This window comes from Balaenoptera physalus (genome assembly GCF_965194825.1).
Source record: "Balaenoptera physalus genome assembly, chromosome: 3".
In the NCBI taxonomy this organism is placed as follows: domain Eukaryota; kingdom Metazoa; phylum Chordata; class Mammalia; order Artiodactyla; family Balaenopteridae; genus Balaenoptera; species Balaenoptera physalus.
Window position 1 is genome coordinate 50,512,673 of NC_138890.1, and position 57,708 is coordinate 50,570,380.

The window sequence follows — 57,708 nt, forward strand, 5'->3', positions numbered from 1 at the left end:
ATTTGTTCTAGTTCTGTGAAAAATGCCATTGGTAGTTTGATAGGGATTTCATTGAATCTGTAGATTGCTTTGGTTAGTAGAGTCATTTTCACAATGTTGAATCTTCCAATCCAAGAACATGGTATATCTCTCCATCTATTTGTATCATCTTTAATTTCTTTCATCAGTGTCTTATAATTTTCTGCATACAGGTCTTTTGTCTCCATAGGTAGGTTTAGTCCTAGGTATTTTATTCTTTTGGTTGCAGTGGTAAATGGGAGTTTTTTCTTAATTTCACTTTCAGATTTTTCATCATTAGTATATAGGAATGCAAGAGATTTCTGTGCATTAATTTTGTATCCTGCTACTTTACCAAATTCATTGATTAGCTCTAGTAGTTTTCTGGTAGCTTCTTTAGGATTCTCTATGTATAGTATCATGTCATCTGCAAACAGTGACAGATTTACTTCTTCTTTTCTGATTTGGATTCCTTTTATTTCTTTTTCTTCTCTGATTGCTGTGGCTAACACTTCCAAAACTATGTTGAATAATAGTGGTGAGAGTGGGCAACCTTGTCTTGTTCCTGATCTTAGTGGAAATCGTTTCAGTTTTTCACCATTGAGGACGATGTTGGCTGTGGGTTTGTCATATATGGCCTTTATTATGTTGAGGAAAGTTCCCTCTCTGCCTACTTTCTGCAGCGTTTTTATCATAAATGGGTGTTGAATTTTGTCAGAAACTTTCTCTGCATCTATTGAGATGATCATATGGTTTTTCTCCTTCAATTTGTTAATATGGTGTATCACATTGATTGATTTGCATATATAGAAGAATCCTTGCATTCCTGGGATAAACCCCACTTGATCATAGTGTATGATCCTTTTAATGTGCTGTTGGATTCTGTTTGCTAGTATTTTGTTGAGGATTTTTGCATCTATGTTCATCAGTGATATTGGCCTGTAGTTTTCTTTCTTTGTGACATCTTTGTCTGGTTTTGGTATCAGAGTGATGGTGGCCTCGTAGAATGAGTTTGGGAGTGTTTCTCCCTCTGCTATATTTTGGAAGAGTTTGAGAAGGATAGGTATTAGCTCTTCTCTAAATGTTTGATAGAATTCTCCTGTGAAGCCATCTGGTCCTGGGCTTTTGTTTGTTGGAAGATTTTTAATCACAGTTTCAATTTCAGTGCTTGTGATTGGTCTGTTCATATTTTCTATTTCTTCCTGGTTCAAACTCGGAAGGTTGTGCATTTCTAAGAATTTGTCCATTTCTTCAGGTTGTCCATTTTATTGGCATAGAGTTGCTTGTAGTAATCTCGCATGATCCTTTTTATTTCTGCAGTGTCAGTTGTTACTTCTCCTTTTTCATTTCTAATCATAAGTGTGTTTTCTATGTCTGTTTTGTATATAGATTCATTTGTATTTTTTTAGATTCCACATGTAAGTGATATCAGCTGATATTTGTCCTTCTCTGTCTGACTTACTTCACTTAGTATGATATCCTCTAGGTCCATCCATGTCGCTGCAAATGGCAATATTTCATTTTGTATGGCTAACATTCTATTGTATATTTTATAAAATATGTATACATACCACATCATCTTAAACCAATCATCTGTTGATGGACATTTGTGTTGTTTCCACACCTTGTCTACTGTAAATAGTTCTGCAATGAACATTGGGATACATGTATCTTTTCAAATTAGAGTTTTCCTCTTTTCCAGATATATGCCTAGGAGTGGGATTGCTGAATCATATGGTCGCTCTATTTTTAGTTTTTGAAGGAACCTCCACAATGGCTGCACCAATTTACATTCCCACCAACAATGTAGGTGTGTTCCCTTTTCTCCACACCCTCTCCAACATTTATTATTTGTAGACCTTTTGATGATGGCCATTCTGACCAGTATGAGGTGATACCTCATTGTGGTTCTGATTTGCATTTCTCTAATAATTAGCAATGTTGAGCATCTTTTCATGTGCCTATTGGCCATCTATATGTCTTCTTTGGAGAAATGTCTGTTTAGGTCTTCTGCTCAATTTTTGATTGAGTTGTTTGTTTTTTTGATATCGACTTCTATGAATTATTTGTATATTTTGGAAATTAAGCCCTTGTTGGTCATACCATTTGCAAATATTTTCTCCCATTCTGTAGCTGGTCTTTTTGTTTTGTTAATGGTTTCCTTTGCTGTGCAAAAGCTTTTAAGTTTGATTAGGTTCCAGCCTAACCTTATTTATTTATTTATTTATTTGGCCACGCTGTGCAGCTTGTGGGATTTTAGTTCCCCTACCAGCAATTGAACCCGGGCCCTCAGCAGTGAGAGTGTGGAGTCCTAACCACTGGACCACCAGGGAATTCCCCCAACATAACCTTTTCAAAACATGCTGTTTAGACTGTTAAATGAAAAATATATTATTAATTGTACTTGTATAAAACTGGGCATGTAAAAAAAATGGGCATATCAAGTTGGAAAGGTGGGGAAGGAATCCATTATTTGCTGAATACCTACTGTATGTCTGACATCGTGCTCGGTGCTTTACACGTGGTATGCAATTTAACTCCATCCTCAAATTAATCCTGTGATTTAGATAATGCCAGTCCCAAACTGCAGATGTGGAAACTGGGATGAGGTAAATTAGGTCACACTAGGTTAGGAATATCACTGGGGACACACAAAGAATTGCCAGGAGTCCATGGGCACATTCAGTTGTAAAGAAACCAATTTCTAGACTCTTGACTTCCTAAAATGATCTGCCTGAGAACACTGTCTCCTTTCTAACCTCCTCTTTCTCAACAGCCCTTCTCTCATTTTACTGAAAAAAACACATTCCTCTTTCCCTGCTACCCCCCGTGTGGCTAATCTGACCTTGGTGCATTGCCCCAAGGGACAGAAGCCTCTGAGTACCAAACAACAGGACCAGCCAAAATAAGGGTGTTGATGTGGAAAAATGAATGACCCTAATCTCTGCTTAACAAGACCTTTTGCAACACAGGAGGTTTATAATTCTTTGCTTTCAACAAAATTGCTGAAGTAACTAATGGAATTGTCAGCTAATAAATCATGAAAATTAATTCTTGAGGCTCATGATGGAATTTTTGGTACATAACTCAGAGGAAATACAAAGAATTGTGTGACAATGCTGTGAGAAAAACTCTTCATTTCCTTCTACCTATTCATGTGAACAAAACTTCTTAGCATTTACATTCTTTCAAAGTGAAAGAATCAAAATAAAACTGATACTGAACCCTGTCTCAAAAAAAAAAAGTAGCAGCTTAAAACAAACATTTAATATTTCACAGTTTCTGAGGGTCAGGAGTCCAGGAGCTGCTTAGGTAGGTGGTTCTAACTCAGGGTCTCTCAAGAGATTCCAGTCAGGCTGTCAGCTGGGTCTGTAGTCATCTCAATACTTGACTGGAACAGGAGAATCCACTTCCAAGCTCATTCACTAGTTGTTGGCTGGCCTTGGTCCTCATTGGCTGTTGGTGGAGGTTTCAGTTCCCTACCGCATAAGCCTCTCCATAGGGCTGCTCACAAAACGGCAGCTTGCTTTTCCCAAACAAGTGATGTAAGAGAGTACCCAACACAGCAAGAGGGCGCCCATCATAGAAACCACAGGCTTTCACAACCTAACCTCAGAAGGGTCACCACCACTTCTACTGTATGCTATTGGTCTCACAGACCAACCCTGGTACAATGTGGAAGGGCAATACACAAGGGTATAAATACCATTGAAGGACAAGTTGCAGGCTGGCTTCTACAGGTGGTCAAGAGAAACAGAACATCCCATTGAACTTCCCTGGGAGGCCAGAAAGATCCTCTCACGTAAACTGACAGCTCAAAGTCTAAAAGAGCTTCCCAGAAATGAACTGTAAGAGGCACTCAAGAGGCACAGATGAGAGTGTGGGCAAGACTGGAGATCCCAATCATCCAAACATAATAAAAGAAATCAACTTAGTGCTCATTAAGTAAGCTGGAGATCCATGTAACTTCAGACAAACACTTGCTCTCTCCGAAACTGTTTTCTCACTTGTAAATGAAGGGACTGGACTAAACTCTGGGGCCGAATAACAAATACGTAGCAACTTATCGTGTTCTGTGCTCTACCCACTTTAACTCATTTTTCCTGCATGGCCAAAGGCAGCGCTCGTCTGGAAGAGCCCTAGGCACCAGTGCAGATGCGCTGGGTGCTCCCGCACCAGCTTCCTATTCTCAGCCTGAGCTGGGGCTCCGAAGGTGTGATTCCTGTGTTTAGTAATGGGCTGGCTCTTTCTCTGGGCTTCTTGTGAAATATGCTTCCCTGTGTGGCAATCACCGTGCTTTGTGACTTGGAACAAAGTAAACTAGAGGCTAAACACGTTAGCTGCGTCTGCTTCCTTTAAATATGAAAGTGTCTGATCCTTTCTGTGATGTTTTTATTTTGACCTCCGGGAGAAGAGAGAGTCTTGATAATTTCTGAGGAAATAAACTCCCAGCGGCTGAATTTGGCTAAACCATGAAATGGATGTTCCCCCAGCCTAACAAGGGCATCTCTGCTGAGACTCCAAACTACCCTTCATATGACAGTCTATGTACATGTCTTCCCAGGGTTGGGCATTGGGAAATCCTGTGAGCTCTACTTCAAAATATAGTCAGAATCCTTAGTCCACGGCACTGTTGCCTGTTGCCTGGTCACTGCAGTAATCTCCAGACTCACCCCCTGCTTCTATCCTTGTCCCTCTACAGTCCATTCCCAAAACAGCATCCAGAGTGACCCTTGTTAAATGTAGGTTAGATCGTATCACTGTTCTGTGTGAAATCCTATAATGGCTCCCCACTTCCTTCAGAGCAAAATACAAAGTCCTTAAAATGCCTTCAAGATCCTGCATGAGCTGCACCCCCATTACCTCTGGTACTTCATCCCCTGTACCTCTCTCCCTTGCTCACTCCTTACCAGCCCCACTACCTCCTTGCTGTTCCTCAATTAGGCCTTAGAGACTTTGCTGAGACTCCGCTTGGAAGGCTCTTCCCCCAGATGGCCACCCGGCCCTCTCCCCACCTCCTTCAAATCTTTGTTCCTATCTAACCTTCTTATGAGGCCAACCCTGACCACCCTATTTAAAATTGTGACCAGTTTCCTTCCCCCATTTCTTCCTTTACCTTCTGAAAGAAGGAGTTACTTAAAGACCAAAAAGAAAAAAAATTTAGTTACTGGATTCCAGCTGCAGCAAGTTCCAGATAGTTGAAGATAGTATATTGAGTTAGGCTGGAATTCAATTTTCAACTCTCTTTTATTCAATTCAACAAACAATACACTGGTGGTCTCCCAGAAGCAAGCTTTAGGGTTGGATGGTGAATTGTGGAGAGATGGAGGTCCAGCAAAGTGTAGTGATGGCAATAAACTTGGAACAAAGACCTGCATTCAAACCCTAGCTTCACCTCTAACTTCCTTTGGGAACCTGGGCAAGTCTCTTCCCTACTCTGGGCTTCAGTTCTCCATCTTGAAAATAAGGGGAGGGAACTAGTTAGTCTCTAAGGTCACGTTTGGCTCTATAGCTCCATGACTTTACCCTTATTTCACAGAGAGCTATGGTCTCCTGTGTCAGTTGCGAGTTCTCAGGGGCAAGTGGGCACAGAGAGTGCATGGCCACCAGCTATCTCTTATAAGCCAGCACCTCAGGGGCCTGAGGTCTGCCTTAAGCACTAGCAGCAATTGGGTAATAGCTGCAGTGGTTAACCTGAAGTCACCCTGTGCATCCTCCAGCCCAAAGAGGATGCCCGTCTCACCTCCCTGCATCCTCAGCAGAACACAGAGGAAGTGTTCCATGGTGCCACAGAATTAGCATTAGCTTCCGGTTAGTCTACTAAGCAGAGAAGAGGGGGGCGGTGCGGGAACAAGCCTTGGTTAGGTTTGAGGTATGCTTGGGAAATTACTGTTGAAGCCAAGCAGAGAGCATTCTAGAGGTGTGAAACTCATGTGCCCATAATGGGAATGATGCAATTCCAGCAAAGTTCCAGGGCAAAAATGAGTAGGCTATCAATTAATGTTCCAATTTCCTTTGCATTTGCTTTCTTCTCTTTCTAAGTGTTGTTAGAAGAGCAACTGGTTTCTTACTCTGCTGTGAATATAAGTGAACTGCTGTAGTGTGCAGGGAACTGCATTTATGGAATTAGAAAACAGAATACTGTACCAGGAGTGAGAAAACCTGGGGCATGTTCCTGGGGCGTGTTGACGCTCAGGACCTCATTTTCAACATTTGAAAAATACAAGTATTGAACTAGGATCTTTCTAGTATATGATAATTCTAAGGTATCCAGTCCACTACCCCAGGAGGCTATAGCAGGCGTCAGCAAACTCCAAGCCGTGGCTGTTGTCTGTTTTGGTAAAACCTGCCAGCACCACTGAAGCAGGCTGGCCCTGTGAGCCTCAGAAACCAAGCCAGGTATCCTCCTATGACTCACCTTCTCCCTCTGCTCCCAGTGCCGGTCTGCAGTGCCAGCGCCTGTGCCTTGCTGCTGCCCAGGGCCCAGGCTGGCCCCTACCTACACACTGGGGATTCTGCTACTGGTGACTACCAGTCACAGAGCAGAGGAATCTCAGTCTGCCCCAGTTGAGGTGGCCAGGCTTTCTTGGGAGAAGAGAAGGGCACCCGGATCTCAGTTTCCTGCACTGTAAAATAGAGATAATGATACTACCTGCCTTTTGAAGTTCTGGTGAAAATTAAATGAGGCAATGTATGTATAGTTTTGACACAGTGTTCTGCATTCAATAAGTGCTCAATAAACATCAACTAATATTACTATTCAGTTCTATTTCTTCTCAATCACCAACTCTAATATCAGATAGGCAATAATACAACACTAGTACAAAGAGAAAAGCACTGAACTGATGGCAGGTAACATGGGCTCCAGTCTCTGCCAGCCCAGCTCTAAGTGGTTATTTTACATGTCTAAGCTTTAGTTTATGCACTAGAAAAATGTAAACGACACCTAGCAACATTGTTCATTCATTGATTCCACTCCTTCATTAGGCAATACTTATTGAACACCCAGAGTATAGACTTAGTCCTAATGCTAAATATGCGAAACCTGAAAATGAATGAGATATGGCTTCTGCGTGGAGGAGCTCAATCTAAGAAGCTTCAAACGAGATAACGTCCGTGAAAGTTTCCTATAGGTCAGCAGCAAGACTGTCAGAAGCAAGTGCTGGTGTGGACTCTTAGTTTTCCAGTTCCAATGAAACTCTGTCTCAGAGACCCTCCCTAACTTCCGGATGTTTGTCTGGAAGGTGAGGGCGGTAGAGGCAGTGTTAAATAAAACGGAAGACCAGCGTTCCTTTCTGTTAGATACAAAGGAAAGGAGCGCACTGAGTCTGTCTGGATTTGTTCTGCGACTCCGTACTTGTCAAAAAAAGGTCTAAGCTCAGCCCGGACGGCTGACGCTCACAAAAATGGTGGAGGGGGAAGATGGAGGCGGGGGGGGGGGGGGGGGGGGGGGAAAAAAAAAAAAAAAAAACAACCTGTAACCCCAGCTGAGCATGCGCACTTTGACTTTCGTCCGGCGCAAAGCCCCTCTAGCTCGGAAACCTTACGTCAAAGTCTACGTTGAAAGACACAGGGAGGGAAGCCAGGGAAACGCTGACTCTCGAGTCACGTGACGCGACGAGAGCGTCGTTGACTCCTCCCCCTCAAGATGGCGTCGTTGCTGCAATCGGAGCGGGTTCTCTACGTAGTCCAGGGAGAAAAGAAGGTTCGGGCCCCGCTCTCGCAGCTTTACTTCTGCCGCTATTGTAGCGAGCTGCGGTCGCTGGAATGTGTGTCTCACGAGGTAATGCAGTCGTCCCATGAAGAGTGTGTGTGTGGGGGGAGGGGGGGAAGGCGGTTCCTGCTAGTCACCGCGCCCAGCGGGTGGTAATTTTCCTAGCATGTTGATTGGCTCTGCCTTCCGTCACTCAGATTTGCCTGTGATTTAATTTGCTTATACGTACGTAATTTGTCACTTGGAAAGGAGGAGCGGCCTTGGGTGGGGCTGAGCGGCCCTTCTGTTCTAGAGCGCCCTCTGGGACAAACTTGACTTTGGGGACCCTGGCCATCTCCTGGGGCGGGGGTTGGTAATTGGGTGGGGCGGGGGTTGGTAATTGGGTGGGTCAGGGGGAAAAAAGGTATGGGGGTGCTTAGTTCAGGCCACTTGAGGGGCGAGATATCGTCTTTCCAGCATTGACGGAGGGAGTGGGGAGGTCCGCGGGCATTCTCATCCAAGCCCCTCCCATCCTGGAAGTTCTGACCCTGCTTGGGCAGAAACTGGGCCTTCTAACAACTGCCTTGTTCTGTTTCCTGAGCCAGCCCAAGGCCTGCAGCAGATAAGAGGTTGGGATGGGGTGAGCTGAGTGAAAAGCGCTTACAATCGGGTCTGTAGTTTAAGAAGCTCAAAGTGTTACATTCATGGCGCTTCTCCTAAGGGTACATTTCTGACCTTCACTGGCGCAAGTGGGCGTTGGAGGTGGGATTGCTCAAAATGTAAAAGACCCCCGGAAAAAAAATCACCAAATAACAAAATCCCAGAACTTCTGCAGCACTTGGAGCATGTTGTTCATTCAGTAGGCTCTGCGGATTAAAAGACGCGTTAAGACGTAAATCTTGCTGTTGAGTAACTTGCAGTCTCGTGAAGGAAAAGCTGATTAGTAATAATACATAGTTAATGCTTATTCAGTACTTTCTATACGCCATGTGCTTTACATAATCTTTAATCATCCTACAAATTAGAATGGATACGTTTTTTTTAAAAACCACTTTACAGTAAAAGAAAGAGGCACATAATGTTTGCGCTGGGTCACACAGCCAAAAATTTGTGGTTGGGAGGGGGGCACCAAGATTTGAAACCAAGCAGCCTGATTCAGAGGACTTCAGTGAGAATCCCTGGATGGTTAAAAATGCATATGAGAATATGTCCTATACTATACGCCATTTTACACATTATGAATAATTATTATTTTATTGGGAATATTTTTCATACTGTTAAGAATAGTCAGGGAAAGCAGTTAAATAACACAAGAGAAAAATCAATGCTGTATTATATACATGATTTTTTTTTCTCCATCTCCATTAGCACTTTGTATGCTTATTCTTTGAAAGGTCCTTTCTCTTTAGGATGCTGTCCTAGCTCCACCTCCAGAATTTATTGGATTAGATTTTCATTTGGTGATCATTAGGGAGCTGAGTCTCCATGATCTGTAAGGATCTCTTCAGCTAGGACATTCAGTCTGTGACTGCATCTTTTACAGACTGGTGTGCACCTGTGAAATGGAGGCCATTAGGGTGTGGGGAAGGATGATGCTAGTGAGGGCTGAAGCAGTCCAGAAATTTCTAATGACAAGCCTGGGATTGGAGCTTCACATGAAGGGATGAGCATAATTTGGAAAGGGGACGGGGAGGAATGAATTATATTTTGCCTTTTATGATAGTAAGTGCAAATATAAGTTAACAGGATTATATTTTGTGTTCCTGGAGACTTATTTGAGCAGTAACTTTATCTTTTCAAAGGTGGTTCTGTTTATAAGCAGATGATGAAAAAAGAAAACAGTTTCTGTCATAGTATTTATGTTCAAGTGAATCTGTCCCTCTGCAGGTGACTAGAGTTCTAGAATTATCAAATAGGATCTACTACATTAAAGAAAATATTTAGTCCTTAAAAAAATACAATGAATTTAATTTTTGTACTATGTTTTTGCATTAAATGCAATAAGACTATGTTGTTAACTTAGTAGTTTTAATTTGCTATTTAAAAAATCTCTAATTGGTTGGCTACAGCTGACTTTGTAAATGTTAATGTATGCTTTTCTTCAGTGAACATGTAATACCTCAGTAATGGGAAAACTTTAAAAATCTCTTAACAGTTTGTGTGGTCAAGTTATTGCAGTCACACAAAGCTAGACTAGATAGAAGGATATTTGATCACAGCCTCATAAGTTGGGTTATTTTATTTGTTAATCTATTTAGATTATCATAGAGATCTTCTTTTACATAAACATGTTTTAACACGTCTAATACGTAAAACCCTAATGAAAGGGAATAGGAAAGACCAGAAAGGAAAAATAGAAGGATTTCAGGAAATCCAGAGGTTAAGAAAACAACAGGTGATTGAAGAATAAACCCGATGCTGAAAGCAGTCCAGGTTCTTTGCCAGATCAATGATCTCTCACCTCTGCTGCAGAATAATGTATTTTAAATTTCACTAATTGGCATAGACATATATACAAGCCAAGCTAAATGTCTTTTCCTCCGATTTTTTGATTTCTTGTTTCTTTCTAGGTGGACTCTCATTATTGTCCCAGTTGTTTAGAAAATATGCCATCGGCTGAAGCCAAACTAAAAAAGAATAGGTAAGACTGGGATCAATTTTTTCTATTTTCCCCAACTATTTTTTTAATAGCTGGTAAAAAAGCACATGGAATTAACTCTCATTTTTAACAAGCTGTTTTTCTTTTTTTAGCATCACTTATGCCAAAGATGAAACTTTCATTTTAAAAAAATAAATTGTATTTTAGAACAGTTTTAGACTTAAGAATTACTGTGAAGATGATACAGAAAATTCCCGTTACTCCTTACCCAGTCCCCCCTATTGTAAATGTCATGTATTAGTATGGTATATTTGTCTCAACTAATGAACATTATTGGTAACATTATTATTAAATAAACTCTATATTTTATTTAGATTTCCTCAGTTTTCCCCTAATCTCCTTTTTCTGTTCTAGGATCCTATTCAGGATACCCACATTATATTTAATAGTCATGTCTCTTTAGGCTCCTCTTGCTGTGATATTTTCTTAGACTTTCCTTAGTTTTGAGGAGTACTGGTAAGATATTTTGTAGAATGTCCCTCAATTGGAAGTTGTCTTATGTTTTTCTCATCAGCTGGGGGAATGTGTTGTGGGGAGGAGAACCACACAGGTAAAGTGCATCTCTCATCACATCATATCAAAGGTATATACCACCAACATGACATCACTATTGATGTTAACTTTGATTACCTGGCTTGAGCTAGTGTTTGTCAGGTTTCTCTGAGGTAAAGTTTCTCTTTTTTTTTTTCTTCTCCTTTTCCATATTGTACTCTTTGGAAAGAAAGGCACTGTTGTAGCCCACACTTAAATAGTGGGAGTTATGATCCCCTTCCATGAAGGCTATCTCCATGTATTACTTGGAATTCTTTTGTGTGGAAGATTTTTCTCTTCTCCCCTTTTTATTTATTTAGTCATTTACTTCAAGCAGTATGGGCTTGTGAATATTTATTTTATACTTTAGGTTATAATCCAGTACTACTTTTTTTTTTTTTTTAACTCAGATTGTTCCAGCTTTGGCCATTGGGACCTCTTTTAGTAGACTTCCATCTCCCTTTGGCGTACCCTCGTCATTATATGGCAGTGAGGAGGAGGGAAGTGTTATTCAATTGTTTGAGAACTTTCTTACTTACTCCAGGCTCATCCTCTATATTTTCTGCTCCAGTCCTAGAATTAGCCATTTCTCCAAGGAGCCCTGGTACCTTTTATTCGAGGTTGGTATTGCAAACCAAGATCTGGGTAGTATTAAAAACCAAGATTGGTATTAAAAACCAAGATTTGGTATTAAAAACCAAGATCTGGTACTCACTGCTACTGGTGCCGTTTTGGTTTTTAGCATGGTGTGGAAGTCCCTTGTAACCAGTCACACCTCTGTACCTCCATGGATATGAACCACTGTTTTGTCTTTCCTGTCCCGGAGAAACAGCTCCTTGTAAACCAGTTTTGTATGCTTTCCATACGTTAATTTTGTCATTTAATCCTCAAAATATCCCTATAGGTGGGTACTGTTACTGTCCTTATTTGAGGATATTATTATCTAGTAGCAAAATATCACAGAAAATTGGAGTTATGGAATGGAACGTCAGAACAAGTCCAGGACTGGAGGTGAAATCTTGATAATCTCAGATGGTGGGAAAGTTAAAAGCAACAAGGCATGGGGGAGCCTGTAGGGGAATGTTGAGTGTTTCACTAGGAAGAGTAATGCCTAAAGAGAGCAGAAAGCCCTGAAAATGCCCCGCTTCTGAAACATTTCATCTTGGTAGCATTGTTTGGTATCTGTTTCAGCTCTCTGGCACAGCAAACAAGCAGTTATTTTCCAAACCCAGTTTCACAGCTTATTGTATTTTTGCCTCTCAATTTTCCATTGTGCAATTGGTCTGTCCTCTCTAAAGTCATAAACTGTGACATTTCTCTGTCCCACAGAAATCTTTGTGGTCTGTAAAAGAGTCTAAAAGTTAACTCCAGACTGTTAACAGTGATTCCCTCTCTGGAGTAGGATTGGGTCATGCTGTGACTCTTCAGGAACTTTGATGATGATTGCATTTTTAAAAATAATTATCGCAATACTTTTGAAATTTTAAAATGAAGTTTGTAGGAGCCTCTTCAGAGTACTTTTTAATTTCTTTTTGCTTGAGAGCTGCCCTTCCCTTATAGTTCTCTCTTGAATTCCTAACATGTAGAACAATGTCTGGCACATAGTAGGTGCTCAGTAAATATTTGTTGAATGAATCAATGGTTGTTTGTCGTGTCCTAGATGCGCCAACTGCTTTGACTGTCCCGGCTGTATGCACACCCTCTCCACTCGGGCAACAAGCATTTCCACACAGCTTCCAGATGACCCAGCCAAGACCACGGTGAAGAAAGCCTATTATCTGGCCTGTGGATTTTGTCGCTGGACATCTAGAGATGTGGGCATGGCAGACAAATCTGTGGGTGAGTGAGGCGGACTTCAACATGAGATTTTGTGAAATCGGCAGTGCTCTAATTGCACACAAATCATTATTTCTGTTACCTGTTGGGAGGTAGGCGATAAATTCAGAGTATTTTGTCATTAAATCTTCTATGTTCCCACATTCTCACATGGACCATGATGTTTCATCTGAGACTTGGTAAATTATTTCATTTTCTTAAAGTTGGTAAAATAGCATTTATAAATCTGATAATTTTTTAGAATCAAAAGATTAATGTTCTTCATAAAAAGTAAATGCTCCTGATGGTAGAACACACCATGAACAAACCTAAAAGATAAAAGTCACAAAGCTTGGATCATATATAACAGTCTAAAGATAAATAACCAAAAATAAGGAACCCTTAGAAATCAGAAAGCTACCCAATAGAAAGAAAGAAATTGTCAGAGGATATGAACAGCAGCTCTCAGAAATGGAAATAAAGATGGTCAATGACCAAAGTGTGCACAAATCATTGGATCTTTTTTCTTGCACACAACTTGGTGAGGTGATTTTTTTTAAGTCAATAAATATGCAAAAAGATACGTTCAGTTTTGCTAGTAATCATGAAAATGCAAATTAAAACTTCGTCCATTGATTTGGCAAAATTTTAAAAATCTGGTAGTATGACAAGAATATGGGAAAATAGTTGTTTTGTCTGCTGCCATTTTAGAGAGCAGTTTGACAACGTTTATTAAAATTTCAAATTGCTTTTATTCTTTTACCCAGAAATTACATGTCCAAGTACCTATCCTGGAGCATTCAAACACATGCTCAAAGATACATCTATATGTATCATAAGTGAAACAGAAAAGTTATGTATGTTTGGACCTAAAGAAAACCTAAGGTATTAAATTACCTCTCCATCACTTGAGCATTTCAAAGCAGAGGTTGCATTTACCTTTATTAGGAAACTTCCTTTATTTTTTCATATCCTGTACTCCATGGTTAATATCAGAGAGTAGAAACACTCTTTATTACAATCAGTTGAAAATCTTGAGTTGCTGTTTATTTTTTATATAAACAGCAGCACTGCTAACTCCCCATTGTCTTTTTTCTTTCTGAAATTTCATTTGTTTAATTTTGTGAAAACTTTTTAGACTTGTTAAAAATTCCCATTTTTACATTTCCATTCAAAATATCTACTTACTATTTACATGAGGAAGCCAATTAAAAACTCATTATGTTATTTGACATAACTAAAATGAAGATGGACTTCAGCTGAAAGTTTTCTACAGATTCTTACATAGTTTGGAAGTAAATATGGGTGAAGTTCCTTTAGATTCAACTGTATTCTTAAAACTTAATCTTTGGTTCTCTTGAGTTCGCCCTTTGGTTTAGAATGCTTGAGTTCTTGGTTGTTTTTCTAACTTCATACATTATGTTGATAAAATACTATTCAAAGACAAAAAGTTAACTAAACAAGTCCCTTAAAAATGCTCATTGGTGGGTAGGCGTTTCCTGAACTGTGATTTATATTGGAAAGTTTCTGTAGCATCTTCTTAGATTGTCAGTAAATATTTGTGTGTGTGTGTGTTTTAATGTCAGTGTAGCAAGTAAATTGTTTGAATTTGTTTATGAATTTATGTTAAATGTAAAAAACAACCTCAAAGTGACACTTAGTTCAGTGAGTTAAAGTGTATTTTTTCCATGTTTGTATTTTGTTTCTTTTTATCAAGTTAAAGAAACGAAGCCTAGAAATCCAAATGGATTTCTCAGTTTGTTACTCTGTAAGTGCTTTTTTAATATTTTTTGGACTGTAAGCTATTAGGATTGGAGAATTTATTTTTCAGAGTTTAAAGGCTGTGCTTGTTTCTAGAAATCTAGCTCCTCTAGGGTATCTTGACAGTGATAATTGAATAGTAGGAGTTCTTAAGGAGTACAGATAATTTCATTTCTTCCATGATGTCACTGGTGTCTGGGAAGCCCTGAAACCACTTTGGTTACAACTATTTGTTTATTTTTAAGTAAGCCATTGTGTCAGTAATGTGAAGAAACTTTTTAATGTCTCTCAAATTTATATTTAGAATAAATCACCAGTTCTAAAAACACAATTAGGTAAAACATTCAGATTTTCTAAAATATTACTAAAACATTTCTTTCACATAATTATTTTTCATAATTGCCTTAAGGCAACTTTTAAAATATAAGTATTGTACTTAAGGATGTTATTACTGCATTTTCTTGCAGGGGGCTATAGTGTCACCTTCAACAGGAGTCCTTTTTATTTGGGAAAAAAGTTATTTTTAATTATACAAATAATACACTTTCATGAACTTATCACCCAGCTTAAGAAATTAAACATAACCAAAACAGTGTAAGCCCATTGTATAGCCTTCCCCCCACTGCATCTGCCTTCTTCTGCCTTCTAGACAGAGATAGTCATCACAATCCTGAATTCAGATGGTCATCAGTGTCCATGCATGTTTTTGCACTTCTTCATGTATGTATGTAGCCACTAGCAAAGAATGCTTCTCAACTTGAAACAAATGGAACCATGCTTTGTGCATCCTGCTACAATTTATCTCTGTCAGGTTTGTGGTATGTAGTTGTGATGGTGGGTGATTGATGCATCACTTACCACAGATTACTTCTTCACTCTTCTTCTTCACATTTAGGTTGTTTTCAATTTTTTGGTTCTGACAACAGTGCTGTTAGAAACATTCTTGTGTGTGTTTCCTGTCACAAGAGCAAGGGTTTCTCTGTATAACAAAGTAAAATTGGTGGTTTTAAGATGTGTACATGTTTAGCTCTCCAAAATGGTTTACCAATTTTTGCTCCCATGAATAATATGTGAGTAGCCTACCCATTGCTCCAGATCTCCGGCAGCTCTTAGCATTGTTGGACTTCTTTCAAGTTTTTCCAAACTGATGGTTGTGAAATGTCATCTCATTACAGTTTCCGCCCCCCCCCTTTTTTTTTGGTTAGCTTTATTGAGATATAATTTACATATAATGAAGCTCACCAATTTTAAGTGTAAAATGCTTTGATTTTTGCCAGATGTGTATAGCCATGTAGCCACCTCCGCAATCATAGAACATTTCTGTTACCCCAGAAAGTTCTCTCATGCCCCTTTGCAGTCACTTCCTTCCCCCCACCTCCTGGCCCCTGACTACCACTGATTTCTTTCTTTCACTGTAATTGTGCCTCTTCTAGAAGTTTATATAATTGGAGTAGTTCAGTCTGTTGTGTCTGTCTTCTTTCACTTAGCATAATGCTTCTGAGGTTCGTTCGTGTTTTTGCTTTTTATTTTTGAGTTGTATTCTGTTGTATGGATATACCATAATTTGTTTATCCATTCTCCAGTTAATGGACATTGAATTTTTTGCAGTTTAGGGCTCATATGTATAAAGCTGGCTATGAACATTTGCCTAGAAATCTTAGTGTGAATATGTATTTTCATTTTTCTTGAGTATATACCTAGGAATGGAATTGCTGAGTCCTAGGGTTAAGTGTATGTATTCCTTGACTGAAAACTGCCAAACTGTTTTCCACAGCTGTACTATTTTGGGTCCTCACCAGCAGTGTAGGAGAGTTCCAGTTCCTCATCAACTATTAGTATTGTTTTTTTTTTTTCATCTTGGCCATTCTAGTGAGCGGGCAGCGATACCTTGTTGTGGTTTTAATTTGCATTTTCTTGATGTGCTTGTTTGCCATCTATGTATTTTCTTTGGTGAAGTGTTTGTACAAATCTTTTGCCTATTTTTAAACTGAGTTTTAATCTTTTTATTGAGTTGTGAGAGTTCTGTATTGTGGATACAGGTCCTTTGTTGAATATATATTTTGCAAATATTTTCTCCCAGTCTGCGGCTTGCCTTTTTATTTTCTCAACTGTGTCTTTTGAAGAACACAAGTTTCTAATTTTTTTTAATTTTTATTTTAATTTTATTTTTGGCTGCATTGGGTCTTTGTTGCTGCACTTGGGCGAGCTGCGGCGAGCGGGGGCTACTCTTCGTTGTGGTGCATGGGCTTCTCATTGCGGTGGCTTCTCGTTGCAGAGCACGGGCTCTAGGCGTGTGGGCTCAGTAGTTGTGGCTCATGGGCTCTAGAGCGCAGGCTCAGTAGTTGTGGCGCACGGGCTTAGTTGCTCCTTGGCATGTGGGATCTTCCCGGACCAGTGCTCGAACCTGTGTCCCCTGTATTGGCAGGCGGATTCTTAACCACTGCGCCACCACGGAAGCCCTACAAGTTTCTAATTTTCATGAGGTTCAGTTTATCAATTTTTTATTTTATAGTTGTGCCCTTTGTGTTCTAGTAAAGAAACTTTAGCCTAACCCAAGGTTGCTAAGATCTTCACTTCTGTTTTCTTCTAGAAATATTATAGTTTCAGCCCTTACATATAAGTTTATTACCATTTCAGGGTAAATTTTGTAAATGTTGTGAGGTAAGGGTTGAGGTTAATTTTTTGTAAATTGTTACAGCACCATTTGTTGAAAGTATTCATTATGGTTTTACTTTCAGCTTTCTGGAATAATCTTTTCCCATATGATTTGTGCTTTTTTCTCTTATGTAAGAAACTCTTCTCTAAACTGAGGTCGTAGAACACAGAAATTGCCCAGTGTTGCAGATACGGGCAAGTTCTCTGGAGTCAGACTGCCTGAGTTTGAATCCTGGCTTTACCGCTTACTATCTCTATGACTTTGGGCAAGTTATTTAATTCTCTGAGCCTCAATTTCCTCATTTGTAAAATAAGACTAAGAATGAGAGTCCCTACCACAGAGCGTTATTTTTTTTTAATGAATTTATTTATTTATTTATTTATTTATTTATTTATGGCTGCGTTGGGTCTTTGTTGCTGCACGCGGGGGGCTTTCTCTAGTCGCGGCAAGCAGGGGCTACTCTTTGTTGCGTTGTGCGGGCTTCTCATTGCGGTGTCTTCTCGTTGCGGAGCACGGGCTCTAGGCGCTGTGGCTTCAGTAGTTGCAGCACGCAGGCTCAGTAGTTGTGGCTCGCGGGCTCTCTAGCGCAGGCTCAGTAGTTGTGGCACGTGGGCTTAGTTGCTCCGCAGCATGTGGAATCTTCCCGGATCAGGGCTTGAACCTGTGTCCCCTGCATTGGCAGGTGGATTCTCAACCACTGAGCCACCAGGGAAATCCTCAGAGGGTTATTATGAGGATAAAATGGAGTGTGATACATTTCAAATACCTGGCACAGAAGTTATACATGTGTTAGTGGTAGTTGTGGTCCTAATGGTGGTTATTATTATCACCATCATTATATTTAAAGAAAAAATTTCATTCTGAGCCCTTTGGTCTGTATAATTTCTAGGACTCTTTCTTGGAAATTCTGTGATTTTATGTTTTTAAGCTTTATTTTGTGGCCTGCAGATGACCTGCTTTTGTGAAAATAAAATCAAATTATGTAAGTCTTGTTTAATATTCCTTTATTTTGCAGCCAGTGGTGGTTGGCAGGAACCTGAAAATCCTCACACGCAACGGGTAAGTAAAGGGTCATCAGAGAGAGGATGAAATGAGAAAAGATGAAGAAAAAGACCATTTTATCAGTGTATATGGCGTATGCTTATAAATCCATGATGTGTATTTTGGTGTTTTTTACACTTAGAAAGTGCTTCTCGTTGTAAGACATTAAATCACAGTGGCAGTTTTTTCCAGTCTGACTTAAGTTAATAGAGAAACCTAGGTGTAGTTTTAGTTCTGTACTCAGGCTGTGAATTGGAAAAGGGAAATGATACGTTTCTGTTTTCCACGTACCCACCAACTGTGTTAAGGGTCCATTTGTCCTCAGAAATATCATCAACATATAAACATTTTAACTCTTGGAAACACCACTAATTTGGAAGATGCCGTTGGACTCAGTAGTGGTTGCTTATAGAATCATGATTTAGACATCCTTTAATAGTTCACAGTGAATTGATCTCTGCAGTATACATTAGAACTGATTTTGTTGCCCCTGGAAGTAGAATATTAGAAAGATGATAAAATGCTATCAGAATGAGGTTGTACAGACTGCCAATTAAATAATAATTTATAATTATTCACTTATAACATCAGCAAAAATTAGAAATACTGAAAATATCTTGGATGGGAATGTATGGAATTTGACCTTTTCACATATACTATTGTTAGTGTAAATTAGTACAGATTTCTTGCTCTCTCAGCAGTATCTACTTCCTGGACTCTGACCTACAGAAATACTTGTACTTATGCACAAAAATATGTATATTCATTTATCAGACATTTGTCAAGCATGTGCTGCATACTGTGTGTCAGGGGTTGTGCTGAACAATAGGAATACATGGTCCTTACCCTCATAGAGCTTAAGTCTAATGGGAAAACAAAAATCAATTAAATAATCCCCAGATAAAGGAAAAACTCAAGGTAGTATGAAGGAGAGAGAAACTGTGCATGTGGGCATTTATTAGGGGGAATTTCAACTAGGTAGGTCCACATCTGAGGATTGCGCTAGGATCTGAGGATGACAGGCAGAGAAGGGAAAGAATTCAGGGCGGAGGAACAGCATAGGCAAAGAGCTTGTAAGTGGAAGGAGCAAAGCAAGTTATAGACAAGAAGGCGAGTGTGCCAGAGTGGAGCATAGCAGTAGGTGAATGGAGAAAAGATCTGGGGTCAGACTGTGCAGAACCATGTGGACCAAGTTAAGGAGTCTGAGAAGCCTTTAAAGCAAAAGAGCTGAAAGGATCAGGTTAGTGTTTCTAAAAAATAATTACTGCTGAATTGAGAGGACAAGAGTGGGTACCAGGGGACCATTTAAGTGCTCTCAGAGGAAATGGTTAAATACCTTTAGGACATCTGTATCGTTTAATAAGATGCAGCCTTTAAAAAGAATGAGGTAGATCTATTTGTACTGAATGGAAAGTTCATGGCACTTACAGTGAAAAAGTTTTAAAATAGTATGTTTTTTCCCCTTATATGAAAAATAAAAAGAGCTGTATTTATTTTATACATATAAAAGCGATATGTCTGTACATGCATTTTTTAATGTATGCAGGATATAATATCATACCCGTGTCTGTAAGTGTGTAAGAAAGATACCTGAACCCTAATGGTGGATACCTGTGGTGAGGGGAAGGGTGGACTTGGGCGTGAGAGATAAAAGAGAAGTTTCACTTTTTATTCTTTATGTTTCTATATTGTTTGAACTTTTCACAGTTATCATATATTGCTTTTATGATTAAAATATATTTTTTAAATGAAAATATGTGATGGAGAGTGGGAGAAAATAAAGTATGAAATGTCACATCCTTGGAAGTAGGTGGTCCTCTGGTCATGCGGAGAAAATAGGAGCAGTTGTGAGGGGAAGTAAGCAATGAAGTTAGAGAGCAGTGAAAAGAGAACATGAAATTTTCAAGCCTTTTCATTGCTCATTTCTTCCTGTTGTTGAACTTGAAGGTTCCATTTCAATTCTGAAAATAGAGCATGTAATGAAGACAAATTCTCTCTGAAGAAGAGGGCAAACTTGCCCACCTTAATAAATCTGTCTTGTCTATTCATTATATATCTAGTCAGTGGAGTTGATTAATTTTGTAGGTTTCTTGTTAGCTTTTTCGTGAAACGAATACTGAGTCTTTGATTTCTTACAGATGAACAAATTGATTGAATATTACCAGCAGCTTGCTCAGAAGGAGAAGGTTGAGCGAGATCGCAAGAAACTGGCACGGCGTAGAAACTATATGCCTTTGGCTTTTTCGGTGAGAAATTGGTACAAAAAGGAGTTTGCAATTCATGGATCAAGACCAGTGTGGCATAAGAACAGGGAACGTTTCAGAAAGTGGCCATTGTCCCTAGATTCCTGAACGATGGCTAACAGAAAAAGGTTCCTCAGGTGATAGGTGTCTAAGTCCAGCGGTTACGCTTTTGCCATATCATTAGTTCTGTTTGAGTTCTTTGAGTTTTAAGTACATTTGTGTTTCTTTCTCCATCACACCCCTTTCTCTTCTGATCATTCCTAAAGAGGCTACCGTTTAGTTTTGTAGGCACCCACATTTACAGCTTTAGGATATTACAGAAAGTCAGGAGAATATGGGCGAGTGGTAGGTTTTATCCATATTACCCTGTAGCCCACCCACCTTTGGCATCCTGGTAGTAGTGGTTTCCCAGCTTTAGTTACCATAATTTTTTGGCCCCTTCCAATATTTCTCCAGTATAAAAAACCCTGACTTTGACACAGAGCATTTTTGTGGTTAAATAAGTAGTGATATATGCAGGTGTAATTTTTGATAGGAATTATTTACAAAAGTCATTCTCTACTCGTTTGTAAACTACCAATTAGAAGCAAGAAATTAGGATTTGGAGCTTTTGCTATTGTCCCCCAAGTTTTATTTGCTCTCACAGAACAGTTTATTTTCTGTGTGTTTGCTTGGAGCCAAGCAGGTTGGCATTTAATAAATAATGTTTATTGAATAGCAATGATATGTCAAGCTCTGTGCTAATTTATACATATTATTTTGTTTAATCCTCACAACAATCCTGTGTAGTAGGTGGTATATCCCCATTTTACGCTGAAGGGAATGAGACCTGTAAAGGTTAATTAACTTCTTGTACTGCCTCTGCATGAGAATTAAGGCATTAAAACCTTAAGAATTGGTAAGGTTCATATAAAAATATCTAGTTTAGAATTTAATAAAACATTAAATCTTGCAAAGCATCCATATTTGCCAGAGATTTTTATGAAGTCTCAGTGAATTTTTTGAACAATCCAGTGGTATAATCAGCATATGCACTAGTGTATTTAGGAGAGGAATTTGAATTAAATGTGTTATTCTTCCAACTTTCCCATATAACCTGCCTGCTGTATGAGTTTGCTTCTATCTTATGCTGCATTTTTTGTCTCTGTTGCAACCTGCTGCTATTTTGGGGCCTACAGCAACATACTATTCATGTAGTGGTAAGTTCTCTTTTATGATTCTTGCTAACCCTGAAGAAGTTAGCAGATGATCACTGGTGTTCCAAGAAGACATTCATCGTGTATCTTAGATACTCGACATAGTTCTGGTCTAAGCCATAGCTTAGATATTCTTAGATTATCACATTTTGCTCATTTTCACTGTATTAATGTAGTTTCAATCTCCATGTTCGGTGCTTTTGTTATTATTTTAAGAGTAAGATGATGTGGGGCTACAATTACTCTCTTTAAAAGAAGCTTTAAAATTAGCTTTTTTTTTTTTGGCTTATTTCCTTGAGCTTCTCATGCTGTCCCTCCCAAAATTCTTTATTTTGATACACAGGATATATAAAAGTAGAATTTCTAATAGGAATTTCTGAACTCTGTTTAGGACAAATATGGTCTTGGAACCAGGCTTCAGCGACCACGAGCTGGTACAACCATCAGTACCCTTGCTGGACTTTCGTAAGTTTGGACGTTAAATGGCTTTGAGGGAAAAAGCTGATATCAAAATGAATATTGAAGGAATGTGGTTTTAAAGTTAATAACAGTTGCCAATGGGGAAGAAGATACTCATACTTAGGAAAAACCTAAACAGAAAGAATATTCTACAATGGAGTAATACTTCAATTATTGATATCATGGACTTTGAAGATATTGAGGTGGACCCTTGAGAAATGATGGCTTTTATCTTTTAGCCTTAAAGAAGGAGAGGACCAGAAAGAGATCAAGGTTGAGCCAGCTCAGGCTGTAGATGAAGTGGAACCTCTACCTGAAGACTATTATACGAGACCAGTAAATTTAACAGAGGGTAATTTTATACATGATTCTGCTTTGTTGCTATTTTACATCTAATTCTGTTTTTACTTATATGTCTTGTGATTTGAGGGTTTTTCTTTGAGATTTTTAATAGCATAGTTGTTAGTACTAAAATGAATCATGTAGAAAATAAAATAGATGTAATCATTTGAAGAACTTTAAAACGTCTGTCAAATTTCTGTATTGTAGTTTTTTGAAGAGCACTATTCACAAAAGCAGTGTTATTTTGTGTAATTATCTCATATACGTCTGATTTTGAGCAAGTCATTGTAAACCAAGCTTGGTTTCTGCCTTTCATGCTAGTGACCACCCTTCAGCAGCGCCTCTTACAGCCTGACTTCCAGCCAATCTGTGCTTCACAGCTCTATCCTCGTCACAAGCATCTTCTGATCAAACGGTCCCTGCGCTGCCGAGTAAGTATTCCTTTCTGTAGAGTTGTCATTTGTGTAAGAGAAAAGCAAAAATAAACACAATTGGCATCTGGTCAGTATCAAAACCTCTGGAATGTAGTAAATGTAGAAAATGCTTGTAGATAACGTTCCTGTGTCCAGGCACTACTTTAAAACTTTCAAGATAAACTTAATCCCCCTAACTCAGTGAGGTAGGTACTGTTGTTACCCTTGTTTTACAGATGTGGAAGCTGGGCTATTTGAAGGTTAAGTTCATACTGCTAACCCCTAAAAGAATACTGTAAGAATATAAAGCTTTTAGGCCAGTAGAGAGAGGAAAAAAAGGACTAATAAAAAAAATCAATTTAAAAGAAAGTAAGAAAGAAGAAAAATCAGCAAAAGCCTCTGGGAATCTATGAAACTAACAACAGGGTTTCTTCAATAAATAAAAGAAACATTGTAAAAGAAAACAAAGTATGAAAGAGAAAATGGAAAGGAAACCTTTGCAATCAGTACCATCCAACAGAACTTTTCTGTGGTGATAGAAATGTTCTTTATCTGCATAGTCCAGCATGTTAGCCACTAGTCACCTGTGGCTACTGAGCACTTGAAATATGGTAGTGCAGCTGAGGGCCTGAATCTTTCTAAGATGAAATTCATTTAAATAATCACATGTGACTAGTAGCTCCTGTTATCAAATAACACAGCATTAGATTAGAAGAGACTTACGAGGCCTATCAACCAAACACAGTGTATAGACTTTAATTCCTGATTCAAACACAGCATAGAAAGATAGAAAGGGACCAGGGGAGGAGGGAGGGAGGAAAGAAAAATGTGTGGAACCTTTGGGGAAATTTAAATACTGGATTTTTTAATGCTATTAAGATAATTATTCATTTTTTTAGGGCTAATAATGGTATTGTTATTTTTTTTAAGTATCTTTATCTTTTAGAGCTGCATACCAAAATGTTTAAGGATGAAATGACATGATGTCCGATATTTGTTTCAAAATAGTCAGGCATAGGGAGTGGGTAAGAGTCTAGGTGAAACAAGATTGGCCATTGTTGCTAACACGTTGCTAATTGTTGAAGCTGGGTGGCTGGTACCAAGGGATTTATAATACTACTCTGTATTTTTGCATATGTTAAAAAATTTCTATATTGAAAAACCTTTTCAGAAAGAAAGGGGCTTCCCTGGTGGCGCAGTGGTTGAGAATCCGCCTGCCAGTGCAGGGAACACGGGTTCGAGCCCTGGTCCGGGAAGATCCCACGTGCCGCGGAGCAACTAAGCCGGTGCGCCACAAATATTGAGCCTGCGCTCTAGAGCCCACGAGCCACAACTACTGAAGCCCGCGGGCCTAGAGCCTGTGCTCCGCCACAAGAGAAGCCACCACAATGAGAAGCCCGCTCACCACAACTAGAGAAAAGCCCGCGCGCAGCAATGAATACCCAAGGCAGCCAAAGATAAATAAATAAATTTATAAAAAAAAAAAAAAAAGAAAGGAAAAGCCCACTTTAAATATAAAGACACATATAGATAAAAAGTAAATGGAGAGGGCTTCCCTGGTGGCGCAGTGGTTAAGATTCTGCCTGCCAATGCAGGGGACACGGGTTCGAGCCCTGGTCTGGGAAGATCCCACATGCCGCGGAGCAACTAGACCCATGAGCCACAACTGAGCCTGCACGTCTGGAGCCTGTGCTCCGCAATGGGAGAGGCTGTGACAGTGAGAGGGCTGTGCACCGCAATGAAGAGTGGCCCTCACTTGCCACACACAACTGGAGAAAGCCCTCGCACAGAGGCGAAGACCCAACACAGCCAAAAATAAATAAATAAAATTAAAAAAAAAAAAAAAGTAAATGGAGAAATCCGAAAATGGGCAGAAGACCTAAATAGACATTTTTCCAAAGAAGACATACAGATGGTCAGGAAGCACATGGAAAGCTGCTCAACATCACTGATTATTAGAGAAATGCAAATCAAAACTACAATGAGGTATCAGCACACCAGTTAGAATGGGCCTCACCAGAAAAATCTACAAACAAAAAATGCTGGAGAGAGTGTGGAGAAAAGGGAACCCTCTTACACTGTTGGTGGGAATGTAAATTGATACAGCCACTATGGAGAGCAGTATGGAGGTTCCTTAAAAAACTAAAAATAGAATTACCATATGATCCAGCAATCCCACTACTGGGCGTATACCCAGAGAAAACCATAGTTCAAAAAGACACATTCACCCCAATGTTCATTGCAGCACTATTTACAATAGCCAGGTCATGGAAGCAACCTAAATGCCCATCGACGGATGAATGGATAAAGAAGTTGTGGTACATATGTACAGTGGAATATTACTCAGCCATAAAAAGGAACGAAATTGGGTCATTTGTTGAGACGTGGATGGATCTAGAGACTGTGATACAGAGTGAAGTAAGTCAGAAAGAGAAAAATATCATATATTAACGCATGTATGTGGAACCTAGAAAAATGGTACAGATGAGCCGGTTTGCAGGGCAGAAGTTGAGACACAGATGTAGAGAACAAACGTATGGACACCAAGGGGGAAAGCCACGGTTGGGGGGGGGATGGTGGTGTGCTGAATTGGGCGATTGGGATTGACATGTATACACTGATGTGTATAAAATTGATGACTAATAAGAACCTGCTGTATAAAAAAATAAATAAAATTCAAAAATTAAAAAAAAGTAAATGGAGAAAAATGTACCATGTCAATACTAATTGAAAGGAAGCAAGAGTAGCCATATTAATTTCAGACAGAACAGACTTCTAAGTAAGGACAGTTACAAGGGATAAAGAAGGGTATTACATAACGGTAAAGGGGTCAGTTCTCCAAGAAGATGTAACAATTCTTAACATGTATGTGCTGAACAGTAGAGTGTCAAACTGTGTGAGGCAAAACCTGATAGAACTGCAGGAGAAATAGATGAGTCCACCATCGTAGTTGGAGTCTTCAACACCTGTCTCTCAGAAATGGACAGATCCAGCAGGCAAAAAATCAGTTTCGTATTGACCCATCGATCTCACTTCTAGGGGTCTACCCTGAAGGTACACCTCTACAAACCAAAATATATAGAGGTTAGGGTACATCCACTCAATGAGTACCAAAATATAAAACAGAATGTACTAATGTGGGATGTATTTTTAAATGTAAAAAGCAGGGTGCGCAGCAGTTACATAACTTTTTGTATAAGAAAAGAGGGAAAATAAATATATATTTAAACATAAAAAATATTTGTGTATGTTCGATTAATAGACCGTTGGAACAGAATAGAGAAAGCAGAAACAGACTCATGCATGTGAGGAAACTTGATTTTACTAAATATGGCCTTGCAGGTCACTGGGGAAAGAATACTATTGAAATTTTGCTAGGTCAAATCTATGAAAAAAAAATAAAATTGGGTCTCTAACTCACCATACACAAAAGTCAATTTCAGGAGCATTGGAAACTTTAAAGAGTAAATATGATGACCAGTATGTCTAGAAGAAAATATGGGAGAATATTTTTTGTGGCTTCTAGTTAAGGGAGTAGTCAGAAAATAAGACAAACCATAAAGGAAAAGTTATACATTTGACACATTAAAAGTAAAGTTTATACCCCCATTCCAAAGAAAACCCATAAAGAAATGAAAAGGTAGGCCATAGACTGAAAAAAGTAATTTGTAAGGTATATAATTGACAATTAGTATCCAGAATATGTAAAGAAGTATAGCAAATCAGTAAGGAAAAGATACCCAGTATAAAAATAACAAGTAGGTACTAACTTGCAATTTATGGCAGAGGAAATCCCAATACCCAATAAATAGGAAAGGTACGCAAACATGTACAGTAGTCAGGGAAATGTACATTAAAACTACAGTGAGAAACCATTTCATAGTCATCAGATCGGCATGCCGCCAGGCACAGGCAAAAAAACAAAACAAAACAAGGAAGAGGAAAACTCAGAAAAATCCACATCATTCACGCTTAATAAGTCTGTGTTATTATTTCAGTAGTTTTGAAGCACTACAAGGTTATTAATATTTGATAGTGTGGTTGCATATTTCCAGAAGTCCAAAACATCTTTTGTATATTTTGGTTATGGGTAGTATACACTCTATTTCAAAACATCTGTGATCTTGCAGCAAAATAAATCCAAACTGTAGTAAATGCTATGCTTCTGGATTTGGCAGGTCTCTGGATCAGCAGAGTGTGTTCCTGTTTTCCTCTGATACATATTTTTTTCTTTTTAGAAATGTGAACATAACCTGAGCAAGCCAGAATTTAATCCAACATCTATCAAATTCAAAATCCAGCTGGTTGCTGTGTGAGTATTTGGGATTGGTGTTTTGGGTTACTGTTTTTTTTGTTTGTTTTTTCACTGTGACATGTGCTTACTCTTGGCTTAGAAAAGGAAAGAGAAACTACCTCAGAATAATCTTGCTGTTTTGTTCCTGTTTTGGTTTTGAAATACATACCAGGAAGTTTAAGGCAAATATACAGACACAGAATCCAGGGTGTTATATCAGGGCACGTGATAGTATGGTTTGTGGCAATGTGGTATGTTGCTGGTTGGAGAGTCACTAGTCATTCATCACAAATGATAAAGTACCTCTGTTTGGGAATGATCTCTTAAAAAAATTAATAAAATATATCAGATGGAATAATATCCCTGTAACAATGTTCATGCTATTTAACTGTGTTCTGATAATGCTTTGTTGAGTGGGATAAAAGTGATTAAATTAGCATTAACTCACTGAGACTTGTCAGTAGAAGGGAATTTTGTGTATGAAAATCATCTATGAAACAAGAAAAATTAGGAAACTATTGTCTTGACTTTAGGGTGAGAGAGCCCTTCCCAAGTAAGGCAGGAAGCCCAGAAGCCACTAAGGAAAGTAGCCAGCTTTGACGTTAGCAGAAAGATATGAGTTGTAAAAACCAAAATTGACAACAAAGTCCTGAGACGGTAGAGCAAGAAAGAATATTTGCTACTCCATGATAAATAAAAGTTGAATATCTCTGGAATGGGCTTGTTGTGGGGGGATGAGGTAGGGCAAAGGATTTGAACATGTAGCTCACAGAAGAGAAATTCCAAATGGCCGGTAAATATATGGAAAGATGCTGAGACTTGATAGGAAAAATTTTAAATAATAAGTAGTATTGAGTGCTCGTGAGCGTGTGGGTAAACATACTTGCATACATTGTTGGTAGACTGAATTGCTAGAGTCTTTTTTTGGAGAGAGACCTGGAATATCAAGACAAAATGACATAGACCTTTTAACCTGGTAGTACTATCTCAGGAATCTATTCTGTAGAAACAAAGCAATATATAAAGACCAATACATAAAGATACATTTATAAAGATGTATGTTATAACATTTTAAAGGCAAAAAGCTGGAAACAATTTTAATGTCAAACTGATTAACCATTAAAGAAATAATTGATTAAATTGAGGTACACTCAGGTAGAATATTATGCAACAATTAAAAAGAAATCATTGGCAGTCAAAATGTCAGAGAAGTGCTGGTCTCATGACTTAGGAGGAAGAAACTAGGAGGGCCAGATATGGGTTCTGGCACTTACAGAATTTGTCTAAGCTGATTTCCCTCATCTCTGAAATGGGCATAACACCAATCCTGCCTCTCTCTTGTGGTTGTTGAGAAGGATCAAATGAGCTATGTGTTCACAAATGCTTTGTAACTGTAAATCGCCGTACAGTATGTTCTGTTTTCCCAACTGTTATTTAATGCCTGACTGGTTAGGACTACAAAAATGGCATGTGAAGTGTGGTACGAACTCCTTTCTTAATTAAGAATTACACTCATTACAGAAATCCTGAATGGCAGGATGTGCTTTGCATTAATTTCTTAAGATTGCTTTGAAAAAAAGTGCTTTTCTTCTGGAATCATGGCAGAGTCACCGGGGAATCTTAATACATATGTTCTGGTCACACATCAGACCAGCTAAATCCAAATCCTTGATAGTGGGGCTCTTGAATTTGTATCAAGTTACTCAGGTAGTCCTGATGACCGTCATGAAAAATACCTAGTAAGAAGTTAAAATACCTTAATGCTAAGATGCACTCCTACCCCTGCCCACTTGTAGTGTTGCTGCAGTAGATTTTGTCTTACGTTAATATATGCACGATAACATTTATGCATGCTTTGTTCCAAGCACTTTGTGCACTATTATTTAATTTATTCTTCACAATAACCTTGAGATAAAGGTACTTTCAGTGTTCTCATTTTATAACCGAGGCACAAAGAGGTAAATATCTTGCCCTGCTCTTTACAAAGAAGTATCTTGGTATATAAACACTAAGCTGGAATTTGAACCTGGGTTTTGAGGTTTTGAGTCCAGAACAAGCACATATAAGTACAAAATTCTATTCTTATTTAGAGAGGTAGCATAACATAGTGGTTAAGAGCAAGGACCCTGCAGCCAGACTGCCTAGATTTGAATGCTAGCCACTTACCAGCAAGCTACTTCTCCCAAGCCTAGTTTCTTCCTCTTTATAATGGGGATAATAGTAATATCTATTTTACGCAGTTGCAGTGAAGATTACATGAGTTAATATTTGTAACATACTTCAAATGTTACACATAGTAAGTGCTATATAAAAGTGGTAAGTATGTGGTAGTGTTTTTATACCCCTACAATGTATTATTAAATCAGTCTTGGATCTTGTAACCAGTTGCCTATAGATTTACAGAAATGAGTTAATAAAAATCTCAAAAAATATATCTAATCAGTATATAAAGTAGAGATATCTACCATGATGCACCCACATATGTAGGCTGTAAACTAGAGGTATACGTAAGATTTCAGAAAGAATCCATTACCAGTTTGGTTTCATATCTTAAGTTCTTATCGTAGTGGTATGATTCTTCAAAATTTTCTCTGACATGTTCTAATTAACGTGAAGAAATCGTTTCTTTGCTGCACTAGCTTTAAAAAAATAAAGTAACAATTTTAAGAGACTCCAGTGACCATTAATGCATTTTTTTATTCACGCATAGCAATTATATCCCAGAAGTGAGAATCATGTCAATTCCCAACCTTCGCTTCATGAAGGTTAGTACCATGCTTATTTACGGGAAGAGAAAGAATTAATTGACCAAAGATGTGTGCATATGTGTATGTGGTGGCTGTGTGTATTTGACATGGGATGCAATGAACAAGGGATAAAGAAGAAAGTTTGAAATAATAAAGGGATTGAGATTTTAAGTGTCCTTAAGCTGGGATTCTTGATAACAGCACCTTTGAAATATATGCAGAAGGAGCAGTGTGCACATTACATTGAGGTAGAATCATGGCAGGGAAAGAAAGGAGATGTTAGACCCCACAGGCATCTTCAGCTCTCCTCCAGCCAGGAGATTCTCCACCACCTCACGTGTGTGTATGTGTGAGATATCAGGAGTCAGCTAGATTTCTTCTTTACCACAGCCCCTCTCTTCTTTGAGGTCCTTATCTCCCACACACAGACACCCCAGTGAATTGCACAGTGTTCTGCAGCAGCGTCTTAGTTCTTTCATGCTGCTCATAAAGACACGTTTATAGTCCCTGTTCATTTTAATTTTTTTTTTTTTTTTTTTTGCTAATGTAAAGAGCATACCAAACAAGGGCAAATTATGGTTCAAGAAATCTTAAAAGTCTTTTACAGTCTTGATGTGCCATTTTTTTTCTATGCTAATATATCTGGCTAGCCTGTGGCTCCCATATTTTATTTATGAGGGCTTACTTCTTTTTAGTCCTTAAGTGGCGACCTGGGTAGGGCAAGAGTTGTAAACTTTAAACAATCACTTAGATAATGTGTATTTCTCAGAATTTCTGCATCTAGTAACTGGCCCTTTCTGTGGGATCTATTCGATTTCCTCGGTGAAATAGCAGCTCCAGAGAGTATGTAGACTAGCATATAAATAACAGAATAGGAGTTAGTGAGCGCTTTGAGAATGCAGTGATGTAGAGGCACAGGTGGGTGTTACTGTTCAAGAGTAATGGTGGGGGGCATGGAGGGCGGAGGGGGTGATGATTTTGTGATCTAAGCATCTAAGAAAGTGGACCTAGGTGGCAGCAGTGGAACATGTCTGAAAGATGCCTTTCCTTTTCCCCAGGAGAGCCAGGTCCTCCTGACTCTTACGAACCCAGTGGAAAACCTCACCCACGTGACTCTGTTGGAGTACGAGGAGGGGGACCCTGATAATATCAACAGCACTGCTAAGGTAGGAACGCTTTGCCTCATCCTGAGTAACCCTGACTTCTCCTGGAGTGGCCTCATTTGCCCTGGCTTAAAGGACTCCCCACTGTCTCAGTTTCACACCCAAGCAGTCATCAGGTTCTTCTGATTTCACCTCTTGAGTTTTTTTACTTTATCCGCAGGCACACTGCCACTGCCCTTTCTGAAGGTCTCATCATTTCTTACGTGGACTGTGACAGTAGCCTCCTAAGCCCCCGCTTTTTCTTCAGCCCCACTTCCATGCCAGCCCATCTTCCATCTTGCCACGAGGGTGATCTTTCTAAGATCTCACTTTGATCATGGCATGCAGCTTGTTTGCTGTCCCTCTGACGTTGGGATGAAGTCCACATTCCTTGGCATAGCTTAAGAGCTCCCTGCTGTCCTCACCAATCTCTTTTCTTCCAGGATGATCGATCTTCCCTGAAACCCCCAAATCTAGCATTCTCGAAATTGTGCATATTAATGGTTGAGATCCAAGCATATCCAATGGGTCATAAACTTTCATGCTTCTGGAGGACTGCATATGCTCTTCATTTTATCTAGAGTTCCTCTTTCCCATCCCCACTCCCCTGACATACATAGCTACACCTTTCTGCCTGATGCATACTCATTTTTCAAGACACAAAGGAAATAACATTTCCTTTTAAAAGCTGGTGTGCCTCCACTAGATGCCCTCTGCTTACACAGAGTATACATAGCACTAAATATTTTTTTTTAATAGTCAATTTATTTATTTATTTATTGGCTGTGTTGGGTCTTCGTTGCTGCACGTGGGCTTTCTCTGGTTGCGGCAAGTGGGGGCTACTCTCCATTGCGGTGCGCGGGCTTCTCATTGTGGTGGCTTCTCTTGTTGCAGAGCATGGGTTCTAGGTGCGTGGCTTCAGTAGTTGTGGCTCATGGGCTCAGTAGTTGTGGCGTGCAGGCTCAGTAGTTGTGGCGCACGGGCTTAGTTGCTCTGCAGCATGTGGGATCTTCCCGGACCAGGGATCGAACCCGTATCCCCTGCATTGGCAGGCGGATTCTTACAGGGAAGTCCCAGTACTAAATATTAAAATAGGTGATTTTGACTCTCAGTGTTAGTTGAATGAATGAAATGATGCCTTTCTACATTTTGCTACTTCATGATTCATCTAGTACTTGAAATTTTAGAGCAAGAACTTTTCTCTATAGACCATCTATTACTGACTCATAATTCAGCACGATACTCATAACAAAAGTTGGTAGAAAGGATGCCTGTATCTTTAATTAGCTGTTATTCAAGTTATACTTATTAGTAGAGAATTTATCTTTTTTTTTACTTCTTCTTTTTAAGGATTTCATTTACTAGCATCACTTCCAAAGAGAGATGACACTCATCTGTCCTTGCTCCTTTTTAAAATAACACTAATAAGCTGTGCCAGTGAGGATAGAGACAGAAATAAGTGCCTGATGAGTATACCCGGCTTATGGATTTGCCGTTTTTCTCTCTCTTTACAGCTCCCTGGCCACATTTATATCCATAATTAGGAATGTTGTTTACATTGTTATATGTTAACTTCTAACATAGCAAAGTTGAAGCCTAGTTAAAACATAAGGCTAAGTGTAAAGAATGCTTAACTGTTTTTCATGGCCATAAACATACCCAATATCTGCATTTCAGAAAATATGTTGGAACCACTGTTTCACATTATGTTTTTTCTTTTTTAAAAAAAATGAAGAACTGTTTCAGGTATACCACAAAGCATAAAGAATAATATAGCAAACACCCATATTCCCCCAGCCCCTTAAGAAATAAAACATTAAAGACACAATTGAAGCCCCCGCATCCTGCCCACTTAAATTCCCCTTAGCAGCCCCAGTGAAGTAAGCACTCACCTGACTTTACCATTCCCTTAAATTTCTTTGTTCTTATACTTTTATCAGAAATGACCAAACAATATATTTGTTAAACTTTTTATAAGTGAAATAATGTATGTTTCTTGAAACTTGCTGCTTACTTCTGCATGTCTAGGTCAGGGCAATACTTTTCTGTATTCCATTGAATGAATGTTCTACAACGCACTGATTCCTTCTGAGGCAGCCCTCTTTGTGTTGCTCTCCAGGTGGTGGTGCCTCCCAAAGAGCTTGTTTTAGCCGGCAAGGATGCAGCAGCAGAGTATGATGAGTTGGCAGAACCCCAGGACTTTCAGGATGATCCTGAGTGAGTGATCCTTTTGTCACACAGACACACAGACACACACACACACACACACACGCCACAATTGGCTGGTAGAGGCCCACTCATAGATCTCAATTTTATCTGAATTTTTAAAGTAATTTTTTCTTCCTATGTATAAAAATAATTACTATAGAAATTTGGTGAATATATATTTATATTTATGTATAAAACCATGAAGAAGAAAATAAAATCTCACCACCAGAGATAAGCACCATTAACATTTCCATCATTGGGATCATTCTATAAGCACAGTTTTCTTAACCTATGTTTCCTGTGTTAAAAAATTTTCAAGTGTATGGTTGTTAATGGTTGTGGACAGGATATAGTATTCTATCCCCAAAGATTTACCATTGGATTTGTCCACCTGCCCCCCAACCTTTCCCTCTTAGAGCAACAGATTTTACTCTCTCATACCTAATAACCGAGAAGTAAAAAACCAAACCTTTCCCAGAAGAGGAATACATCAGTCAGGTTCCAGTCTAAAAACAGAAGTCACATCAGTTATTTGAACAGAGAGAATTTAATATAAAGACTTGTTAACTGGGTAACTTCAAAGGTTAAGAAGAAATCTGAAATATCCCAGAGATGGTAATTTTATGAAGCAGTTACCACTCCGAGGGCTGAGGGAACAAAGGGAAATGTTTTAAATGATTCAGATTTAGAAGCTTGAAGGAGGAGCCCCATGGAGCTGAAACTCAGACCCCTGGGAAATGGGAGCGGGGACACTGCCTGACTGGTGCTGGCATCACAGGGTGCCAGAGGAGGGGCGGCATGCTGAAGCTGGTTATGCAGTTGGAAAACCTGGGTCCTGCCACTTCCTGCGTGAAGAGGCACTGCTGGAGTGCTGCCCACAGGAGCTGCACGCAGACAGGAAGCTCACCGGGAGGCCTCCGGTCTCCCTTAGAGCCCCCAAAGGGAGCCTGGTATGGAGCCAGCCTGCCAAGCAGCAGTGTGGTTAGCAGAATCCTGTGTCACAAAGCCGGCTGCAGAAAGTGGGCTTGGAGCTGAAAAGCAATAACATGTAATACACTGGTGTAGGGAATATTTAAGGTTTTTTAACAGAATGATCAAAAAGCTCCCTCCGCAAGATCCCGGAAAGAAGAAATAACGTGGGACAAATTAGAAAAACAAAGTGAGGGCAAAGAGGAGGTTAGTACGGTGATTACCAAACTTGGGTGAACTTCAGAAAGCACCAGCGTGGGTGTTTTGTTTTATTTTTTTTATTTTTAATTCTGTATAGAGTACCGGACCCCACAGCTTCTCTTTAACAGGTCAAGGTAGGCACCAGGAATCTGAATTTTTTTAAAAAAAGCTTCCCAGGCATCAGTGGTTGCCTGGGAAATTAAGGCTAGAAAGACTTTTTCTTTTTTGCTATTTTTGAACTGAATTTTTAAAGTGAATCTGATGTAAATCAGAGGTTTGATTAGTTACTACAAAATGGTTGTGTTAGTATAATACAAAATGCATTCTCTATAATCCTTGCTTTATATAAATTATATTAATTTAAGTACAGAAATTTGTTAAGCCAAGGTGAACTTCTGGAAAGATCATCTGAGATAAATTCCAGTCAGATTACATGACAGATTAATGAAAGATTGAACTAATTATATTCCACATTATTGTATTTTATAGGACTTCCAGATATCTGGAAATTAATAGTACTAATACTGGATAATATGTAAATATTTGATTTCAGTAACTTTTCTTAAAGTAATTGAGTATCATCTGGATAGTAGATCAAGTTCTGTTTATTTCATTGCCTTTTGACTTTTTGAAGCTAAGTTATTTAAACACAAACTTCAAGTGCATATCAGAAAACTGAAATGGAAACTTCAACTAAAGAGATTCTTTCCTATTCTAAAAATTCCTAATTTACAGACTCTATTTACAAAACACACTGATTTATGGTATCCCAGAAATTCCTTTAAAGCTCCAAGTTAGCATCTGTCTATATCCTACAGAAATAATACCATATGTATATAAAGGTTAATGTGAAGGGATGTTTATAACAGAGGAAATCGGTGTATACTAATTATGGTCACTATGCACCCATTAAGTAGAATGGAGACCTATATATACCAGTATGGACAGGTGTTTGTGATAAGCAGTGAAAAACATGTTACAGAATAGTGTGTGTCCCTTTTGTGTTGGTTAAAAAAGCAGAAAAGTGTAAGTGCACAGAAAAATATTTGGTAGGTTAAGAGCCAAACCGTTTACAGTTGTTCTCTGTGTACTGAAGAGGAAAATAAGAGGAAAGACTTACTTTTCCCCATTTAAAATTTTTATGACTATATTTTACTGTTGTAATATTAAAAAAATAAGGAGGTCAGCATTTTGCTGAAGAAACTCTTCATTGTTGACAAACGGGATGGTGGTCATATCTTGTCAACAGAGATTTCCGGTGGGGCATAAAATGACTGTGAGTCTAACAGGCTTGGCTGACTTGTGACCTGCCTAATACTATGCTTATTTCCTTCCATAGCATTATAGCCTTCAGGAAGGCCAACAAAGTGGGTATTTTCATCAAAGTGACACCACAGCGTGAGGAGGGCGAAGTGACCGTGTGCTTTAAGATGAAGCACGATTTTAAAAACCTGGCCACCCCCATCCGCCCCATCGAAGAAGCTGACCAGGGTACAGAGGTCATCTGGCTCACCCAGCATGTGGAACTCAGCTTGGGCCCGCTTCTTCCTTAAAGTGTTCCACTGGCGGGCAGATCCCACAGGACAGTATCATCACGAACCCGCGTTAAAATGTGGAAGCCGCTGCTTCGTTAGGCCTTGTTTATAATGATGTACCCGTGCACTACTGAATCCTCTTCCTAGGAGGTTGGGGGCATAGGCAAGGCATTAGGAACACAGGGTGACTGCTGTTCCTCTGGCCCTCTCTTCTGTTAGCACCCGTAAGTCTGTGTCTCCCTCACTGAACCCTGCACGTTGACTAACAACAGCATAGTTCCATCCCAAGAAAGGAGGTGGCTGTTCCTTGGAGTGGCATTCGATTGACCACTTGAGAAACTGACCATACTATCTCCCGATCTGATCTCATAAAGGATCACAGTCTCACAGATGAAACTTAAAATAACCGAAAGGTAGGCCCGCTATTGATGACCCAGCATTGGTCTCAGTATACCAGCTGCTTTTTGCATTCCACTAGAGATAATCTAGAACTCTAAACATATCCCTTCACTTGCCGTCTTGGCTCCCATCCATTTGACAGGATAATAGAATCGTCATGTGGTCTTTAGTTTTGTGATGATTGGAAAAACCTGTGAAATAGTTAAGGCACCTTAATTTGCCTTCTTTAAAGTGAATATAGGATACTTATTTATTAATTGCTCTTAAAAAATTTTTTCCCAGTAGAATACAGAACTTTTTCTTCTAGGAAGATTTTGAGAAGCAAGCAATTACATGTCATGTCAAGGGGGTGGCAAATTCTGTTCGTTTTAACTGTTGCCACAATATCCAGGGACTGATGCTGCTGCAGCGAGCCAGGCTTTATGTCTTACTCCCTACGCTTCTCTTTGGCTCGGCCTCTTTAACTCAGTAAGTTGTTCTGAGTACTGGGGACCTGGAAAGAGCCCAAAGAAAACTTGGTGGACAAGTTCACTTCTGGAATGCAGAAAACATTTTAAATGTTAGATGTTTATCATGATCTGAACTAATGTTCTTTCCATTGATTTGAAGGGGAAGTTAACATTTTGTAATCTCTTGAATCCAAAACTGGATATTCAGAAAAAGAACCTTCTCCCTTCCTGCATTTAAGACTTTTATCATACGGTTTGTCAAATAAGAGCATTTTGACCATAAATCATAAAGAATACTTGCCTAACAGCACACATGCTGTTTTCACTTGGTACCCTGGAGTTGGGTTGCTAACCTTAATTTCTGTGATGTTTTCTCAACTGAGACTTGACAAAGTAGACCACCACCTGCACCACATTTTCTGTAAATGTATTGTTAGCAAGCAGCCAACAGACTTTTGGGGAAAGAGAAATTTCCTGTTTATTCTGGTTTTGTTTTTAAGTTCAAGCCTTTAGTTTAAAAAAAAAAAAATTAAAGGTATATATAGTAATCTAGAGTACAGACAGGACATAGTTACTTTTCAGCTCCCCTTGGAAGATAAAAATATTTAGGAAGCCTCTGAAAGACACTAAATACTACTCTTTAAGATCAAGCCAATATTATGAAACAGTATTCCACAGAGTAATATATATGCTGCGGTATAAGAAAAAAACACTCATGTCTCCAATATTTTGACAGTAATAAGGCTTAGCCTGTTAGGAGTTGGGGCAGGGTGTTGTATAATGACACCTCTGCAGACTATAGAAATTGCTTAACTTTTTGTGACCCCACAAAGTGTCAAATTAATTTTTATTTCACTCCCCACTACAGCCTCCTGTGACGTGAGTGCTCCGTATTTGCCAGTGGAGGAGATGAGCCTCAAGGTAGAGGATAGCTTCCTATGTTTACACATTTGCATAGACTACACACAGTTACGTGTTTATGGCATATAGCTGGTGTTTGTTCCCAGAAATAATAATGTTGAAGTAATGGGTCTCATCACCCCCATGTGACACAGAAACACAAAAACACTTTTGATCATAGAATTTTTTCCTCAGAAGCCAAATTAACTTGCAGAATAACAGAGCCATTGATTTAATGGTTCCTCAAGATAGTTTTCAGTGCAAGCTGGTACTTCCGTGTGTTAGTAGAAATGGTTTAGTATCCGTGTGTTAGTAGAAATGGTTCAATACCTGCAGCTGGTGAATTTGGAATTTTATTTGTTCCTTTTTTATGTTCGATTAGGTGCAAGATTTTTAAAGTATAGTCAGTGTGCACCACTGCAGGCAAATTAGATGTCATTAGCACTAGAAACTACAATTTTGGAAACTTAAAGCTAAGTTAATTTGAATTTGTGATTTGATTAGCCCACCAGAGTTTTCTTTTGTTCAAACTGTTTAATGAGCTAAATGTCATGCATATTTGTAAAGAAACAGCCTTTTTGGTCCCTTTTGGGAATGAGAGGCACTCCTTGGTCTTTATGAATGACAGGTTACTGTTTTGCCTGATTGCTTAACTTCGTGTGGTGAAATAAAGCAGAAAAAGCTTGAAAAGTGTCTTTTGTTTGGTTTCATGAAGACTGATTGGAGTAGCATGCCAGGGGTGGAGTTAGGGTTAGCATGAGGGTCAGTGGGGCATGCTCCCTTCTTCCATTTGTCTAAATGAACTAAGGTAAAACCTCAAGGTAGTTCACTATAACATTATATAGATAGATGTTGCTTGAGCTCCTTCTGAATGTATTATCAGAACCAATATGTAAATGTTATGTTGTTAGGACTCCACCAGCTTTTATCCTGGGTCATTGCTCCCAAAGATATCCTTTTAAGTATACAAAGTGGCCCAGCCCTCTCAGGTAGCCACTCGTCCACTTTCATCTGTACTCAACTTTTCCCTCCTCTTACTGTAGATGAATTGTTCACGTTCCTCCTGTCTAAAGCCAGCCCCACCACTTACTGCACTCAGTCTCACCCTCTTACCTATTCAAAGACCTCGCTTCACCAATTTCTCCCCCTCCCTCTCCTGCATCATTTCCATTGGCATGCTATGATTTATCTAAAAGAAATTGACCTTATGCCCCTCTTCAGCCACCACCCCATTTTTCTATTCCCTTTACAGCAAAACTCCTAACTTTATTTTTTATGTGGAACATTTCTTTAAGTCTTTATTGAATTTGTTACAATATTGCTTCCGTTCTATGCTTTGGTTCCTTGGCCACAAGGCATGTGGGATCTCAGCTCCCGGACCAGGGATCGAACCCGTGCCCCCCGCATTGGAAGGCGAAGTCCCAACCACTGAACCACCAGGGAAGTCCCAAAACACCTAACTTTACCTTCCAGTTACTCTTCCCATTTTCACCTGAACCCATTCCACTTAGGCTGCCACCTCTTCCACATCACCAGACTGTTCTTGTCTAGGTCCGCAAGAATCCACACCATTAAATATAATGGTCAGGGACTTCCCTGGTGGTCCAGTGGTTAAGACTCTGTGCTCTCAACACAGGGGGCACGGGTTCAATCCCTGGTTGGGGAAGATCCCGCATGCACAGTGGATGTCTCCCTGCTTGAAAGACTTACTTCACTTGGTTTCCAGAACACAGCTCTCTTGGTTTTCCTTCTACCTTACTGGCAACTTTTCTTCTGAATCCTTTGCTAGTTCTTTCCCATCTTCCCAACCTTGGAGTGTTCCAGCTCTCATTTCTTACAGTGCTTTTCTCTCTGCACTCACTCTTAGCGATCTCACCCAGTTTTCAGGCCGTCTGTCAAATTCATATACCAACTCTAGAATAGTCTGTGAAAGTGCAAAACCCCAGTCTGGATTGTCTCTCACCACATCTGTCTCTCCAGCATTTGTCCCTAACTAGGTGGCAATTGTTTCCCTTCAGTTGCTCACAACAAAGACCTTGGCATCACCATTGACTCCTCTTACATGCCACATCCAGTAAGTCAGCAAACCCTTTCAGGTCTGTCTTCAAACTGTGACCACTTCACAGCCTCTCCAACGTTACTATCCTGGGCCAAATCAGCATCATCTATGTAGACCCCTAGATGATATTTACAGTAGCATCTAAACTGGTCTTGAAGCCACACTGGTCCCTGCCCCACTCTAGTCAGTTTTCAACATAGCAGCCAGAGTGATTAAGTCATTTCTCTGCTTAAAACCCTTAGTCTTCTTAGCTTGCTCAAGAGCAAAACAAATATAAAGTCCTTACAATAGCTTAGGGGGTCCTACAGGACCCAAAGCCCACTGCCCACCCCTGCCTCCCCGAATTCATCAACTACTTCCCTTGCTCTCTACACCCTAGCCACACAAGTCTCTGCTATTCCTGAGTCACCCCAGGTTGCGCTCTCTCAGGGTCTTTGCACTGGCTGTTCCCTCTGCCTGGAAAACTCTTCTCCCAGATATCTGTACAACTCAAACCCCCGCCAGTCAGGTCTGTGCTTAAATGCTTCCTTCTTGGGCTTTCCCTGACCTCCCTATGTGATAATGAAAACTGCCCTTCCCTAAATACATATCCCCCTTCTTTGCTGCTTTTTTTCCCCATAGCACTGATTACCATCCAGCACTATATACTTTATTTTTTGTTTCATCATACAAGAACATAAGCTCCCATAGTACAGGGATTTTTGTCTTTTTTTAAAAATTGATGTATTTGCAGAGCCTAGAGCAATGCCTGGCAAATAGCAGACAACCAATATTTGTTAAATAAATTAATACCATCTTCCTTTTCCTTGTTTATGTAGCTGTTGGTCTTTTATCTTTTTAAAAAATATATATACATATGCCTCTTTTTGTCATAAGCCAAATATCTTAACTTCCCTTGAGCTCTCTTGTTCCGGTGTTAGCTCAACCTAGGATACTCTTTCCTCTCTCTGCACCTTCTCCAGAATTACTTTGCTGCTCCCACCTCTCCCTTACTCCCATCTAGATGTGGTCTTAATCTGTAGTACTTAACCTCTCCAGGGCATTTACCTCTGCCTAGTATTGGGTTTTGTATGTGTATAGTTCCTTTGCTGTAATGCACACCCTTGCAGAGCCAAATCCAGGCCCCTTTGTCATCTCTTTCTCCTATATTCCAGTCAAAGGGTAACCTGGAATAAATTCAAAAACTCAGAGCCAAGTCACTTGCTCAATTGCAATATAGTTGATCCTTGAACAATGCAGGGGTTAGGGACACTGACGTTGGGGCAGTCAAAAACCTGTGTATAATTTTACAGTTGGCCCTCTGTATCCAAGGTTCTGCATCCATGCATTCAACCAAGTGCAGATCATGTAGTATTGTAGTATGTATTTAGTGGGGGATAAAAGTGTGCAAGTGGACCCATGCAGTTCAAACCTGTGTTGTTCAAGGGTCATTCGTCGTTAGCTTTATTTATCCCCATTTTCTGGTGGTCAGGGACATCAGTAGTGAAATATATTTCACAATACAAGCCACCTACACAAGACAATGACTTTAAGTGTTAAGTGAAAGTAACATTAAATGATATGGAATCAAATAGAAAGTTGTATCATTCTCATGCCCTGCTCCCCTCTCCCCATCCTTCTGTCAAATAAGGATAAAGTATCAGTTCTCTTATGTAGCACTTTTTTTTTCTTTTAAACATAGGCTTCTGTCTCAGAGCCTTTGGCAGACAACAGAGGCTTACTTACTAAAAAATATTGTTTCATTTTCATTGTACTTGTTCTTAAGGCTACACCTACACAAGTGATACTAATTTTCCATTTACAGAAGTGATAAAAAATGTTCCTCTTAAAATATATTTAAGTAAAATGAGGAGACTTAGGAGTTCCACTTGTGCCTATGATGTGGATGTGTGGAAAGAGTGTCACCCTGACTCAAACAAAAAAAGTGGATAGATGACAAAATCATACATTTTATTGGATCTATCAGATAGCTGATGTGGCAGGGCAGTCAAGTAGCCTGAATTTCAAGGAAGGACAGACCTCTCCAAGGAGAGATGGAATGTAGACTGGCTCACCTGTAGCACAGCATGGGAGGAAGAAGTGTTGACCACCATATAAGCAGGTAAGAGGAAATCAACTAAAATAAAGAATTGCTGAAGGCCAAACTCGGGCTAACATGACAGTATAAAACCCCTGGGAGCCTGAGATACTAGGGGACCTTGCATGCACTGACAAGCTCTTTCCAAAACCTCCACTGGGTGTTCATGAGAAACAGCTGGGGAGAGTGGGGTGCTGGAGCTCTACAGAGCCTCCCTTGGTTTGGAGGCATGCAAAGGAAGGAGGAGTAGGAAAGGCATGAAACCTTGCCTCCCCCTGGCTAGGCCCTTCCCTCATTAGGAGCAAAAAGGCCTAAGCCACTGGGGGAGCAGCAGAAAACCCTGTCTCCCTAGAACGAAGGTAAAGACCCGTTGCTGCTGGGACAAGGTAAGAAAAAACCTCTACCCTTGGGAGGGACAGGATTCAGTCCTGAGCCCCCCCAGGATTTTATACCAATACCATTAAAGGCCTCTTGCCAATGCAAGAAGGGCAAGAAACTCTCCCCCCTCAAGACCAACCACAGATACAAGTCAGGGTTTGGCTGCCACAGAGAGGAGGGGCAAGAATGCTGAGAAAAGACCCATTCCCAAGGCCTGGGCATGAAGGACCTACTAAAGACTGAGGCTTTGGGACTTCCCTGGTGACGCAGTGGTTAAGAATCTGCCTGCTGGGGTCTTCCCTGGTGGCGCAGTGGTTGAGAATCTGCCTGCTAATGCAGGGGACACGGGTTCGAGCCCTGGTCTGGGAAAATCCCACATGCCACGGAGCAACTGGGCCCGTGAGCCACAACTACTGAGCCTGCACGTCTGGAGCCTGTACTCCGCAACAAGAGAGGCCACGACAGTGAGAGGCCCGCGCACCGCGATGAAGAGTGGCCCCCGCTTGCCGCAACTAGAGAAAGCCCTCGCACAGAAACGAAGACCCAATACAGCCAAAAATAAATAAATAAAAATAAATTTAAAAAAAAAGTAGCTAGATAAAAAATATTATTTAAAAAAAAAAAAAAGAATCTGCCTGCTGGACTTCCCTGGTGGCACGGTGGTTGAGAGTTCGCCTGCCAATGCTGGAGACACGGGTTCGAGCCCTGGTTTGGGAAGATCCTGCGTGATGCGGAGCAACTAAGCCCATGTGCCACAACTACTGAGCCTGCACGCCACAACTACTGAGCCCGTGAGCCACAACTACTGAGCCTGCGTGCCACAACTGAAGCCCGTGCGCCTAGAGCCCGTGCTCTGCAACAAAGAGAAGCCACCGCAATGAGAAGCCCGTGCACCACAACGATGCTCGCCGCAACTAGAGAAAGCCCACGTGCAGCAATGAAGACCCAACGCAGCCAAAAATAATTAATTTTTTAATTTTTTAAAAATTAAAAAAAAAAGACTGAGGCTTAATTAGAATAAAGAATCCCTGAGTCCTCCCTGACTACCAACGTAGCAAGCAGCTGCTGGGGGCATGGGCAAAGGCATAGAGACTTAACCATATGGTGCAGGTATGCAGGACAGCTGAAAGCTAAGGATGAAGTATGAACACCTGAGAAAAATTCTTCAGCCCCAACCTAAAGCACAAAATTAGTGGATATGAAACCTGTGGTACACTGAAGGCAACCATCGCAACAACAAAACCCAAACCTAGCTCAATTTCTGACCAGAATGACCAAACCCCACATGAATGGCCTGACAGAAGAGGCTTGCCTATTTCCAAGCATTAATACTATTGACTTCAGTCTCTACTGTTACATAAGTCATGACTGGCATTCAATAAAAATTTTGATATACACAAAGAAGCAAGAAAAATCAACCCATTTGTGATAGACAATCAACGAGACCATATACAGGTATGACCCAGATGTTGGAATTATTGGTCAGGGGCTTAAACTCTGATTAACATGTTGAAGATCTAGTTGAAAATAGGGATAATATGCATGAACAGATTTCAGCAGAGAGGTAGAAACTATAAGAAAGGGACAAATTGAAATGAAAACCACAGGATTGGAGATGAGGAATATTTTCTCTGGGCTCATCAGAACACCTTGTCATACCTGAGGAAATAATCAGGAAACTTGGAAATGGGTCAATAGAAATTATCCAAACTGAAACTCCCAAAAAGAAAACAACAGAGTATTCAAGGTCTATGGGATGATATCAAATAGTCTAACGTGTAATTGGAGTCCCAGATGGAGAAGAAACTGGGCAGAATATTTAAAGAGATGACACTTAAGAATTTTCAAAATACAATGAAGGACAACAAATCACAGATGCACAAAGCTCAGATAAACGCAAGCACTTTCTTTTACAGGAAAAAAACATACCACATGATCAAGTAATCCCACTCCTAGGTATTTACACATGCAAAATGGAAACCTATGTCTGTACAACAACCTGTATGTGAACGTTTATAATGCTTTATTTATTTATTTTTGGTTTTTGTTTTTTTTTAATATCTTTATTGGAGCATACTTACTTTTCAATGGTGTGTTAGTTTCTGCTTTATAACAAAGTGAATCAGCTATACATATACATATATCCCCATATCTCCTCCCTCTGTGTTTCCCTCCCACCCTCCCTATCCCACCCATCTAGGTGGTCAGAAAGCACCGAGCTGATCTCCCTGTGCTATGTGGCTGCTTCCCACTAGCTATCTATTTTACATTTGGTAGTGTGTATATGTCCATGCCACTCTCTCACTTCGTCCCAGCTTACCCTTCCCCCTCCCCGTGTCCTCAAGTCCATTCTCTATGTCTGCGTCTTTATTCCTGTCCTGCCCTTAGGTTCTTCAGAACCTTTTTTTTTAGGTTCCATATATATGTGTTAGCATACGGTATTTGTTTTTCTCTTTCTGACTTACTTCACTCTGTATGACAGACTCTAGGTCCATCCACCTCACTACAAATAACTCAATTTCGTTTCTTTTTATGGCTGAGTAATATTCCATTGTATATATGTGCCACATCTTCTTTATCCATTCATCTGTCAATGGACACTCAGGTTGCTTCCATGTCCTGGCTATTGCAAATAGAGTTGCAATGAACATTGCGGTACATGACTATTTGAATTATGGTTTTCTCAGGGTATATGCCCAGTAGTAGGATTGCTGGGTTATATGGTAGTTCTATTTTTAGTTTTTTAAGGAACCCCCATACTGTTCTCCATAGTGGCTGTACCAATTTACATTCCCACCAGCAGTGCAAGAGGGTTCCCTTTTCTCCACACCCTCTCCAGCATTTATTGTTTGTAGATTTTTTGATGATGTCCATTCTGACTGGTGTGAGATGATACCTCATTGTAGTTTTGATTTGCATTTCTCTAATGATTAGTGATGTTGAGCATCCTTTCATGTGTTTGTTGGCAATCTGTATGTCTTCTTTGGAGAAATGTCTATTTAGGTCTTCTGCCCATTTTTGGATTGGGTTGTTTGTTTTTTTTGATATTGAGCTGCATGAGCTTATGCCTTTATTTATATTCATTAAAATCTGGAACAACTCAAATGTCCATCAACTGGCAAGTGTGTGTGTGTGTCGGGGGGGGCGGTGTGTGTTTAACCCCAGGTGCATCCATACAATGAAATTCTCAGCAATAAAAAGGAACAAATTACTGATACGTGTAACAATATGGATGAATTTCAAATACAATAGGCGAAGAGAAAGAAATCAGACCCAAAAGGCAATACAGGATTCCATTTATGATATTCTGGAAATGGCAAAACTATAGGGGCAGAACACAGATCAATGGTTGCCATGGACCAAGCATGGGGAGAAGTGGATTCACTCAGCACAAGGGAACTTTTGGGGATGATAGAACTATTCTATAGTTGTATGACTATATGTAAAAATTCATAATTGTTCAAGTAAAAAGGGTAAAATTTTACTCTACACAAATTATGCTTTAAACCTAATTGTTAAGATATAAGGTGGCATAAATAAAAGTATTAGTTTGATGATAGGATATGTCAAAAATTACAAAAGTGATACCAGGACGCTTGGAATTCATAAAGTATCGGCAGTGTGGTTATGAGTTGTTCCAAAAACGATGTAACAATACATGTGTTGATCCATAGGACCCTTTTCATTTCAGAAGTTGGAAACACAGTACTATTGTCTTTGGATTTGTGGCTTCACCATTTTCTAGCTACACGACCAGAAGCAAGTTACTTAATCTCTCTAAACCTCAGTTTCCTTCTATAAAAGAGGTACAATAATACTTGCCTAGAGGGTAGTGGTTGCCGGATAAAGTACAAGACATCCTGCTAAATTTCACTTTCAGAAAAACGAGTCATTATTTAGTGTAAGCATGTTTGGAACATATTTGGAACTAATATAGGGTTCGCTGTTTATCTGAAATTCAAATTTAACTAGACGTTCTGGGTTTTCCTTGCTAAATGTGGCAACCCTACAGAGAGAAGGCTTATTGTGGGAATTAAGTAATACACGGTCACGGCAAGACGTTAACCCACCGTTTCGCATAATAAGCGCTCAGTGGGGACCAACGCTGTTTTAATCCCAACCCCTCATTCATTACTTGTTCCTTTATTCTTTCACTCAAATGTTTAAATAAACCAGTTGTACTCGTGATTCTTCATCCCTTGCTGTCACCGCTCTGAAGAAGCACCAGGAAACCAACTATCAGGCGAAGAAATTCTGAGCGGGCGACGTCATGACGCACAAGGCCCGCTCCCCCACCCCCGGCCAAGGGCGCACAAGACGCGTAAATAAGACGTCGACGGCCGGCAGGCAGCCTCGGGGCCTGACGGGATTGTGGCGGTCCTCTCTCCCAACTCGGAAGCTGCGGCTACCTCCGGACGCTTTCAAGATGGCGACCTCTCTGGGTTCTAACACCTACAACAGGCAGAACTGGGAGGATGCGGTGAGTATACCTGCCGGAGGAGGACGGAAAGAGGCAACGAACCCAGGCCTCCACCGGGCGGGCAGGGACATGGCTGCGGCGCAGCCGAGGGAATTCCGGGGAGAAGCCAGCACCGCGGCCTAACTCGGCCACGGCTGAAAGCTGAAGGGCGGCCCGCCTGCGGGCTTGGAAGGAGAGGGCTTAGCCAGGGTCCGGCACCAGCCCCCTTTCCATCCCTACTCCCTCCACTCTTTTCGAGGGGGTCTTTTCTCCCGCCATCTGCCGGAAGTGCAGACAGCACCCCGTCCGCGACCCGGCCCGTGCTGGACCTCGGGTTCCTGCCCTGTTCCCCAACCTCGCTCCTCGTCCCCTCCCCCCCCACCACTGTGGCCGAGATGGCAGGGTCTTCGGAGCCTGGCGTTCGACCAGATTTCCCATTTTCACCAGGACTTCCCTATTCTGTGCCAGACGTGTCTTGGAGAAAACCCATATATCCGAATGGTGAGTGATCGTGTGTGAAACGGGACTTAACTGTCTGTGTTCTGTCAGTGTTGTGGTACTTGCACACTGTCGGTGATGTGTTTGTCTTAGCCAAGAAGTAATAATGCCCCTTTACTAACCCGAAGAGTGCGACGAATTTGCAAAGGACTGTCATGCTTGTTCTCTCACTTTGGAACTCAGCAACAGTCCTGTGATATAAGAGTCATGATAATAGCTAATATTCGTTGAGCATTTACCTAGGAGATAGGTCTGTTAACCAGAGGCAAAGGGAGTTTATGTCTTTTCAATATAGCAAGTAAGGTGTGGAGCTGGGATCTAAGTTCAGATATTCTGACTCCGGGGACCTCAGCAAATAGGAGGAGAACCAGGACTAAAAATCTAGGTTTCCTGACTCCTAATCAAGTGCCTTTTGGCTTCTGCACCTTGTAATCTGTTTAGTATAGGTACCCTCTATCCTTACAAATAAGGGTAAAATTAGCAGCAGTTAACATTTAATACTTAGATTAGGGCTGTGTTGTGATCAGTCTTGGAGGTATTGGTTGACTATATGCAGGGGACCAGCACAGGATGAATCTGTAGTAGTTAACTCTGACTAAACTTTGTAAAATGGGCTGGCCATGGCTGCATCCTCCATTTAGGGACTGTGGAAACCATTAGGAAATGGTTCTTGGGAGAGAACTTCGGAGCCAGAAATGAATCTAAGAGTTGCGGTTGTGGAAAGGTACATACTTACCTGGTGTTAGATCTGTAAGATTCTTAAGAGGTTATAACTTGTAGGTGACTAGATTATATCCCCAGCCCTCCCTTACGCCCCCTCCCTCCCCAAAAGGGTGCATTTTTTCCTCCTCTCTTCAAGATGCCAGGGATTTCCAGATAAATTTCTTGGGTCCTGTCTAGAGAAGGAGCAGGCATCAGGTTTTCTTCTTTCCCTAACTCATTCTTTTCTATTTTTTCTATTTCAGACCAAAGAAAAGTACGGGAAGGAATGCAAAGTAAGTATGTTTAAAGAGTAATGATTTAATTTTATTTTCCTTTTCTCTTCCACTTGCTGAGGTATGAAGTCCTTTATAAAAGTGAGTGCTACACAGACATTCATGTATCATTTATATACTCATTGGCTGTTAACTATTTAGTGTAGGGATAAGAAAATGAGCCCTTTAATGTAAGGATTCTTAACTTGGTGTCTGTGGTTGGGCTTTGAACCCCCTGAGATTGTATATACCAAGTGTTGTATGATTATGCACATGAGCATTTTAGCTGAGGAGGAAGGTCATAGCCATCATAAGATTCTCAAAGGAGTATATGACACTCCCTACTCACCCCGTAAAAGATTAAGGGTTATATCATTAATTGTGGTGACCTCTAGGGTGGGGAGGACTTTGATTTTTGAGTATTTTATTTCTGTACTATGTGAATTTTTTAACTACTGAGGAAGGGTGTTGCAAAGGATTGAAACATCATATGGTGTTTAGACTAGATGATTGCTAAGATCCCTTCTACACCCTAGATTCAGGGATCCTTTTATTAAATCTCCTGGATTGATTGTCCAGATCAGGACCATTAACACTCTGTGGCTTTATTTTGTGTTCCAGATCTGTGCCAGGCCATTCACAGTGTTTCGCTGGTGCCCCGGGGTCCGCATGCGTTTCAAGAAGACTGAAGTTTGCCAGACCTGCAGTAAATTGAAGAATGTCTGTCAGACCTGCCTCTTGGACCTAGAGTATGGTATGTTTGCTCTGTCCCATAGGTCTGAAAGTGTGCAACTACTCTACACAACAAACCAGTTTTCTTGTCTCCCACTTCTCACCCCTTCTCTGGTTCTCACCCACTTTGGAGTGTCTGCTGTGCTCTGCTTTTCCCAAGAAGAAAAGAACCATACTAGTTTATTCTAGCGTTCTGAACAACAGTAGGGACTTAAAGAAAAGTTGGTAATTGATCAGCACTGGCCGAAACCTCCCTTCTGTATACCTTTGTAGCCAAGGTAAGTTAAAGGCATTGTTGCTATGATAGGTAATTTCTTTGCCTTTGGCTTCTTTCTAAATCCAGAGCTTTTTTTCCCACAATCCCTGACAAAGTTCTGGCTAATTGTGCTCTAGATTTTTGTATCAAATATATTGTTAGGACTGATACACTATATTGCTACTGTTTCAGCGTAACTGCTTTTGGGAGTGATTTTTTTTTTTTTTTTTAACTGCAGGTGACTTTTTATTTATGAGAAAAATATTCTTTCAACAAAAGTGTCTACTATACAGTAAAATAAAAGGGAAAAGGAAAATACAAGCTTATCTGTGTTAAGTTCAGAAAGTTGACTCTGCTAATCAGAGTCCTGGTCACATATTGTTTAATATTACTTGTATGTTTGTTGAGGGGGTGTTCCGATTCTGGAATACAGTGACGCTTACATGACTGTGACTATCCAGAGGATGTGTAGGACAAGCCTAAAAATAACCCATTTTTTGTATTTGTTTTAAATAAATTATGGCATAGTAAAAGCTAGATGCATCATTCATTGTAGGTCAAATCTAACTACAGTAAAAGTTTGTTCATCTAAAAGATTTCCTAAAACATTCATTTCATGAAATTTCATGAAGACTCAGGAATTTGGATAATTTCTTAGAATGCTCTGTAGTAGTATTGGCCTGATGGTGCTAAAGATTTTGAATTAAAATAAAGCCTCTGGTACCAACTAAGAAAGTAGAGAAAGGAAGAACGATGTATTCTGTCTACATATTCAGTTTGGATATGGTTTAAAATTATTTTGAGTTTTTTCCTCCTTTCCTTTGTTCTAGGCTTGCCCATCCAGGTTCGTGACGCAGGATTGTCTTTTAAGGATGACATGCCAAAGTCCGATGTCAACAAAGAATACTACACACAGAATATGGAGCGAGAAGTATGTTGCCACTTGCTTGATGTAGTTTTATATTTGAAAGAATGAAAGAATCCTGGGGGATTGATACAACCTGTGTAATTTATCTTTTGAATGTGTCATTCCTTTATAGATTTCTAACTCTGATGGAACACGGCCAGTTGGCATGTTGGGGAAGGCCACATCCACCAGTGACATGCTGCTCAAACTGGCCCGGACCACACCCTACTACAAAAGAAATCGACCCCACATTTGCTCCTTCTGGGTGAAAGGAGAATGTAAGAGAGGAGAGGAGTGTCCATACAGGCAAGAGCTGAACTGCTTTTTCAGTTTTTGCTTTCAGATGATTAGTCATCTAAGAAGCGGGGAGGTGCTAGCTTAAACTATTTCTGCTTTAAAATGTAAAAGTTTATACAACTAGTGTCATATGTCTTATATCTTAGGACTAGAGCTTGATTAAATTGTGTTTACTTATAATGGAACTCTTACTTACAACCAAGCCTTGGGAAACTAAATTGCGCTGCCATAAAATATCAATGTTGACCTCAAAAGTTTCTGCCTAAGATGTAAGTCTTTGCCATCATGGTATGATTGGCTTGAATCTCAGTATATAGTTGAAATCAGATTAAGACCAGACTTCTAAAGAATGTGTAAGTGTGTTTGAGTCAAGACTGCCAGGCATCTGGATTAGGAGTTCTTACTTTGGGGTTGGTGAAGCCTACACCCAACAAAAAGTTAGCTATGTTTTTTTCTGGGGTTGGGTCCATAGATTTAATAAGACTCTGAGTGGAATGCAAGACCTCAGACACATTAAGAACCCTTGACCTAGAGGAGGGTAATCATGTTGTGGTTACCTTTTGTTTTGGAGTGGATTGTGCCAAAAACATCTTTATAAGGAAACTCTGCCACCCTGTGGCCGTTTAAGTGGCTTTTCGGAGGCTAGCAAGTCCTTGTGTGATACAGTAAATCCCTTGATATTAGCTCTGTTTTAATAGTTATGTTTTGGTACGGCCATGGTTTCTAGATCAAAAGGGGACTTTTGTAGCTCCTGTTGGGTGGTATCTATAAAATTTTTCCCTTGTTTCACCTTTATGCATTGTTCTTTCCTGAACCATAGACATGAGAAGCCAACAGATCCGGATGACCCCCTTGCTGATCAGAATATTAAAGACCGATATTATGGAATCAATGACCCTGTGGCAGATAAACTTTTAAAGCGGGCATCAACAATGCCTCGTCTGGACCCACCAGAGGACAAGACTATCACCACACTGTATGTTGGTGGTCTGGGCGATACCATTACTGAGACAGATCTAAGGTTTGTGAATATAATTTTATGAGTTATTTTTGCTTTCACCAGCCCTAGAATTTTTTTTTTTTTTTTTTTTTTTGGCAAAAACATGGGAAAACATGATAATTCTGTATATGGTACATTTTTCTTTAGTTGCTCTAGAGTTAGTAAGTGTCATGCTGACTGGAATTTTTATAAAGTTGTCCTTTATGATGCCACATAATGTTCCTCAACAGTGCTTATTCCATGTTTGTGTAGGGTATTAATTACATGAGCTTCTGTTTGGCCTAATAGCCATTAGAATTTCTAAAGATGGCACATATCCAAGTATGATTAATTTTGTAGGGGAGGGAGAGCTTTGCAATTATAAAACCTTGTGGTTTAACTTGTTGGCTTTTTAAAGAGATTGGTATTTGGTAAATTTGTGTTATTCTTGGCTTGTATTTTGCATGGCTAGATGAAACATCTGGGCAGATACTGATGGAAATTGCCTCTTGCAAAGAGAGAGAGGGGAGAAGAAACACTTTTAGGTGTACAACCTGCCCTTGGTAGCTTGTCTGCATTAAACCCTAAGTGAGCTAGAGTGTCCCCAGGGGGTGGCAGACTTTTTCCCACCTGCTCTTTCTCTTCTTTTTTACAACCTTAAAAAAAAATTTTTTTTAAAACGTTCTTGGCTCATCAGCCATGGGGCCTGTAGTTTGCCAACCCCTTATCTAGGGTTTAAGGTCTTTAGGGAACCTTCTGGAGCCCCTTTTCCTCCATGGGAAAAACACTGAGATGTTTGATAGCCTTTATTTACTCATTATTTTTCTTTCCCTTCCTCAATACACAGCACCCACAATAGGGTGTAAGGTATGGGGGGAACCACCTGCAGGTAATTAGGCAGATCACCATGGGGCCACCTGCCTTGTGGTGAATCAGTTAAAGAGTTAATAATCCATATTCAACTTCCTGGGAATGTCTATGTTATTAACTCCGTTTTTCTCTACCTGTATCCCTTCAGAAATCACTTCTACCAGTTTGGAGAGATCCGAACAATCACTGTTGTGCAGAGACAGCAGTGTGCTTTCATCCAGTTTGCCACAAGGCAGGCTGCAGAAGTGGCTGCTGAGAAGTCCTTTAACAAGTTGATCGTCAATGGCCGCAGGCTCAACGTGAAATGGGGAAGGTGAGCATTAGACTGTATTAAAATATCATTATTGAGATTTTCAAGAACCTTTTCATTATCTGGGGACTAGTTAGCTTAAATCAATAGGACCTTTAAAAAGAATTTTTCATTCTGTCTGGCATTCCATTCCTGTGGATATTAGGAAGATGCTACTTTGGAAATTTATTCAGGGTTTTGGTGTAGTGATCTGATCCTTTGAAGGTTCATGTGTTTTGTGACCAGCCGTTATAGGCCAAGGGTAATGCCAGGGCATGAAAGGTGGCATGCGAGTTTACACAAGAATTAGACCTAGATTCTGTCCTCTATAGGCCAACTGTCTAGTGAAGAAGAATAGCTAACATAAGTTTGAAAGTGGTGATTGCATAAGAGAGACACAGGTAAAATGCCCTGGACATTCAGAGGTGGAAGGTGTTTCTGGCTTGGAGCCAGGGAGACCTTTCACAGCAGCAGCAGCGGCAGTCCTCACGCAGTGCTTCCTGAGCACTGGGCTCAGCACATGGGTGTTGCCTCCTCCAGCCCCTACAGCAGTTCTAGTGAATTTTGAACCCAAGTCTTTCTGGCTTCAAAACCTTTGCTCTTATCCTCTGTGCACTGTGGCATTTATGGGAAAAGAGTGTGTGCTGAAGAGGAGGCAAGGAGTGAAGGAACTCCGTTTGACTAGGAAGCATGAGAAGCAGAGGTGTGAGAGAAGGTGGGACCGTGTGCTGATGGCGTAAGGGTCTGTGTCTCCCAGGTCCCAAGCAGCCAGAGGAAAAGAAAAGGAGAAGGACGGAACCACAGACTCTGGAATCAAGCTAGAGCCCGTTCCAGGGCTACCAGGAGGTGAGTGCAGACTTTCTGCCTACCTGGTAGCTTGCTAACTTCAGTTGCTCACACTGCCCTTGTGTCCCACGGATGTTAGAAGAGACCCAGGTCTCTGGCTCCCAGCAGCTGTGTTCTCCCAGCAGGACCTCCCAGGATTTCAAGGCAGTGGAAACGCTGTTGCACAGTTGTCCTCTGCTCTAACTAGCTGTTTCTCTTCTTTAGCTCTTCCTCCTCCTCCTGCCGCAGAAGAAGAGGCCTCAGCCAACTACTTCAACCTACCCCCCAGCGGTCCTCCAGCCGTGGTTAACATCGCCCTGCCACCCCCACCTGGTATTGCCCCGCCCCCACCCCCAGGTAACTTCAGCTTCCTTCTGAGGAAATCGGGAAACCCTGGCGAAGTCCTGTAGGCTGTGGGTGTGTGTTAGCTCGTAAAGCCTTTACTACCTGCCTGCAACGAGGTAAGGAGTTTGCACCAAAATGTAAATTCGTCAAGAAAGTCGTGTTACCAAAAAATTGTCAGATGAGCTAAACAATGCACTTGGTCATGTGATGAAGTTACATTTTGGCTCAAGCTCTTTATCTTGTTCATGGCAAGTAATAAACAGTTCAGGGACTAGCACTTTGTATAGCACTGCTCTTTATAGCACTGTCAATGCCAGCATGAGCAGTGTAAGTAAATCACAAGCAGCCGGTTCTCCCGGGCAGAGTTCCCATACTCTCTGGAGAAAGTCCTGGTTTCTGAACACCCTTCACTCGAGTATAAAGCATTGAGGTTAATGATGACAGGGTCTTGCCATCAGCCTGATTTCTCCCTCACCTCCCAAATTCTGATCAAATCCTGTCTGATAGGCTTGGCATGTTTGATAGATAGCAGAGGCTCAGATGACATACTAGCAATACCTGAGACGTGTGGAGTTTTTTTTTTTTTAAGCCATCTTGAGGGGGAAGGTTTCTAAAACCAAGGAAGTCAGCAGGTAGACATTCCTAAGCAAGTCTTGTGAACTGACATTTTCTGAAGCCCCATGTCAATTTGATTTATGTGTAGGTGGTATTGACCTTAGAAAATTCAGGGTTTGAAAGGTTGTCAAGAGAACTGCAAACCTAACAGATTTTTCTCTCCTATCTGTAGGTTTTGGGCCACACATGTTCCACCCAATGGGACCACCCCCTCCTTTCATGAGGGCTCCAGGACCAATCCACTATCCTTCTCAGGACCCTCAGAGGATGGGAGCTCATGCCGGGAAACACAGCAGCCCCTAGCACATTATCACCACTCTGGGGATCTACGGAAGCGAGGGCGCTTAAAAATCCCAGTAAATGAATCTTGGAATAAATATATTTTTCCTTCCTTTGTAGTTTCCATGATAACGGAATGTGTTCAGATGTGGGCAGTTGGAGAACAACAGCCGTGCTTTCCTACATGTGCTCAAAGGATTGATGGACCTGAAATAAGCTGCCATTAACACATCTGGTTACTGCTATAACATTACTAATAAAGCTTAATGCCTCTTCCCCTTACCTGTATGGGGAACAAGCAACTGGGTAAATTGGAGTGTCCAGTGGAGTTACCATCCCAATTAAATGTTCATTTTGTATCTTTTCTGGGGGGAAAAAGTTGACCTGCAGTAAAAAAACAAACAACTTTGACCATTTTTATGTCCATTGGATATCTTCCTTTTTATCATCTAAAAAAAGATTACTAGTACTAATCATTGTAGTGGCAAGAGTGTGATTTAACGCTTCTAAAGTCACACTCAGAAAGACAAGTAGAAACCAGCAGCCAGCACAGCCCAGGTCTTTTCTCATCTCTCCTTTCCTCATTTATTACTAAAGGAATCTGGCTGATAGTTTTACTTCTTCATGCTACCAAAAAAAGACAAAGATAAAAATTACTTTTTATTCCTGTCAATCAGATGGAAACACAAATGTCATGGGGCTGTGTATCATTGAAGAAACCTGGTGTCTAGGATGAAATTATTTTAAAGAACTTCCAGTAAAACACTTGAACAAACTGTGAAAGGAAAAGAATTAGAGTGTGTTTGAATGGAAGACTTGTGACCTATAGCTGGAACTTTGATCTTCAGCATTCACCTTTGTGTGACTTCAGCGTCTCATTTTAATTCCCTGCTTCTGGGCAGGGGACTCTGGTCTTAGAATATTTGGATATAACTGAATTGTAGATGGCAAAAAAAAAAAAAAATTGATGTTGTGTTGTGGTTTTGTTTTTAAAAAATTAAAACGGGTCAATTTTCTAAATGTTGTCATAGGTTTATTTCTGTTTTCTTTATCCTTGGTAGCTGAACTTGAGGTCAGTGGGAGTTAGAAACAAGTTATAGATAAATATGTTTTTGTTTTAGACTGTTTTGATTCTGATCTCTATCCATTCTAAAAGAACCAGGCCTTTTTAGTACTTATGTCAAAGGTTAGTTGTGGGCTTGAAATAGGAATACACAGAAGGCACAGCACAGAGCCTGTCATGTGGTTGTTGATACATGGTAGCTTTAAAAAGTTGTCCTAGTATTATACAAGTCATTTTAAAAGGAAACAGGAAAAATTTATCTACAAGTGCATTTTACCAGAAGCCAATTCCCATGTCATTTTAATCTAAAATACGTACTTACAGAATGGGTATACCCCTTATTACCCTATTTTAGCTTCTCTGGAGAATTTTTGTTGTTTTCTTCGAGAGGACTTTATCTTGCCTTGTTTTTTTTAAGATCTAAAATTAATCTAGAAGCACTTAGAAATTTTGATTTTAATTCTAGTAATATCAGATGTGAAGCAATGTAGGGGTACTTCCAAGTATTTTGACACCCTTTTGGGTAGGGTTTTTTACTTTTGAGCAGGTGAGAGGTTTTTAGCCAATTTGTGAATAATGTGAAACATAGTGTTTTAATAATTGCCAAATTCAATTATATCTGTACATATTTATATACACGCGTAAATATGACTATCCAATTTGCGTATTCTTGCCTTTTTGAGAAAGAGATTCTAAATTCTGTGCACTACCTGGCTGTGGATGTGTATTTTTTTTTAAAGCATAAACCAACATAAATTGAAGTAGAGAATAGATGCTTGATTAGTCTTTCTTATGGAAATCAGAATTATGAGGAATTAGCTTTTGGCAAAAACTCTTAGGTGCTTACCAAACTCCATTTCCTTCTCTAGGGCGTACAGCCAGGGGTACACTTGGCGAAAAGTAAACTTTGCCATTCCCAGACCTCTGTAAAAAACATCTCACCCATCCAGTCCTATGAGCTTTTTCCCCATCTGCTGGCTGAATGCACAGGAGGATGATCCCTGGAAGACGGCAGAGTCACACAATGGAAGGAGCCTGGGTTACTTTATCACTGCTTCAAGGAGAGCATTGTGACAAGAGGAATTTTTGTTACAGTAAGCCATTGAGACTTGGGGATCTGTCTGTAACAGCAGCTAGTGTTACTCTCATAAAAGGTGTAATCAGATCTGATCACCAAAAAAAAGCAGAAACCCATTTTTGTACTGAGTAATGGTGATTTTTTAAATTTATTTTTATTCAAGTATAGTTGATTTATAATGTGTTAATTTCTGATGTACAGCAAAGTGACTCAGTTATATACATATATACATTCTTTTTTATATTCTTTTCCATTACGGTTTATCCCAGGATATTGAATATAGTTCCCTGTGCTGTACAGTAGGACCTTGTTATTTATCCATTCTATATGTAATAGTTTACATCCACTAACCCCAAACTCCCAGTCCATCCCCCCCCAACCTTGGTAACTACAAGTATGTTCTCTACGTCTGTGAGTCTGTTTCTGTTTCGTAGATAAGTTCATTTGTGTCATATTTTAGATTCCACATACAAGTGCTATCATAGAGTATTTGTCTTTCTCTTTCTGACTTACTTCACTTAGTATGATAATCTCTAGTTGCATCCATATTGCTGCACATGGCATTATTTCACTCTTTTATGGCTGAGTAGTATTCTACATCTTCGTTATCCATTCGTCTGTCAATGGACATTTAGGTTGTTCCCATGTCTTGGCTTCTGTGAATAGAGCTGCTATGAACATTGGGGTGTATGTATCTTTTTGAATTACAGTTCTGTCCAGATATATGCTCAGGAGTGGGATTGCTCGATCATTTGGTAACTCTAGTTTTTAGTTTTCTGAGGAACCTCCATACTGTTCTCCACAGTGACTGCACCAACTTATATTCCAACCAATAGTGTAGGAGGGTTCCCTTTTCTCCAGCATTTGTTATTTGTATACTTTTTAAAAAATAAATTTATTTATTTTTTATTTATTTTTGGCTGCATTGGGTCTGTTGCTGTGTGTGGGGCTAGTTGCGGCAAGCGGGGGCTGCTCTTCATTGCTGTGCGTGGGCTTCTCATTGCGGTGGCTTCTCTTGTTGTGGAGCACAGGCTCTAGGCGCACAGGCTTCAGTAGTCGTGGCTCGCGGGCTCTAGAG

At 40.1% G+C, this 57,708-nt stretch overlaps 2 protein-coding genes across 4 annotated transcripts; both read left to right on the forward strand.

The window, feature by feature from the left end:
- Positions 1–7,505: 7,505 nt before the first annotated feature.
- On the forward strand, positions 7,506–38,343 carry DCTN4 (dynactin subunit 4). Of its 2 annotated transcripts, XM_082455050.1 has the most exons (13): positions 7,506–7,780; positions 10,261–10,331; positions 12,541–12,719; positions 18,128–18,171; positions 20,292–20,399; positions 21,984–22,057; positions 22,291–22,403; positions 22,715–22,824; positions 27,045–27,118; positions 29,811–29,865; positions 30,906–31,013; positions 33,109–33,206; positions 35,707–38,343. In XM_082455050.1, the coding sequence occupies exons 1-13, from the start codon at positions 7,646–7,648 to the stop codon at positions 35,918–35,920; spliced, it is 1,383 nt and encodes a 460-aa protein (XP_082311176.1). In that variant the 5' UTR covers positions 7,506–7,645; the 3' UTR covers positions 35,921–38,343. The 2 variants fall into 2 exon arrangements, with proteins under 2 accessions (XP_082311176.1, XP_082311177.1); XM_082455051.1 differs by lacking the exon at positions 10,261–10,331 and having other exon boundaries at positions 7,658–7,780.
- Positions 38,344–46,372: 8,029 nt separating this feature from the next.
- On the forward strand, positions 46,373–54,608 carry RBM22 (RNA binding motif protein 22). Of its 2 annotated transcripts, XM_082455048.1 has the most exons (11): positions 46,381–46,644; positions 47,071–47,124; positions 48,087–48,116; positions 48,717–48,849; positions 49,914–50,014; positions 50,124–50,296; positions 51,108–51,308; positions 52,285–52,449; positions 53,183–53,271; positions 53,476–53,607; positions 54,383–54,608. In XM_082455048.1, exons 1-11 carry the CDS (start codon positions 46,435–46,437, stop codon positions 54,511–54,513), a joined length of 1,419 nt encoding a protein of 472 aa, XP_082311174.1. In that variant the 5' UTR covers positions 46,381–46,434; the 3' UTR covers positions 54,514–54,608. The 2 variants fall into 2 exon arrangements, with proteins under 2 accessions (XP_082311175.1, XP_082311174.1); XM_082455049.1 differs by lacking the exon at positions 53,183–53,271 and having other exon boundaries at positions 46,373–46,644.
- Positions 54,609–57,708: the final 3,100 nt, after the last annotated feature.

What these genes read in the sequence shown, in the direction of transcription:
- RBM22 (XM_082455048.1), top strand. Translation starts at nt 46,435, where the DNA reads ATGACGCACAAGGCCCGCTCCCCCACCCCCGGCCAAGGGCGCACAAGA. An exon ending in AGTACGGGAAGGAATGCAAA is followed by an intron (nt 48,117 to 48,716) that starts GTAAGTATGTTT and finishes TTTGTGTTCCAG; the next exon opens with ATCTGTGCCAGGCCATTCAC. An exon ending in GGAGAGGAGTGTCCATACAG is followed by an intron (nt 50,297 to 51,107) that starts GCAAGAGCTGAA and finishes CCTGAACCATAG; the next exon opens with ACATGAGAAGCCAACAGATC.
- DCTN4 (XM_082455050.1), top strand. Translation starts at nt 7,646, where the DNA reads ATGGCGTCGTTGCTGCAATCGGAGCGGGTTCTCTACGTAGTCCAGGGA. An exon ending in TGGAATGTGTGTCTCACGAG is followed by an intron (nt 7,781 to 10,260) that starts GTAATGCAGTCG and finishes GTTTCTTTCTAG; the next exon opens with GTGGACTCTCATTATTGTCC. An exon ending in GACTTTCAGGATGATCCTGA is followed by an intron (nt 33,207 to 35,706) that starts GTGAGTGATCCT and finishes TTCCTTCCATAG; the next exon opens with CATTATAGCCTTCAGGAAGG.